The sequence below is a fragment of the Delphinapterus leucas genome, unplaced genomic scaffold, assembly GCF_059928025.1.
Source record: "Delphinapterus leucas isolate spDelLeu-1000000601 "Yukka" unplaced genomic scaffold, BTC_Dleu_Yukka2 spDelLeu_asBTCV2_sq67, whole genome shotgun sequence".
Classification (NCBI taxonomy): Eukaryota; Metazoa; Chordata; class Mammalia; order Artiodactyla; family Monodontidae; genus Delphinapterus; species Delphinapterus leucas.
Window position 1 is genome coordinate 269097 of NW_028322276.1, and position 72089 is coordinate 341185.

Here is a 72089-nt window from a genome sequence, read left to right on the forward strand (position 1 = left end):
AGATAGTCTGAGTATTTGGAAATGTATACACCTATAAAAGTATAAAAATAGATTAATTTACACTTTAAAAAGATTATTTACACATGGGTTACCTTTAACTGAACAAGACAACACAAAAGACAAATAAATGCTAACATTAAAAAACTATTTTGAAACTGCTTACCTTTTAAAAACTATTTGAGATATTCTAAAGGTATGGAAACATTAGAGCTAAGATACAATACATCTGTTCGACAACCAGTTTTCTATTTGGGTATGGTAAGTGAAAAGGGATAAGAGTGTCACATGTTTGGAAAAGTCTTCGTGAGTCTGTTTTTTCTCCATGCAATCATTCAGTGAAAAGGCCTATAGTAATCTGATTCTCAAGTTATTTTTTGCAAAACATCTCAGTAAGTACTCATATTTAAGAATGTGTGCTGAGGTCTACTACACTGCAGCTGTATGCCAGGCAGCAGTGCCACAAAGGGAAATACAACGAGGTCCTGCCTTCAAGCAGCTTATTCTGCTGGGCTGTGAATTCCAGGGAGGCGGGGGTTATATCTGTTTTGTTCACCACTGTAGCCACATCACAGCCCACTGCAGCTTAATAGAGAAGTGAGTCTCAAGAGGGGAGAGACTCCTTTAAGTTACGACAGGAGAAGAGGATCCCCACCCGGCAGCAGCAGTGAGAATAAGGAGGAAAGGACACATTTCAGAGATATTCCTGAAGTATCTCTTTTGAAACATAAAAGACAATGGTGAGGACATGGATATAGCAGACAGAGCAATAAACTTGTGGCCAGGAGATTGGGTTCCAGTTCCAGGTTTTTCACTTACTGCTAATAATAACCATGTGACTGAGGAGTATGTCACTTAAGCGGGCAAGGTGGGCATGAGTATAGATACATAAATCACAGGGTTCTCAGGAAGATTTAAAAAGATCCATAAACTTTTAAAACTATAATACACTACAGTAATATAAAGGATTACTTTCATACACAGAACTATCCATTTCTATTTGAGCCCAAAACTATAGAACACACACAGGCAGTAGTGCTATTTTATTATTACCCCCAGTACATGTGATGAAGAAGATTGTGTATTTATAGGAGCAATCCAGCCTCTATCTACTCCACCACCCTACTGAAGCCAGCCTCTCAAACATCAACAATAAACTCATGTGACTGCAGTAAAGCGCAAAAATGGCCTTAATTTTTAGAGATGTAAGCTGAGGTGTTTGCTTGTAATTCACTTTCACAATTTTCAGAAAAAAAAACTTTTTTAAACAAATGAAGAGAATAATGCAAAACATTATCTGTTAAACGTAGGTGATAGGTATATTATACTATGCTCTCTACTTTTTCTATGTTAGCATTTTTCATAATGAAAAGAAGGGGGGGTTAAAAAGAGTAGGGGAGAAGGAAAAAAAGGTTTTAGGTAAACTGTTATTGGGGTTATGAACTTATCCCCTTTCATGTCCTTTAGAAGAGCTGAATATAAGTTTAAAAAAACATTTGTTTTACACAGAGTTACCATATGAGCCAGCAATTCCACTCCTAGGTATAAACCCAACAGAAATGAAAAAACATGTCCACATAAAGACCTGGACAAGAACGTACATAGTACCATTTTTTTATAATAGCCAAAAAGTAGAAACAACCAAATGTCCATCAAGTGCTGAATGGATAAAGAAAATGCGGTACAGTGGAATATTATTCAGTCAAAAAAGGAATGAAGTATATGCTACAACATGGATGAATCTCAAAAACACTAAGCTAAGTAAAACAGTTAGTCACAAAAGGTCATATACGATCCCATCTACATGGAATGTCTGGAATAGGCCAATCCATAGGGGCAAAAAGTAGAGTACTGGTTGCTTAGGCTGGTGGGAGTGGGGAGTGACTGATGAAAATGGTCTAAAATTGATTGTGCTGATGGCTGCATATTCATTTTAGTGAATATGCTAAAAAAAAAATTGTATACTTTAAACAGGTGAAACGAATGGTATGTGAATGTTATCTCAATAAAGTTGTTATTTAAAAGAAATGGTCAGCAGGAATGGAGCCATGGAGCCCAGTAATCCTTCTCAGTGCTGATCTCCAACTTCTGTAGCATCTGACACTGCTAACACCCCTCCTTACAGCCTTCTGTTCTCTGTGAAACTCCACCTCCTGATTCTTCATCCCCTGGACTGCTCTCAACTCCCTCTTCCTAGCCTTGCCCCGTGGCCCCATCCCTTGCTCCCATAACCACCTGAAAGTTCTGCTCTTGCCATCTTTGCTGCCCCATGTAACAATGTTTTTGGCTTCAGCTAACACCCACCCGCTGCCACCTTGAACCCCAACCTCCAGTTCTAATCCCTTTTCCAACTATTTTTACCACCAGCAGGACAGCTTTCAGAAACACTTATGACCACCTCATTATTTCTCAAATTTAGCTCACTGAAGTAGTAGTGTTCATTTAGGTGTAAGCTCCAAGCTAAGCACTCGACACAGTCTCATGTAATCCTCACAGCAAATCTAGATGATAGTTTCATCTATTTTACAGATGAGGAAAGTGAAGCTTAAAGAAATTAGTGCTAATCCACATTCTTGACAGTAAGATTACCTTTCTCTTTTAACTCAACAGCTTCCCTACAATTTCCTCTCCTCCGTGTCTCTCTTCTACTGACAATATCAGTGCAGTGTAAGTTACCTTACATTTGATTCTTTGTTACTCCTCACATTCCACAGTTGCCAAGGTGCGTCAGTTCCCTCTATTATGTGTTCCTACTGCCATTATGATAATTCAGAAGAAATCCTCACTAGCCCCAGATGACTGCACTAAACTCTTGGCACTGAAAGATACCTTCAGTACCTTTTCTAGTCCAACCATCCTTTTAAAAAAGATAACTCCTATTAGAAAACCTTAAGTCTTAGACTCAAAGCTCATTTATATGTTTAAAGGTCTGCTTCCAAAGATCACTATTTATCATCAATGAAACTAGCATTTAACATAGGTATCTTATGTAACTAACTAAACCCCACTTCACCTTGTAAAAGAGATTCCTTTTCCTTACAGACGTACCTTTCCCTGGGTCACCCAGAGTGCTGATAGCACTGCTGCCAACACAGAGTCCACGCTGACATACCAACTTTGCCTTAAACAAAAGATCGTACTTTGCTTATCATATCGTTCTTGGGAGGGTCCATGAAATAACTCTATAATCTATATACAGACTTTCAATACAGAATCTGTACGTTCTATGCATTCATGGCACAAAGCAAGCTTACGTAAGGCAATTGTGTTTTAGTTAATATTAACAGCTCAAACTTTTTCGTGAAATTTTATTATTTCTGTTAACAAAAATGTCACCAGCAAAACCAAATTAAACAAGCTCACAGATAAGTCCTCTCTTGAAGATTTCTTTTTCAATTACAGCTTGGGAATCACTAAATTTGAAAATGTCTTCTCCGCAAATGCTTTTTTTTTTTTTTTTTTTAGTATGAATCCATAACATATCTTATTTGGAAGTTAAACAAACTCTCTAGTATTACTATATAATCCATAAGTTATATGGTAATGTTAATTATTCTTTAGCAAATCTATCCCTGTTCTTTAAAAATCATGACCTCAACCGAAATACTACCTTTGAATTACTTTAAGTTGGATTATAGATCTCTAGCATTGCTGAACTGTATCTAGAAGCCACACACATCTCTGGAGACATACCTGCACACAGTAGTTTCCTTCTCCACAATTTAGGTACAACCAACAATATGGATGTTCAATTTTCAAAATAAGGCATGAAACAATTCCAAGTAACTAGAATGCTGAACGTGTTCATCTTGTCCCCAAAATCATGTAATTTAAACTTGAAAAACCTCCACAAGAAATAGAAAATATCTATCTAAACAATGATCGAGAATAGAAAATATCCATTCACTCCATTAAAAGTCATTATTAATACTTAAGGAATCTGTATTAATCAAAATCTCACCACGAGCTTACAAATGTATTCAAGATAAAACTAAAGAAAACCTATGGAAAGTTGTAGAAATCCAATCTCTTTCATGACGAGCTTTCACTGTCATTTACATTGCCACCAAACTAACAAAAAAGACTGATGAACTGGTAATCTTACAAACTTTATAGACCTAAAATACCAATATTTAACTTTAATGATATAATTAATTTTGTACATTAACATCACAAAATTACTTTTCTACGATCGAATTCCCTTACCTGATTTTCAGTTTCAAACAGAAGAAACCCGTAAGTTTCTTGAAGTTCTTCGTGAGTACAGTTACTTGCTTTTTCTTCTTGGTAAAGAGTTTTGTACCGTATAAGGAGAGAATAATCAAATGTTATAAACATGTTATTTTGCCTTGAAAATTAACTTTTAAAAATGCATCATCTGAATTCCTCCTGCTAAAAGACTAATGACATTTATTATTTTTCTATTCCCTAGAATATATTATAATTACCTTTCAAGTGACTATTTCCAAGGATCTTTTATTTCAGCTGAAATGGGATAGCTAAAAAGAACTAGGCTTATATATCAAAAATAATGGGTCTCTTTCTTTAAAACTAAAATAAAACAGACACAGTGTGTACCAAGCACCTCACCTCATTTAAGAAAATGTCATTTTTCACCAGTCACTTGACTGTACTGAAAACCATGCTCAGATGCAGAGTCCAAGTAAGAAGTATGGAGAATTGAAACTGCCCTCTGGAAGAGAGAGTCTGAACTCAAGGACACTGTCTCAAAAACTGCAAAACACAAACAAAAATAATGCAACTGTTTAAGATAACCAAAGGATGGGGAAAAGTGGCACACTAAATATCACTGAATACTGATACAGGAAATATATCATCTATGATAATAGGAAATAATCATCTATTTCCTTCCTGTATGATTAAGACATTTACAATGTGTTTTGGCTACCATATCTGGACTATCTTAAAAGATCTCACATGTGAAAATAACCTAAATGGATTATAACTGAGGGTGAATGACTTTTAATGCAAGAATAAATCCCTTTTGGTTTCAAGCTGGGCGCTGTAGCCACACTGGGTAAAAGCAGATGCAACTGTAGTGTCAAGTTGGTGGTCAGCAACTGCTTAGACCAATTCTTCTCATTCTTAAATTTTTTTAAACCTAAGCCACATTTTGATAAACTTACCCTTCCTGTCTTCTCACCAAATCCCCAAGGAAGTCTGTTAGGTTCCTTGGAAGGAGCCTACTACTGCACACTCAGCAAACACATTAGAAATCATGTTTCTTTGGGGCTTCCTCACCAGCCTGTACATGTCTATTAAAATTTACTTCTTATGGGCTGTATTATAAAATCATCATTTTACAAAAATAAAACTTTATTACTTTTCTTGAAAGTGCTTTCTTCAAACCATACCCATGTGTTATCCCAAAGATGCTGGTATACCCCTCCCATGAGAGGCATGCTTCCTAATTGAGAACTACTGACTCAAGCCAGTAATTCTCTTGATTGAGCCCTTGTGTCTTTTGATTTTACCAGTCCTCACTTAGCAAGAACTGAGCCTAATGAGTTCTCATAACATTGAACTATTTGATTTGTTTACTCCTTTCTATTTACATCCTCTCTATTCTCTTTAACAAGGTTGGGGGGGCGGATACACACTGATTATTTGTAAATAATAGAGAGAATAATTTATGTAAGACTGGAAGTTTGGGCCTTACAGTATAAATAAGTACATTAATCTGGCTTCCTACTTATACCAGGACTCTGCCAATTACACTAGAGTTCAAAAGTTAAAGAAAACATAAGCTTTTTAATTAAAATTAATTTATGAACAACAGATTAAAAAACCCTAGACTATTACAGAAATCAAAACAAACATTTCAGTAAAATTCATTTGGACTAAACTGTCCTAATGCTTCAATTCCCAAGGTAATTTAAAAATGATTTTGATAATAATACTTCATCGTATCAAAAATAAAAGATTATAAATAGCAAGGAAAGAAAGAAAAGAGGATGAAACACTTAAGAATATTCTGAAGTTGGCACATCTGATCTATATCGATTGTATCTGACTTTGATTTTTCCTCAGTTTCACCTTCTCTCTTTCAATATCGGTATACCAGTGCTGTGAAAAATATGGATATTCTAAAGAGATTCAAACAGCAAAACACCAGTGATAACAATTTAAAAATTATGGCTTTCTTTAGCTACTTCCTCAAAACAAACTGGGAAGCCTATGCACTTGCAAACTCCTTTTACAAATAATCTGTACAGCTAGCTCAAATGCAAATCAGGATTCCTTTAAAAATTATAATTTTGGAAACCTAGTATTTAAATTTTTTAAAAGGCAATATAATATTTAAAGAATCTAATTATACCATGAGGCTCAATATTTGTGAAAGATGTTGCTTACAAGTGAAAGAAATAAAAGTTGTCATCGCTTTGGAAATGACCAATCTATGATTATCAACTTCCCTAAATTCTGCAAGATGTTAATAGATTATAAGTTTCACAAGTACTGAATACTACATATATCCCCAATTTTGAGCATCAACGCACAATAATAAACTGAAAACTGTGAGAAATAATGCAATTTAAAAGACCCCATCTAATACAATGTGGGGAGTACTGCTCCCAATAAAGCTAGGACTAATGGTAATGATTTAAAATAAACAAGGAGGAACAAGTAAGAAATGACTTATTTTGTACTTTTATACTGTAACTTCTAAAACCATTTATTTATGGTTAAAAATGCTTCCTTTTTATGTCAGCACTCTCCAAATAGCCATATGTTAGAAAAGTAATAATTTTACAGTTGGCAGAAGGAAAAGCATATCAAAAGAGAAGTTAATGGAAAACCACAGTAAACCCTGAATCTTTCATGACTTCATAATAAATGACCTCAATTATACTCTCAAGAAAGCACAAGTTTCCTGCTCTATAATTAAGGACATAATGAGAATTTTACTGATAAATCATTTGACGTTGTCTCTTCCCACACAATGCGCTTTCATTTAACCGCCTAAAACAAGCGTACAAAACGAGGAGCATTAAATAAATGGATAGTTTCATTTTTTGCTGAGCAATGCACATGCTCTAGTTTAACATTCAAGATGATCAGAATATTAAGAGAAAGAAGAGGGGGCTATTCCACAAAGAAATCTAAAGCAACATCTAAGAAGGTAACTTGAAAAGTACCTGTCTGTAAAGCATAAAGAGTGTCCCTTACTGTTTAAGTGATCAACAAAGAGCACATGGAAAAAACTGAAGTTGAATCAAAATGGCTCTGAAAACTGAGTTAATATTCTTTCCTGTAGCACCTGGCTTTGGGCACGTTTCTCTGCCATTTGTGGATTGGATCTTAAAAGTCAGGTCAAGCTTGGGTTTCCCTGGTGGCACAGTGGTTGAGAGTCCGCCTGCCGATGCAGGGGACACGGGTTCGTGTCCCGGTCCGGGAAGATTCCACATGCCGCGAAGCGGCTGGGCCCGTGAGCCATGGCCGCTGAGCCTGTGCGTCCGGAGCCTGTGCTCCGCAATGGGAGAGGCCACAACAGTGAGAGGCCTGCGTACTGCAAAAAAAAAAAAAAAAAAAAAGTTAGGTCAAGCTTGACACAACAAGTTGGATTCTGCTCAAAGCGCCCTGCATCAATCTCCCCCATCTCAAAATCCATGACAGGGATACTGAGTGTCTGATTTCGGGACACTTTTTTCTCTCTTTATAACTTCTAATAAGAGAGATAAAAAAATTATAAACCAGCTTCTGATGCTATACCACAGGTATCTATTTTCCATTCTATAAGCATCTGGTCTGAAAGCAAATAATGAGATGAACAAACGTCAACAACTTAGGTGTCACAGTAATCTAACAGAATCTAGCCACTTCTACATCTCCCCCAGACTTACATGACCACAACTCCTGTTTGTGAATTAAGCAATAGCACTTATCAGAGACAGAAACACTAAGAACCCAACAATATGTGCCATTAAAGGCCCTTATTAGTAGAAGGCAACCTACACCTTTTAATACTCTCCATGCCTATATACTGTATCTCCTCTAAGTAGGTCATTTGACAGTTGTTGAAGGAACAGCCCATTCTTTAATCACCTAATCCTAAAATGTACTACCCTTACCTTTAAGATATCAAAGGACTGCCAGTTTAAGATATATACAGCTTTTTTAGAACACAATTTGGCAGAAAGTAACAAAAACTTAAATGGGCATACCAAATAACCATTCCATTTCTGGGAATCTGTTCCTCAGAAATATTAGCATAAGTGCAGGGGTTATATGTCCAAGGGTGTTCCATGCACCAACACCTATAACAGCAAAAACACTGGAGACAACCTAAATTGCCATCAATAGGGAAACACCTTGCACTTACTAAATAAAAACAAAGTAAATCTGTATATACTGACGTACAAAGATATCTATTGTATACTACTGAGTGAATAATATGTATTATCTGTCATTTTGGTAAAAAAAAAAACCATAAAAAATTATGTGTTTGGAAGTATACAGAAAAAGATGTAGAAAAGATGGGAAATCCAACCGTTAACAGTATATACACCAATGGTGATTGGGGAGTGGACAAAAAGGAGAACTTATACTTTTGCCTTATATATATCACTACAATTTAGATTTTTCTTACATAAGCATGTATTACTTCTACTATTTAAAATATCTCAATTTAAAATCAAGTAAAATAAATCATAATTTCAAAGAAATACAAATAGAGGAGTGTGACAATTTCTCTTGAACACACACACCTTTTCTGATGCAATTTGCAAACTTAATCACCTATCAATTTTGGACTAATAATTATAAGAAATCTGTAGCTACTGGAAGTTAGAATTTTTAAAAAAGTCCTTTCATTTTACATGATCTAAATTAAAATCTAAAAAACTGTACTGTGCAGCTTTGGATTCATTAGTAATAGCTTATAGCATTTAGTTTAGTACCCACTCTTCTCTGATATGAACCTTGTCTCGGGAATGTAGCTGGGAGGGTGGTCTTAATTCATTTGCACCAAGTATACCCCCGGACTTCTTGACATAGTCCTGTTCTCTGCTAATGTCATAAATGCTAAAATGAAAAAAGAAAAAATTAAATCATAAAGTGAATAGTTCTATTTCAGGCATATCTACTATATAAATAAATGTTTACTGAGCATCTAGTTTGCATTAGGTACAATTTTGTAATGTTTCCCTTCTTTGTCAAGTCTCCAGAGCTAAAGGCTAAATTTGCTGTATAAGAAGTAGTAACACACATAGATTGAAGTGGTTTTCCCCCAATTCTTTAATTTCTAAAGAAAATTTTCTTCGCAGAGATAAACAGGAATCAATTTTGCCTCACTGAAAAAAACCTTTCAAAATGCACAGATTATAGAACCACACCCATGTTCTACTGGCTGGAAATAATAAAATCAAATAGAACACAAATAAAACCTCTCCCCACCCCTACATAAGTAATATTTGATTCACCCTTCATTAAACAAAACTATTAGTGATGACTATTATGTGCCTAGTACTATGCTATACCCTGCATTTTATCAAGACAAACGAGAAAAAGTCTCTATGATGAAAGCGTCCCGGTGGCCTGGAGATCTTAGAATGCGCTCACAAAATACTCCTAGAGTGAGTGTGTGACCTTTGGAAAGCAAGGGCTGTATCTCCTGGTGACAGTGGTCTCAAAGAGGAAAGCAGAGCTGGAAGTAAAGACCCTCCCAAACCAGATTACACTTGCAACTTAGAAAAGGAGTAGCAACAAAGGCACCATATTTTTAAAAACAATCCTCAGCTTCAGGAGCAGAGGAGGGAACCCTTAAGCCTGAAAACTGCTCTGTTGCATCCGTACACTGGGCTCAAACACATCTTCAGAGCTAGAATAAGATGAAGGCAGGGAGAGGGCATCTTTTCCTTTGTCCTCGGTGAGAAAGCTTTCCCAGAATTCTCTCTGCAGGCACCCCATTCTCAACTCATTGGCCAGAACTGAGTCACACGTTTATTCCTAAAACAATCACTAACCAAAGAGAGTGGAATTACCATAATGAGCTTAGAGTAACTAAGAGTCACACAGCCCCCCACTCTCACCCGCCCAAGCTGCTCCTGAAGCATGGGATCACCCCAAAAGCTAGACAAAATTGTGGTTTGGGGGAAGGGAAGAAAAAGGGAGGTGATTACTGGGAAGGCAGTCAACAACATTATCACACTAAGGTCTCAACAAGTTAGTGGTAGGTCTGCACTAGAATCCTGGTCTCCTGAATCCCAATTTAATTCTCCCCTCTTGACATAATGAACGATATAATCAATATTGCTACTTTTTCTAAAGAATCTTAAATATATTCACACAGTTCTACCTCAAATCCTTTTTGAAAAAAGGTGTACTATTATAAAACTATACATGCTATTTTTTGTAAAGTATACTGAATTTCTCAAATAATGAACTGCTTGCAGTTCCTCATGTGTATCGTGTTTCCACCTCTGCATTTGCTATTTCTATTGCCCTGAAAATGTATACACTAGTGCCCTTTTTTGGCTTATCATTTGAATACTTACTTAGATTTCAGGTATCAGTACCTCTCTGAAACCTTTCATGGCATATCCCATCTCAATGACACTGGCTGTTGGTATCACTGGCTACCCACTGTATCATGTTCCAGATTCTCCCACATATCTATAGTACTGATTTCGTTATAGATTTTTCTTCCTGCCACTGGATTAGATGAAAAACTTTCTTGACTGGACCTTTATTTTCTAAATACTTTCTCACTCTTTTTGTCTAATTGTTGTGGCTATTCTATTTTTTAGGAGAGTTCTTCAGCTTTATTATCTAATCCTTTCTTGCTTCCTGAATAATTTCTCTCCCTTTTTTAAAAAAAGAATCTCTTCTTTTACGTAAGTTGTATTTTCTCTTTTCTTTTTAAAAGATACCACAGTTTACAGATACTTCTATTTCTATTCCACCCATATTCCTGCCCTGAGAAGTACTTGGTACCTCTAAATCCTGAGCCTTTTCCAGATTCTGTGGAGGGAATCGGCTTGCTTCTCTTGTTGGCTTACCTCTCTTCAGCCTTCAGCATTCTCTAATCCACTAAATCATTTAGTAATTGACCACCTTCTTTTGTAGTTTCCCAAATACTGATTTCATTTATCTTCTCCTTTCTCACTCTCTTGATCTTTGTGGATTTATATCTTTACTCTGTTACTATGATCTTAGTGGAATTTCCAGAGGAGTGTACAACTGGAGGTGTCACAGACATAACTGAAGTGTCTACTTAATGTAAGTCTTAATTTCTTCAATCAAAAAATGTGCAATATACCACCTACCATGGTAGCTACTATCACCATTATTTTTATTTTAACTTTTATAATTATGAAGACCTCATTTTATTTACTTATGTATTTATCACAGAACTAATTACATATCAAATCTTCAACAAATATTAATTTTAAAAGAATTAATTTTTAGTGTGTATTAACGCAATAACCATTTACTCAAATACATGAAAAGAACAGTCAAAGTAGATCTTCAACGATTTCTTTCAGAGTATTTATCATGGTTTATAATTACATAATCATAATTATTTCACTAATGTCTATTTACCTAATAAACCAAGCCTTATGAGGACAGGAATCATGTCTGTTTTGTCTACTTGTGATTACCCAGCATCAGCCCAATGCCTGGCACGCAGTGAATGTTCAGTAAATATGTATTTGATAATTAAATGAAAGAATAATACTTATGCAATTTAATCTGTTCCAAAACTCAGAAAAAGAGCTTCCCGATTTTTTTTATAAAGCAGTCAAATGCTAACACCAAAATCTGACAAAGAAAATACTAAGAAAGGAAACTATAGATCTCACGAATATTGATACTAAAATCCTAAAATATATGTATTGGCAAAGGGAATCCATCAGGACACTAATATAATAACAGAAGTCAATTAAGGTACATTTTAGGAATGTATGAATTGGTTCAATAAATAGGAAATCCATAAATTTAACTAACCACATTAACAGGTCAAAGTTATCATGAGGGGCTGCTGGAACATGGGATGAGGCAGGAGAGCCACATGTCAGACTGTCCAAAGGAAGTTACTATATACTTCTTTCCAAACAGATGACTTAGATAAGTTTTTGTTGCTGCACAGTATTTTTTTCATTTATGTAGTATTATTTTGGCCATACTTAATCTACAAAACAAATTGATGCTTCCAAATAAAAGAAAGCTGTTCATTTAATGTAACACAGAAAAAATCCTACCATAAGTTGTTTAGGGGAAAGAAAAGCTGATAACAAAGGAGAAGTATGTATATATATACACAAAGTCTTAAGAACATATACTATGATTTAAACAATGGTCATCATCTGTAGATGTTTTTCTTGTTTATTTGATTATGCGCCCACCACTAGATTATTAGCTTCATGAATACAGGAATTTATCCTTTTCCATGCTGTACCCCAGTGCCCAGAACAGTGCCTGGTACACAGTAAGGTTTCAATAAACATTTCATGTATTGAATGAATCAATCCATATTCCAAATCACTTCACTTCTCTACTTAAACCCTTCGCGGCTTCTCGTTGCCCCCAGAATACAACACACACTCCCTGCCATGGCCCTGTGAAATCTGACCCCTGCTTGCTTCCTCCACCTCACCTGATCCTCCCTCCTCTGGCTTACTACTACGGTCCAGCTACCCTGGTCTTTCCATTCAAGCTCTTTGCTCTTTTCAGGCCTTTGCACTTGCTGTTATTTCTGACTGAAACGCTCGCTCTCCTGTTTTGCCCTCGGCTTAGCTCCCTCTCTTCTTTGAGTGAAATCTCAAGTTATTCCCTCAGATAAACCTCCTCTGATCACCCCGCCTAAAGTAGGTATTTTCTTTAAATCACTCATTACAACATACAGCTATTTTGTCAATTTACTTTTGGGTGTGTGTGTGTGTCCATCTTCCCCAGCAGAATGTAAGGTCCACAGAGGCAGATACTCTTTGTCTTGCTCACAAAGACCTTCAGTACCCAGCAGAGCTCCTAGCACCACAGTACTCAACGCTCTACCAAGTTATCTTTGGGTAGGTCAAGTACAGGTAATTCCTGTTTCATTCTTTTTACAGCTTTACGTATTATCTGAAATTTTACGTAAGCATAAATATAATCTGGGGAACTAAAGCTATTTTCATTTTGGAAAAAAAGATCTTCCATGGCCCTAAGTAGTAGCAAGTTAGTTTTTAAAATGAACACAAAGTAAATGAATGGAAATAGCATTTCCCATAAGCCAAAACAGTAAGAGACCCATAAGATAAAGCTTCTCTATTAAAAAATAGAAAATACTACAGAATGAGAAATGTATGATTTTTATAACAATTTTTAAGTTCTTAAAAATTTTTAAACTTTAAAAATTTCTTAAATTAAAAAAAGTCTACCATGTACAAAAGTTTAAATGTTTTCTAATGTCAAGATAATCACCCACAGAAAGAGTAAAAACCAAGATACCCTTGCTATTATTTGAAGTGCAAAAGTCCATTTGGAATCACTGCTTTACAATTCAAAAGATTTCCTAAAATACTGTAAGTCTACACACACAGAAGAGTTGTAAAGAGTGATGCCATCTCTCTGGCAGTTCGGCAAGGGTTTCTCCACTCCACGCTCGCAGAATCCCATGAGTCAGGAGGCAAAGGCGCTCCGTAAACCCTTAAGTACATACAACCGTTTGTTCACCACCTACCTCGGCGGCCCCACCAAAGCTTCACTCCCCAAAGCCCCCTGAAGGTGGGACACCTAGTCCGTCCCTTCTCCCAGTCTCCTCGTCACCCAGTTGTCTGGCAGGCAGCTCACCGGCCAGGTGGGAGGCCCCAGACGCAGGTGTCTCCAGGAGCCCCTGGCTGGGTGGGGGTTAGGGCCGGCCCCTCCTCCTCACCTCATGGCGTGTGGCGGAGGGGGCTGTCCCTCTGCCCAGCTGGCCCCTCCGGCCCCCTCCTGCCAGCGAAAGCCAGTGTGGCGGGGGCGGCGCGGGTTGTGCCTTTAAAAGTCAACGAGGGCGGGTGGCGAACCGCGAGCCGCGCACACGGGCACAGCCAGGCTACCAGGCCGTGCGCCGGGTCGGGGAGCCGCAGTCTGGTCCGAGGGCTGGACAAGCAGAGTGTCCTCAGTTCCCTGTTTCTGACGTCTCCCAATACTCTTAGGTGGACAGTTTTATTGTTATTTTACAACGATCGCTCCAAGCTTCAATTCCCTCGAAGGTCTTGCCTGCAGGTTATTCAGTAACCATTCTGGATTGCAAATCCTAGACCTAAACCGAAATCCATGTCTTTTCACCACAGTGACCCCAAGTTATTCTAACTCACCGCTGCTATAAAGCTTTCCCATTATTGTCTAGTAAACTCGCTGATTATAGTTTCATGGGGCTTTGCTCTGTAATTTACAAAAATAAAAGGTCTACTGAATATGGTTTTGGATACTCCATATATGCCCAGGAGATGCTGATACCAGCACCCAGGGTTGGGATGGGGTGCTTGTCCCTCCCACTAAGCCACACAGCCCTAACAAAACTCATGAAAAATAAAGTTGGAGCGTGTGTGTGCGTGTGTGCGTGTGTGCGTGTGTGTGTGTGTGTGTGGTGTTTGGCCTGATCTAAGGACGTCTTTCCTTTTGGCTTATGTTTTAACCAAGTAATCTAAGACATCCATATGCATTTCCTGGACCGTATCTGCACTTGCTAGCGGAAAACTAATCAGGAGCTCCTAGAGAATCATTGCCGCTATGGTATTGTACAAATAGAAAGCATACAGGAAGACCTTAACTCACAAAGGAAATTACTTAAATTCATAAAGAATCACGTAGATTAATTACTATTGAAAATAGCAAAATCACTTTGCATATTTAACATATGCAATGGGAGAGCAACTGCCTTCTTCTTAAAAACTTTAAAAAATTATTTCCATTGCTAGGGGGAAAATTGGCTGCGGGTGGTAGTGGTGTGATGAATTGGGAGATTGGGATTGACATGTATACACTAATATGTATAAAATGGATAACTAATAAGAACCTGCTATATAAAATATAAAGAAAATTCAAAAGTAAAAAAAAAATTATTTCCATTGCTAAAAATCCCTTTGTACTATGATTGTTTCATTTAACTGTGGCTTACTTTTAGACTTAATATTCAATTTTTGAAGACTGTTTGAACATTTTCAAAATCCATTTCTACTATAAAAAAGATTTCTATATATCAGACAGATGCTTATAATCTCATATCATATTTTGTTTTCTTTCTTGCTATGCTGTGTAAAAAGTCAACAGATTCTTTGGAGAACATACTTTCCATATTCAAGATTATGCACTTTTTATTAGAATCACTTCGAAGTTGATATGGTGCCATTTTCAGACATCTGTATAAAGGAACCGGCCTTTGCTCTGGCTCATCAAACCACGTTTACTAATTTGTGCTTCAGCATTAAACTATCAGCCTGCAATGAATGGCTGCATTAAACTCATTACTGTATTTATACACTACAAAGATACTGTTAAGTAGTTTTGTCCTTCTTCCAAGAAAATCCTAAGACTAAATTTCTCTCAGGGTCAATTACATTTTAAGACCTGCTTTAGATTATTTTGATTATCACGTATAACAAAAGGGAAAGTGACATCTAATCCATACCATAACAATGATTTTTTTTTAATCACCACCACCCCTAGATATATCCCATCACAAATGCCCTGGGCAGAGAATAGGCCTATTTACTAAAGGTGGCTCATAGAGAAGTGGAGGATAACCACAGGGTGAAGCAGGTGCTTCAACTGGTCAAAACAGGCCTCAGGAGTTGGGGTCTTGAATAGTTAATGAGGAAGCAGGTGTACCCAAAGGTTCTAAACAGGGTCTATTTCACCGTACCAAGGAGGGCAGAGTCTTTAACACAGAATATTACCAAGGGATTTAGTTATCCAATTAAGTGTTACTCAATTCTTAAGAGAAAACAGAAAGTATGCCCCAGACACTTCTTAGAAAATTCATAAATAAAAAGAGAGGCCAAATTTAAAAACAAAAGGCCAATTGAGTTAAACAATAAAAACCAAAACCTAGTTCTTTTTTTTAAAAAAAAGATTTTTTTTAATGTGGACCATTTCTTTAAAAAACTCTTTACTGAATTTGTTACAATATTGCTTCTGTTTTATGGTTTTTGTCCCCCCCCACCCCCGCCAGCCATGAGGCATGTGGGATCTTAGCTCCCCCACCAGGGGTTGAACCCACACCCCCTGCATTGGAAGGTGAAGCCCTAACCACTGGACCGCCAGGGAAGTCCCCAAACTGGTTCTTTTGGAATAAGTAACCTTTAGCAAATATAATCAATAAAGAGAAAAAATTAAATATCAACAAAAGGAGGCTAACCACAAATACAGGGAAAAATTTCTAAAATAATAAATTATCACACACTATACCAATAAATTTGAAAGTTATAAAAATATAATTTACTAACATTGGTCTAAGTGGAAGAAACATCTGAATAGACCAATTACGATGAAAAAACTGAAAGAGTAGTTGCAGTCCTACTCCTCTCAAAAGACCAGTTCCAGAGTTTTATTGTCAAGGTTCACTTTTCACTTATCAGATTATCAAAAATCCACGAGTTTGGCAATGCAGTCTGTTGGGGAAACTGTGGGAAACAAAGGAAAAGAAAAGCAAAAGACCAGGAGAAAATATTTACTATGAAGGTTATAAAAGATTTATTTATACATTAAGACAAACAGATCAACAGAACATAAAAATGGAAATTCACAGTTTAGGAATTATGAATAAGTCAATAAACACATTTCAAAACACCTCCAATTTACAGACTTAAAAAAGCCAAATAAACCCAAGCAAGATAAATATAGATACAGTGAAACAGCAGAAAGCTAAAGACAAAGGGAAAAATATTAAAGCAGCCAGAGACAAGGAACTGAAAGACTGACAGGTGACTTTTCAATAGCAATAATGGAAACCAAAAGACAGAGGAATGAGATCTTCAAATTGCTACAAGAAAATAACTGCCAACCTAAACTGCCATATTCAGCAAAAACATCTCCCTTAAGTGATGGTGAAACAAAGACACTTTCAGGTAAACACAAACTAAGAGAGTTCATCTATTCTAAAGGATAGACTTTAAGCAGAAGGAAAATGGCCCTAGGTGGATGGTCTAAAAGATAAAACAATCAATGAATAATAGAGAAAGTAGCAAAAATGTGGGAAATATAAAAAAGGACTGACGGCAAAACACAATAACCATTCTAAACAGGTCTCCTTCTGTCTTGTAAGAATATTAAAAAAAAATTAAACTACATAATAATAACATGTTAAGTCATGAGGAGCTGAATAAAATTAAACTACTAAGGTTCTTGTATTATCTAAGAGGAAGGTAAAGATATTGGTTATTTTTATTATTTAAAAAAATTTTTTTTTTGCGGTACACGGGCCTCTCACCACCGCGGCCTCTACTGTTGCGGAGCACAGGCCCCGGACGCGCAGGCCCAGCGGCCATGGCCCACGGGCCCAGCCGCTCTGCGGCACGTGGGATCCTCCCGGACCGGCGCACGAACCCGTGTCCCCTGCATCAGCAGGCGGACCCCCAACCCCTGCGCCACCAGGGAAGCCCTACTGGTTATTTTTAGATTTTGAAAAGTCAAGGATGCATGATATTTCTAGGATAACTATAAAAAGAGAAAAAAGTATAAAACTTCTGAAATAATATACGGGGAAAATGAAATGATATAAGATATTAAATAGCTATTTTAAAAAAATAACAAAAAAGGAGAAAAAAGAAATATAAAACAGCCAGGACAAATAGAAAGCAAAAATAAGAGCAACTGTAGCAAATGTAAATAGGCTATATCCCAGCTAAACATGTTTGAAAATTGCATTAAAATTCCAACTGATGCTCTTTAAAATAAGCATATCTAAAGCATACACATGCATACAAATCTATAGCTATCTCAAAAATAGTTTAATAAATGAAAAAACAAAAAATAAACACAAAAAGAAATATATGATAAGACTTCCCTGGTAGCTCAGTGCTTAAGAATCTACCTGCCAACGCAGGGGACACAGGTTCAAGCCTTGGTCTGGGAAGATCCCACATGCTGCAGAGCAACTAAGCCCATGTGCCACAACTACTGAGTCTGCAAGCCAAACTACTGAGCCCACGTGCCACAACTACTGAAGCCTGCGAGCCTAGAGCCTGTGCTCCGCAACAAGAGAAGCCACCGCAACGAGAAGCCTGCACACCACAACGAAGAGTAGTCCCATCTCACCGCAACTAGAGACAGCCCGCACACAGCAACAAAGACCCGACGCAGCTGAGTATAAAATATAAACAAATAAATAAAAAAAGAATTAAAAAATAAAAACAAAGACATGATAGAGATAATCACAAAGCTAAAACAGGATTCACTAAAAAGACTAAGATCGATGATAAACTACAGGCAAGATGAATTAATAGAAAAGGAGGAGGGGAGTTGGGAACAGAAATATGCATTATCAGAAATGAAAAAAGGAGACATAATTACACATTCTTCAGACATTAAAAATAGGAAGAGGGCACTTTTAACAACTCTGTACCAATAAATATTACAAATTTAGACAAAATGGACAGAGTCCTAGAAAAAATCTAATCTACCAAAACTGACATAATTTTCTTTAAGAATCTAAGTAATCCTGCTACCATTAAAAAAATTAAATCACTAGTCAAGAATCTGCCACCACCAAAACTTCAAACCCAAGTGGATTCAATGGTAATTTCTACCACAACTGGTTATCCATATGTGAATAAAGTTAAAATTACAGCTATACTCCAAACTACCCACAAATAACAATTCTAAATATACAGACATGAAATAAGAATGTTTAAAATTAAGAATTACTAGCACCACAAAGAGAAAAAGAATTTGCAACCTACTTAACTGTCAAAAGATTAGTACCTAGAGTATGTAAAGAAGTCCCAAAGTTCAACAACCCAATAAAAAACAGAAAAATGGACAAAGAATATGAGCAGTTAGTACAAAAAAAGAGGGGGGAAAGACCTTTAAGCATATATAAAGATGCTCAAACAGTCCAAGAAAATGTAAATTCAAATAAACTGATACCACTTTTCACTGATCACACTATCAAAACCTATAAATGTATAAGCATATTCCGTGAGGCGAGGTTTTAGGAAAAATAGTCACTTAGGTATACTGCAGGTAAGAGTGCAGAATCCAAGGAAAAGCAATTTGGCAATATTTACCAAAATTTCAAAAGCATTTACATATTGACCCAACAATCAGTTTTGGAAATTAACTGTATAGAAATCTCACATACAAAATGACAACTCTACAAAGTTACTCCATGCACCACTGTTTTGTTTTTTTTAATAGCAAAAGATTAGAAAAATATCAAATACTCTATCTACTACAGATTAGGTAAAACTGGTACAGCCACAAAGTAGAAAACTGCTTTTCCTACTCTATAGAATGAGTATGCTTCCTCTATACTGATTTGTGAAGACTTCTAGAATATGCTGAAAAGTGGAGCAAAATAAAGGAGCATAATAGCAGAAATTACAGTAAGAAGGAGGAATATCAAAAAATACACTGGGGGAATGAGCTGGACAGGTACAGGGAAGAAAGACTTTCTTCAACGTATGCCTTTACATGTTTTTAAATTGTTTAAATAAATGATCCTAGTAACTTTTTTAGCAACAGGAAGAGTTCATCAACTAGTACATATAACATATTTCATTTTAATTCGTAGATATTAGTAAGAAAAAACAAGCAGCCTGTAGAAAACAGCCCTGCGTTTCTTTTAAGTAATCAGAGAAATGCAGTTTAAAACCACAGTAATATATCATTTCACTTCTACCAGACCAGCAAAGATTTTAAAAGTTGGACAATGCCATATGTAGAGAGAATGGTGAGCAAAGGGAGGTTTCATTCACAACTGGTGGAGTATAAATCAGAATCACCATCTGGGGAAAGTTAGATATTATCTAATGAAATTGAACATGCAAATATCCTCCCAATGGATCTAGCACTTCCACTACAAATATGCCCGATCAACAGTACTGTGTATATGCACTTGGAGATGACTGAGAGCATTTATGGCTCCACTAATTATAATGGCCCAAATGTTGGTAATAACCAATATGTTCATAAAGAATAAAATGGATCAACGTATAATATATTCTTAGAGTAGATTATTATACTTCAACAAAAACGAATGAATCACAGGTGTGGTTCTCAAAGTGGTGATGATAATGTAAGTGAGTTTTTGGTATTATATATTGAAATGTGCCATCATTTGGGAAATCTACATAATTCAGTGAACTAGTATCTTCCTCATGACCAATGCATGGGTGAAAGATCCCTTTAAAGTGCAAGCTACCAGACAAACATGTCACAAAGGAAGAAAACTACAGGCCAATATCACTGATGAACATAGATGCAAAAATCCTCAACAAAATACTAGCAAACAGAATCCAACAGCACATTAAAAGGATCATACACCATGATCAACTGGGGTTTATCCCAGGAATGCAAGGATTCTTCAATATACAAAAGTCAATCAATGTGATACACCATATTAACAAACTGAAGGAGAAAGAGCATATGACCATCTCAAGAGATGCAGAAAAAGCTTCTGAAAAAATTCAACACCCATTTATGATAAAAACCCTCCAGAAAGTAGGCACAGAGAGAGCTTACCTCAACATAATAAAGGCCATATATGACAAACCCACAGACAGCATCATTCTCAATGGTGAAAAACTGAAACCATTTCCTCTAAGATCAGTAACAAAACAAGGTTGCCCACTCTCACCACTATTATTCAACACAGTTTTGGAAGTTTTAGCCACAGCAATCAGAGAAGAAGAAGAAATAAAAGGAATCCAAACCAGAAAAGTAGAAGCAAAGCTGTCACTGTCTGCTGATGACATAATACTATAGAGAATCCTAAACACTCTACCAGAAAACTACTAGAGCTAATCAGTGAATCTGGCAATGTAGCAGGATACAAAATTTATGCACAGAAATCTCTTGCATTCCTATAAACTAATGATAAAAAATCTGAAAGAGAAATTAAGGAAACACTCACATTTACCACTGCAACAAAAAGAATAAAATACCTAGGAATAAACCTACCTAAGGACACAAAAGACCTGTATGCAGAAAACTATAAGGCACTGATGAAAGAAATTAAAGATGATACCAACAGATGGAGAGATATACCACGTTCTTGGATTGGGAGAATCAACATTGTGAAAATGACTCTACTACCCAAAGCAATCTACAGATTCAATGCAATCCTTATCAAACTACCAATGGCATTCTTCACAGAACTAGAACATAAAATTTCACAATTTGTATGGAAACACAAAAGACCCCGAATAGCCAAAGCAATCTTGAGAAAGAAAAACGGAGCTCGAGGAATCAGGCTCCGTGACTTCAGACTATACTACAAAGCTACAGTAATCAAGACAGTATGGTACTGGCACAAAAACAGAAACATAGATCAATGGAACAGGACAGAAAGCCCAGAGATAAACCCACGCACATATGGTCACCTTATTTTTGATAAAGGAGGCAAGAATATACAATGGAGAAAAGACAGCCTCTTCAATAAGTGGTGCTGGGAAAAACTGGACAGCTACATGTAAAAGAAGGAAATTAGAACACTCCCTAACAACATAAACAAAAATAAACTCAAAATGGATTAAAGACCTAAATGTAAGGTCATACACTATAAAACTCTTAGAGGAAAACATAGGCAGAACACTCTATGACATACATCACAGCAAGATCCTTTTTGACCCACCTCCTAGAGTAATGGAAATAAAAACAAAAATAAACAAATGGGACCTGATGAAACTTAAAAGCTTTTACACAGCAAAGGAAAACACAAACAAGATGAAAAGACAACCCTCAGAATGGGAGAAAATATTTGCAAATGAAGCAACTGACAAAGGATTAATCTCCAAAATTTACAAGCAGCTCATGCAGCTCAGTATCAAAAAAACAAACAACCCAATCCAAAAGTGGACACGAGACCTAAATAGACATTTCTCAAAGAAGATATACAGATTGCCAACAAACACATGAAAGGATGCTCAACATCATTAATCATTAGAGAAATACAAATCAAAACTACAATAAGGTATCACCTCACACCAGTCAGAATGGCCATCATCAAAGAATCTACAAACAATAAATGCTGGAGAGGGTGTGGAGAAAAGGGAAGCCTCTTGCACTGTTGGTGGAAATGTAAATTGATACAGCCACTATGGAGAACAGTATGGAGGTTCCTTCAAAAGCTAAAATTAGAACTACCATACGACCCAGCAATCCCACTACTGGGCATATACCTGAGAAAACCATAATTCAAAAAGAGTCATGTACCACAATGTTCACTGCAGCTCTGTTTACAATAGCCAGGACATGGAAGCAACCTAAGTGTCCACTGACAGATGAATGGATAAAGAAGTGGCACATATATACAATGGAATATTACTTAGCCCTAAAAGGAAACAAAACTGAGTTATTTGTAGTGAGGTGGATGGACCTAGAGTCTGTCATACAGAGTGAAGTAAGTCAGAAAGAGAAAAACAAATACCGTGCAATAACACATATATATGGAGTCTTTAAAAAAAAAAAGTTCTGAAGAACCTAGGGGCAAGACAGGAATAAAGATGCAGACGTAGAGAATGGACTTGAGGACACGGGGAGGGGAAAGGGTAAGCTGGGATGAAGTGAAAGAGTGGCATGGACTTATATATACTACCAAATGTAACACAGATAGCTAGTGGGAAGCAGCTGCATAGCACAGGGAGATCAGCTCGGTGCTTTGTGACCACCTAGAGGGGTGGGATAGGGAGTGTGGGAGGGAGATGCAAGAGGGAGGAGATATGGGGATATATGTATATGTATAGCTGGTTCACTCTGTTATAAAGAAGAAACGAACACACCATTGTAAAGCAATTATACTCCAATAAAGATGTTTAAAAAAATGCAAGCTAGACCAATAGGTTTTAATATCGCATAGTTTGAGAAGTTCATTGATTCCAAACTCTATACTTCAGCTAACCTTTAAGAAACTATTAGGTTTTGATGAGTATTAAAGAAAAATATAACTATTTAAAAGAATATTAAAATATTCCTCCCTCTTCTAAACATACAGCTCAGTGAGGCCGGATTTTTTCATATACTTCAACTAAAACAGTATATTGCAACTAACTGAGTGCAGAAGCAAACATGAGACTCTAGTCATTAAATATATTTGCGAAAACGTAAAACAAAAACACTCTTGCCACTAACTTATTCTGGGTTTTGGAACACAGTTATTTTTCATTAAAAATGCTGTTTAAGATGTAGTAGGTTTACTATTATTAGTAGTAGTATTTTTTAGAGGTATACACCTCTATAAGCAATACACCATATACTTAATGGTATATGTAAATATACCAATATCTACGTTTAAAATTGGTTGGTTTCAATATCTAATATAATATTGATCCACAATATGATCCACAAAGGATCTTTGTGGTCCTCAATACTTCCTAGAACTGTGAAGGAGTCCTCAAGTTTCTGAATTGAGCTATAGGTACATGCTTCAACAGGGATGGATCTCAGAAACATAACGTTTAACGAAAGTAATTCACAGAGTACACAATATGATTCTACTTAAAGTTCAAAAACAGGTGAAAGGAAACAATATGTTGGGTAAGGATACATATATGGTTGATAAAACTGTAAAGAAAAGCAAAGGGATAATTAACACAAAATTCAGGACGACCATGGTGATGGGGGCAGAGAATCCTTTGTTTCTGGAGAAAGGCACACACCAAAGGCTTCTAAGGTACTTGTGATGGTCTATTAAGCAGAGTACACAGATACAGTTTTTTGTTTTTGTTTTTTAAAACAGTATATACAAATGGTATATTTCACAACAAAAATTTTAACAGAAGAAACAAGGAGGCATACCTATCCTCTTAGAAGAAAAAACTCAAAAGAATGTCTCTTCTCAAATTAATCTATAAATTCAATGCAATCACAAACAATATCTATCCCAGCAAGATTTTCTACAGAACTTGAAAAGATGATTTTAAATTTCATCTGGAAGAAAAATGCAAAAGAAGAGCCCAAAACTTTTTTCAAAAGAAAGTACCAAACTATATTATAAAGCTACAATAATTAAAACAGTGTGGTAGTAGATAAATGGGTCAAAGAAAAGAAGAAAATTCAGAACTCAATTAAAAAAAAAAATCAGCAAAGTATATGACCTGGCCAAAAATGCTTAATTTTCCTACTATCCAAGGAAGATAAACATTTAAATGAGATGTTATTTCAACTATTAGAAAATTAGTAAAATATTACCATCCGGTGCTGGCTAGTGGGGAGACAAAACACATCTTTTGAGAAAGTGAATATAAAAAGGTACAATCATTTGAGGGTAATTTAATAGCGTTATTATCCATCACTCTCAGAAGCAATCAAGTCTACGATTCATAGAAATACTATGATGAGCGCATGAAACACTGCTTATAATGGCAAAAAAATCACTGCAGCATTTTAGTTATAAGGGAAAACTTGAAAATAATTTAAACGTCCATCAGTAGAGGAATGAAAGACTCATTTGACAAACAGATGTCATATCTATTTAATTACACTAAATAGATATATCACACTGCATTTATTTAACAAACACTACGTCTCAGTTAAGTTTTTAGACACTTTGCAGATTTTAATTCACTTAAGCAACTATGTCTGGATTACAGGAGATGCTCCTGATACAGCTCTTTTTAAAAAAGAACTGGTTACACTTGGACAAATGTCCTGAAAACACAAAATTTCAAACACTGTTCTTTGTCTTCCTTAAAATAGTTGTGAACACTGTGTCACTTTTAATTTTTCTCCAGTCTGAGTTATTTACTGTTGTACTGAGTATACTGTATAGAGCTATCTGGTTCTAGAAGGCAGTTTTTCAACAGAAAAGTATTTTTACACTATTAAGGAATAGCAGCTTTGTTATAAACCTCCTGAGTAAGCTTACTACCAATCTCAGAGCCTATACTATTAAATATATCCAAACCCCTTTCCCCTTCTAATGCTTTTTCAGGGGAACACCGTGGGCCCTTGGATCACCAACGTTACTGCAATAACACCGTACGCTTGCACAGCACTTAACGTCTGGAATATATTTTCAAAAACCTAACTGTTCTAATTTTACCTTACAGGGAGAATAAAGGGTAAAAGAGGTGTATTTAAATATATGGATTTCAAATAGACAAGTGGTGATTAAGAGAAACTTGAGGATTTTCAAAGGATCTTCCCCCCAATTTTGAGGTTAATGTGCCACGTTCTCCCACAAATGCTGCTTGGTGCCACCTTCAGACAAACTGCTGGGTTGAATGGACCAACCTACGATGACGCGCTACTTCTGTTTTCAGCTAAATGACCCTCCCTGGGGAAAGACCTCTTCTATGCCTACTTTAAAAAAGAAAAGGTCACACACGGCCAATGAAGTCTATGCAGAAGGAAAGCGGAGGTGCGGCCTTAACCAAGAATCCTTAGAAAAGTACTTCACTGCCAGTCCCAACCCAAGGAGCAAAGAAAGCTTCAGCTGGCCACTTCTTAACAACGTCCACGAGGATGCAGCGGTCCTCTCACAGGCAACTCAAAGGAAGTGCTGAACCGCCCTACACTTCCCGCCTCCGAAAGGGGAAACAGGAATTCTGACGCCTTACACACCTGGAAGACGCTGACTGACTAGAAACAGGTGCAGATCGGTGTGTTAGCAGCTGAGAGCGGCCACAGGTGGAGTCAGAGCCGAAGCAGCAAAGCAAAAGCGATTCTGAAAATCTCCGACCCCCGCCCCTCCCACCCAGAGCAGCGCTACCAGGCAAGAACGCGTGAGTCAACTCAGCATCCAGGAGAAGCATGCAAAGTCGACTGGAACTCAATTTTTCATTAAAAAATAAAATGACAACAACGAACCCCGCACAACCCGAGCGGCCACGCCGGGCACTCGGCCCCGGAGGACGGGCTCCTCTCGCCTGCCCTCTGGGTGGGCGTCCACGAGAGGCAGTCTCACCTGTCCTGTGCGCCGCCGCCGCCCCCGCGGACCGAAGATAAGCGTTCAGTTTCCTCTCCATGCTAAAATGCTGTCCGCGCCTCCACACGCGCTTCCTCCCCTCAGGCCCTCGAGGCCAAGCGTGACAGATCCCGTCGGACCCTGCCAACCAGCCGCGCCCGGGCCAACTCCCCGGGCCGGGGAGCCTTCGGGCCGCCCCTTGCAGCGACTCCCCTCCTCCCGGTTCCATAGGGCCCGCGTTCGCACAGGCTCGTCAGCGGCGCGCGGGACCCTCCACGTCGCAAACAGTCCTTCCTCTCCGCCCTTGTGCCAAGAAAGCCGCCCGGGCGTCGCGGGGCGGCTCCGAGGCGCTGGCGGGAGTGACGCGGACCCGGCGTCCAGGCTCGGAGCCTGCAGGCCTCGCCGCGCTCGTCAGCCAAACAAACGCTGCTCCTGCCCCAGAGGGTCATAGGAAGGCACGAACGCTGAAACTCCGCTCCACCTGAGGTAACAAGTCGACTTTCTCAGTGACTGACGCTGGAACCCGGAAGTAAAACCCCACGCCCACAGGAAGCGGAGGTGGGGGGAAGAGAAAGTGAAAACTGAACTGTGGCGTCCCTAGGAGGCAGGAGCCAATCGCTGGGGAGAAGCCGACGCGCAGGCGCGAGCTGCGGCCCTCGTCCACGCGGCGCTCACCTCTCTCCTCTACGCAGGCGCGAGGCCGCGGCGGGGCCCGGGATTGGACAAAGGATTCTGGCGGGCGCGGTTGCCCGGCGGGCGGAGCTGGGCGTCTCGCGGGGCTGACGCGTCACCGGAAGCGGAAGGCGCGCAAGGAGAACCGCGGAGGCGCGGCCACGACGGCGTTGAATGTGTTGGCGCGCGTCTTTCGCCTCACCGTTGGGAGTATTTACCTCCTTGAGTCTCCTGCTACAGCTGCCGCAGCGTCGCTTGTCTTGTCTTGCCCAAAAGCGACGTTTACGAAATCACGTTGATCCATGTAACATTTGTTTATGTGGTGGGTTCCCTAGGAAAACACCGCTAGAAGCTTCTATTCCATGCAGAGTTAAGGGAATAGCATTACTATAGCAATGCTGTTACCACAAATAGCATTACTTATACCAATCAGAGATACTAGGTGATGCACTTAACCGTGAGCCAGACACTGGGCCACACTATGGGAATAGAATAATTTACTCATTCAGTAGCATCTTTTATTGTTTACTGTGGCCAGGTGCTGAATTAGGCACTAAGATTACAGTCATGAATAAGCCAGATAAGGACCCTGCACAGAGTGGAGCTTATTCTAGAGGTGGATGACAAACAGTAACAAGTAACACCACCACCACCACCACCAGAACAGAACTTAATAATAACTGCAGTGAAAACAAGCCAGAAATGCTGAGGATGGGGTTGGAGGCTGGAGGCCAGAGCAGAAAAGGCAGAGCTACAACGTCTCACTGAATAAGGGACATTGAGGTCAAACCTCAGTGATAAAAACAGACCAAATTAGTTCTTGGAAGATGAGGAGGAAGAACTTTCCAAGCAGAAGACAAAGTAAGTACAAAAGTCCTAGACATGAAATTGTGTTCAAGAACTGAGGAAGGTTGGCTGTAGAAGCAGAGACTGAGGTACAGCCGATGTTTTCAAAGTACATAAAACCAGTATGTACAACTCCCTGGCTTATCACAAAGCAAATATTCATGAAACCACCACCCTGGTCAAGAAATAGAACATTAAAACTGGAGCCTGTGCTCCGCAGCGGGAGAGGCCACAACGGTGAGAGGCCCGCATACCAAAAAAAAAAAAAAAAAAAAGAAATAGAACATTGCCAAAAACCCAGAAGTTCCTTCTTGCGCCACCTATGGATCAATACCCACTCCCCTTACCTACCATCAAACCTAACAACGAATCTAACTTCCATGGTAATCTCTTCCTTTCCTTTCTTAGTAGGTTTGCTGCCTAAATATGCATCCCTAAACTTTATCATTTAGTTTTGCTTGTGGTTTGAACTTTATATAAACTGAATGGGTTTGTGCCTGGTTTCTTTGGAGTAACACTGTGAGACTCATGTTTCTGTGTACACAATTCTTTCATTTTCATTGCTATATATGTAGGGGTGGGTGTAGCACATTTTCTTTATCCATTTTACTGTTGATAGACATTTGCATTATTTCCAGTTCTTGGCTATGATGAATAATACCGCGGAGCACAGGCTCCGGACGCACAGGCTCAGCGGCCATGGCTTACGGGCCTAGCCGCTCTGCGGCATGTGGGATCTTCCCGGACCAGGGCACGAACCCGTGTCCCCTGCATCGGCAGGCGGACTCTCAACCACTGCGCCACCAGGGAAGCCTGCTACTCTTTTAACCCCGCTTCTCTTCACCTCCAGCCTCCTAAACCTATAGCTCTTCTTGCTCTTTCCTATTTGGGTGTTGGTTGATAAGGATTAGTGAGAACTTCCTAGTCAGGGGCCTCTACAGTAAAAGTTGCTAACATTTATTCAGTGCTAACTATGTGCCAGAAATGCTTCTAAATGCTTTCCAAGTGTTCGGTCACTTAATTCTCTCAACAATATTGTGATGAAGGTATCCATTTTACAGATAAGGTAACTGAGGCACTGAGAGGGGAAGATGCTTACTCAAGGACACAGTTAACAGATAGGGGAGCCATAGTTTGAATCCAGGCTTTACTCCAGAGCCTGCACTCAGACATTACGACTTGCTCAAGATACTGAAAACCTTCAGCGAGGCTGAACAGTGGATTATGAGTTTCCAGGGGACTAAGAGGGGTTGTGATTTGATGTTTTTAACACAGAATCCCTAAAATCACAAGTGATGTCTATTTGGCAGACTGGCCAGGCCTTAGAGCTTACGGCCTTTGGCTTACATTTGAACAGACTGCTGTTCTTCTGAACAAACGGTTTGGCATTTTTAAGGTTGGTTTATTACATGTCTAAAGACTGGATTCACTTATATCTTTCTTATTCCTGTTCTGATCTGGTTCCCAAAAGATGGCTGTGAACTTGAGAAGGGAGGAGTGTCTTCTTATTCATCTTTGTGTTTCCACAGTCTCCAGCCCTTAGGCTTAGTAGGTGCTCACTAAATGTTGGTCCACTGGAATTAAACCCCTTTAGTCTGTATCAGCCACCTTGAATTATGGGCCATGGTAAAGGTTCCCCTCTGGGACCACCAGGTAACCCTGTTCTGCTTGGCATTGACCTTTTTTTCTTTTTCCCTGCACACAGAAGCATTTTTTTCTTTATTCTGATTTAATGTGTGTGCGGGGGTTGGTTCTCTCTGATAACTACAACAGAGAACATATCATGCATTTTTGATTACTCTACATCTTTTGAATGTATGAGTAGAAAGGACTAGAAAATTTACCCTTCATTGCTAATTGCTTGCCTTCAATTTAAAGAGTAAACTAAATCCTGTTATTCTAGCTCAATCTATTTTATCTATTCTTTCAGATGCTTTCCTCTGTCATATCTTTCCTTTTTCTCCCTGTATCATTTTTCTTTTTTTTTAAGTTCTCAGCACAACCTCCAGGCTTGACCAGCATTCCTGTGTGCTCTCAGACTCCACCAAAGAAGAGGCGGATTGCTCTTCAATGATTTTATTATTATTATTTTAAAATTATTTATTTATTTATTTACCTATTTTTTGGCCATGCCGCGTGGCTTGTGGGACCTTAGTTCCCCGACCAGGGATTGAACCCGGTCCCTCAGCAGTGAAATTGCAGAGTCCTAACCACTGGACTGCCAGGGAATTCCATCTCTCTGTACCTTTTAATGAGCATTGCAGATCATTCATTTTGTACAACTTCTGATCCCCACCTTTTGGACAAACTTAATACCCATGCAAATATGAGTTTAAAGATTGAGGCACACTGACCGAACTCCCTAATCCCAGGCATCCCCAGGAGGCTACTGTCTCTCTTGAACAACCTTATCTCTGAGAGACCCTAGGTTCCTGGAATAGGGCAGATTCTGCTTCAGAAAGGAAATGTAGTCATACTCAGAACATCCCCTAGGCCAACCCAGAGCAGCCAGGGGTCTTCATTCCAAGGTTGGCTCTGAGCAGATCTGCTCTTCTCCAGACCCGCGCATGAAGCAGACTGACCTGCCGCCTGTGGGCATTCCAGCCCGTGCCTGCTGTGGACAGCCTCACTGTCTTCAGACCTCTCTGCTGGTATGTTTCCAACACTTTCACAAGAAAATTCCTAAGTCACTTCCTCCATGTGGCCTTCCTCCGATCAACCCCAAAGATCTGTGAGACCTCCTTTATTCTGTATCCCATCATCATCTAAATCCCAAAATTTAATTAAGGATTTTCCAGACTTCTTCTTTAGAATCTTTTCTGAAACAAATGGATTTGTGAGGATCTGGAAGTCATATATAAGCTTTCCTACAGTTATAGACTTTAAATGAAGTTTGGCTTCTATATTATATTGACACCTGTGAATCTGTTGCTTAATATCAATAAAAGCTCCCCAGACTCTCTGAGTGTGATGCTTTTCTTTCCAAAGGCACAGACCTAGGCTTCCTGGTGTCATCCTTCTGTATATAGCTGTGCTCAGGTCAGCGGTGATGGTCAGCAGCCTGCCCGGGGTGAGAGTCTCCCTAAAAGGGACCCCAGAAATTGATCTACCTTTCAAGAGGCTCCATCAGCATCCAGAAACACTGTACCCTATCTCGAAAGGCATCGGTCCTGCTGCTCTGCAAATCAATGTTCTCCAGGCCTCATTTTGGCAGCGTGGGCCCTGGAAGTCTTTCTGTGCTGTACTTCTGTAGCCTTCCTTCTTGTGCACCCGCACTGCAACCTCTGCAACTTCCCCTTACTTGGCGCTGGGATTTCAGGACCTAGGAATTTTCCACGATGTCCTTCTACATGCTTTTCATCGGCCGGCCTGGGCTGGCATGTCACACAAGGCTAGCTCCTTCGGCCAACCCCCTCTGCTTAGTCAGTGGCAGCTCCGCAAATGCTGGAGGGATGACTCAATGCACGGGAGTGTGTCCTAAATACTGCATTTGAAAGTGATAGTTTTCCTGAGCTTCTCATGACAATGACTAACCTCTCTGAATGTTTCTTTATGCCTGTGAATAGCTTATCGAAACGGATTAAGCATCCTTTTATGCATGTTCTTAGTAATACTGGCAATATAGTTCTTTTTGTTTGTTATGGAAATAACCCAAATTGGGAAAGGTAGCTTTAAAACTCCCCCGCTAACCAAAGCATGATCAATTGGGGAAAAAATTTTGAATTCTTTTCTTTTTCTTGTGAGAGGCATGGGAAATAATAGGAAAGGGAAAGTGGGGAGCACCACTCATCAAAAACATATTTTAAGAAATGTGCTGGCTTCTATTTCAGGAAGGTTTACATCAACACTGTTAACAGACAAATGAAGGAAAAGGAAATGTGGATCATTGGTATTGGTACTTTTCAGAAAGGCTGATTGATAATATTTTCTTGTATTTGAGATAATCAAGGACAGAAAGCAATGTCACAGGATGTGAATTACTCCTCATGACGGTGAGGAAGGTGCCTATTTTCTGTCTGTTGTACAGTATGTCTGGGAAGTCCCTCCCACACTGAGTCCTTGGTCTTTCTTCCTCTGGCCCTTTCACATGACTTTGACTCCTTATTGGCAGGGCCTTTTCCTAAGATTCTTTTGCTGATAATCCAGTCATGCTGTTCTCACACAAAGGCGAGTACTAGAAATAGGCATGTCAGGCTATGACACAGCCTTCCTCCTCCTTTGAAGGGGTAATGACCTTATTCAAGATGCTTTTATTAGGTCTACTCTGCAAGTTACCGGAGAAAAGTCATTGCATTTCATTCACACAGCCATGCTGCCACTGCCAGTCTGGGTGGTTCTTCCAAGGCTCGGTCAACCCCCGTTTTACATGGCTGAGGCGAGGTAAGAAGTTGGACAATGAATTGTAATAACCTGGCTGATTTCTTACTTTGATTTAAAAAAAAAACAAAACTAATCATTATTATTTTTTTCTGCCTGTAAAAGTAGTCATTCCGACTGTAGAAAATACAGGGAAAACATAAAGAATAAAATTAAAATCCCACAAAATATCATCGTTATTAAATTTTGGTATTTTTCCTTCTATATCTGAGTTAAGTTATCTTGTCCCACTGGATGGGTGGGACCAACAAAAGAATTTTCTTTTTCTGTTATGGCCAAATCTACTGTTTCAACCTGGGAGGATCTGTCAGTTTTCTCATAGTGTGCATCACAGAGTTTAAAACTACTTGGAAATACAGCCCAAGCTGGCTGTGCTTCTTCACCTGGTACCTGGCAGTCAGGACTAGAAGCTGGTGACACTTCTTTAATTAAAGAACTGAAGGAGGGAAAAAACAAAAACAAAAACAAAAACAAACAAAAAACAAACAAACAAAAAAAAACAACTGAAGGAGAAGTCTGAACCAACTTGAACTTCCTCTGCAACCTCAAGGGCACAGGTTTCTTTCGAAAGTATGAAAGCCACTGTCTGTAAGTTATCACCTTTTCTCTCACTTTCTCGTGGTTTCATTGACGTGTGATCAGCAGAGTTCACATCAGGCACCTCTTCAGGCTCAATTATTTCTTCCGCTGTCTCCTGAAGCTCTAAGCAGGGTAACGGGGCCTCCTGCTGCTGCTCCATTTCACCAGCGGATGCTTCTTCCCAGGGACTCGTGGGCGGTGATATGGTGAGAGTGAGGTCAAGGTCAGAATCCTCCTCTGATAACTCGAGGCTGACTTCCTCTCTATTCACAGATAGGCTGGTTTGTTTGGTAAATGCAGAATTAAATGTTTCAAAACTCATGTGTTCACTGTTTAGACCACTCTTGTCATTCTTTAGTTCTGAAGAGCCATCCGAAGCATTCCTCACTGATGGGATGCAGTCAAGTGAATCTTTTTCTTCCAAGGGATCAGAAGCTGACGATGAGACTACTTCTTCAAGCTGGGACGACTCTACAGTGTCTTCCGAAGAGATGCTGGAGAGACTCTGGCTCGACAGAAAACATTCTTGAGAGAGCTTCATTTCTTCTCTGGGTAACAAATAACTAGAACTTTTAACTAGTGATAATGCCTCTGTTACAAGGCAATTATCAGACGGCGATGGTGAGCCTGCAACAGCCTGCCCTTTCTGTAATGAACACATTTCTTTAGCAAGTATCTCTCTACTCACTGAGAAGGCACAAAGGTACTTAGCGCCTTGTTGTCCTGACATTGCCAGAGAGGGAACGTCCCTAAGACCCTGTGTCTTTTCAAATGCGGACACAGGATGTCTAAGGCTTGTAGCAGGTGATACTTGTTTAATCAACTCCACATTAAAGGGTGTAGGTTTATCAGCTCTGTTTACAACTTCTGTCTGTATCGGTGCATAGGCATTTTTTTCAAAACTGAATGTAACTCGTTCCAGATTAATCACTACATACTCCGTATCATCCTCCCCTTCCAAGGATGACTGACATTCTTTGATTATAAGGCTGCTATGCTGGATAAAGCCCTGCAAAGCACCTGTTTTTGTTTGCATTTTTGCATGAAAAACATCAACTTTGCTTTCAAGGGTGCTGTACACAGACTTTTGAAAAATCATTGACGGATTGCTGATCCCATCGTAAGTCCTGGCGAATGTGGACTGTGTGACAGTATCATTATAAGATGTCACCTGTGTGCCATCAAGTGGCTCAAAGGTTTTATCTTCAGCAGGAATAGAAGATCCATTAGTTTGGGTACTTCCAATGCTAGAAAGCACCAGATTAGAGGTCTCTAGTTTATCTGATGACTCTTGTTCGGCTTTCCCCCCAATTATCTGAAATGATAAAAGCAAAAGAAATAAATTAATTTAAAAAATCAAGGGCCAAATAGATCTTTTTTTCAAGCATTTACATATGTGAAGAACAGAACAGACAAAGATCAATTTTAGTTTGCTCTGTTCTTTTGAATCTTCATAGGGTAGAGATCAAGCAAATCCCTCTCTTCTTAGGCTTAAAATACCCCCCAAATAGGAATTTGTTTTATCTAAATACACACACACGAGAACTCCAAAACTTTCTTAGTTGCACAGCCTTGTTTTTTTTGTTTTATTTTTAATGGACTTTTGGGAAGAAAAGTGGCTAGACCACTGGCAATTTAAAGACTTGAAAATGCAGACTGTTTGCTAAATAGCATCACTTAATTCAGAAATGCAGCAGTAGAGGAAAAAGTGCTCAATTAATTTAAATTATTTTTAGTAAGATTAAAAGATAATCTTTAAAGCAAAGAATAACTTATTTTAAACACCAGCTTTCAATTAGACTATAAATGCACTGTCATCTGGAATGTTCCCATGAGGAAACACTAATTATTATCTCTTGTACTCAGAATACACTGATAAGCAGCTTTCCCAAGGTATCAATCTCTATCCTGTTAAATAAAAGTCCCTTACCCCTTAGCTGTCTTCTTAGCTTATAACTGGACATAATCTCTCTCTCATTTTAATACCTCCCTATTCAACAAAGCAGCAGAAAACACAGTGCAGCTTGCATTAATAAACTCAACTAAAAGGACTGATTTAAACAGTACCAGAAAGGATTTAGCATAAACAGTAACAGAAATACCTCTGGACAATTTTGATAACCTCATAAAAAGGCTGTTTCTTTTCTTCTTTTCTTTAAAGGCTGAAGAATGGTCTTGTTCAGAATATGGTAAAGTGGATTGACCATACAGTTGACCTACACCTGTAGCTCTGGAACACTACGGCCACAGATTTCCTGCCAGATTTTGAAGCAGTCGTGTTGTAAGTCAGGACCTGTGTTTCAAATCTCTTGTTAAAAACATTTCTGCCTTAGTCAAAGAAAGACACTGACCTGAGCAATTGGCAGGGAGGAGCTGAGACTTGGTTTTAAGGGGACACGACTGGCCAGATACAAAGCGTAGAAAACTCTTGATGGCACACTCATTCTGAGAACAGTTCTATGACCCTCCCAATCGTACTGTGGCTGATAATGTTGGGCCATAGTCGAGAATCTCACCATGCCTGTGCTCTTAGTGAAATGAAAACTTTGATAATCCTAGTTTGCCCTAGAATAGGGAGTGGTACAGGATTTAAAGGTGTGTGCACCTTTAAAGTATGGGTACAGTATTCAAGAAGATGACGGAAACATATTTCTAAGTATATGCTATAGAAAGTGTTAGGAATCGTTAATTTTAACATTCTACTTTCTACTTAATACTCTTTCATGTTTGCAAGAAAATCATTCCTAATTGGACATTACTAAAGTAAGTTAATATATATTACCACGACCGAAAATACTTTATAAGAAACTAGTGTGTGTATAAATATATATGTAATAATTAAAATCTGCCTGACTAAACATAAATACTTTCTTATTCTAAGGTAGTGATTTTATGTATCTCTTTGAGAATAAGATGAAATTTATGAACCCCATCCTCAGAAAAAGAACGCATACACACGTAACATATATTTTATGTGTACACATATAAACACACATATGTGCATATATATACATAAATACATCCACAGAATTAGACACTGAGAAACAGCTAGAGTGTCCAGATCTGAGTCTTGGCCGGACAATTTACTATGTGCCTCCAGGCCATTCTGTACTTCTCCATCCTCAGTCTTCTCACCTATAAGATGGGTGGCACGGTCCTTACCTCACCCGGCCGTGTGAGAATTAACTGAGCTAATGCGAGTGAAGGGCTCAGACCAGTCTCTGGCCCACAGCGTTCCACCAGTCTTCATTCTGATGAAGATGAGCATCTGCAGACACTCACAGACCCTCTGAGGCTCACCCCTGGACCTGCAAATCCCCACGGAAGCCCAGGTACAGAAACTCAATGTTAACACAGGCACTGAAGGTGCCCAAACCCATGTAAAATTATTCTGTAATAAATCTGCTCTGAAAGCTTAAAAAGGCAGGTATTTTGTCAATCCATTTACTTAGAATCTTGATACAACTTTTTAATTTGCTCCAATTAAAATTCGATTATCAGGCTTCCCTGGTGGCGCAGTGGTTAAGAGCCTGCCTGCCGATGCAGGGAATACAGGTTCGTGCCCCAGTACGGGAAGATCCCACATGCCACGGAGCGGCTGGGCCCGTGAGCCGTGGCCGCTGAACCCGCGCATCTGGAGCCTGTGCTCCGCAAAGGAAGAGGCCACAACAGTGAGAGGCCCGCGTACCGCAAAAAAAAAAAAAAAAAAAAAAATTCGATTATCCGTCCTATCAGTTGAGAACAGTGAAATGAAACAAAGTGTATTTTTCATATTTACAAACAGTTATCTGCAGACTATGAGAGGTCTGGCATTTTATTTACTGTCTCAGGATTTGTTTTCTGTTTTGGTGGTACGCGGGCCTGTCACTGTTGTGGCCTCTCCCGTTGCGGAGCACAGGCTCCGGACGCGCAGCCTCAGCGGCCACGGCTCACGGGCCCAGCCGCTCCGCGGCATGTGGGATCTTCCCAGACCGGGGCACGAACCCGTGTCCCCTGCATCGGCAGGCGGACTCTCAACCACTGCGCCACCAGGGAAGCCCTCAGGATTTGTTTTTAAAAATATTCTTTAATATATTCAATTTTAGTTTCCTTTAAGGTTTATCAAAGATTTTTTATATTTATTATTACTGCATTTGATCCATAAACACTATTATAGGTAAACAGAATAAGTATTATTCACCTCTTTTAAAAGATAATAAGCTCAGAGAACAAGTAATTTGCCCCAAATCATACAACTAAAAAGCTACATAATTATGGTTGGCTCCCAGATCATCTGAGGCCTACGATTTTTTTCCTCCTTTTGTTTCTTCAATCAGGATGGTAGATAAGCTCCACCTGCAGACAATGCAGACTTTGTAAACTAAGTTTCTGGCATTCTAATCCTTTACATAGCTAGAGAATCCACTTTCCTAAAAGAAACCAATGCCTTGTTATGAATGTGATTTTACGTACAAAAAATATTTCTTCAAAAATAACACCAGCATTTACAGTATTCAGCTTTACCTACCTCATTATTACAGGAATAGATGAAATTCTGGCTTTCTGGGGTCTCTGGATGACCTGCTATTGCAAACATTTCTTTCTGTTCATTCTGCACCCAAAGCTCCAAGCCTCTCACAGGCGGTGGTTTCATGAAAGGAAGCAGGGGGTCAGTGATTGGGAAGGACACTTTGGCAGTAGGACCTCTGGGAGCCTCATTAGTCTCCAACAGAGGGTCTACGGAGCACCTTTCCACACCGGAGGACTCTTCAATTTCACTGAATTCAAACGATTCTAACGTGCTATTTATGCACACGTATTTTGCTGGGTTGCTGTGTTCTACTACTTTTCGGGATGATTGTATGACTTTGTTTTGATTGCTATAAAACAGAGCTACCCACATATGAAGTAAAAGCTTCACTTCTTCCATGGTATCTGGTAAATCAGTATTCCAAGGCCTGAGATTTTAAAGAAAGAAGAAACCAAAATCATTGAAAATGACTGTTTTAGTTGATTATCTTATAAGTAAGTGCCTTAATTATTAACCTTAGTTTTTGTGTTCATTTTTATTTTAAAAATTACATGAACATGAAACAATGAGTAAAATAAAAATGAAGTTGATATAACAAATAATTACAGTGAATCTGCTTGGTATTATTCCCAAGTTACTGGATTTTACACACTTCCTTCTCCCTCCCCAGGGTTTAGCACAAGTATCCCTTCTCGCTACATTTATCTCAACAGAAAAGTTCATCCGTTTTCATCCAGGGTCACTCCCACTCACCCGTGTAGTGCTCTGACTACAGTCTTCTCCAGGGGGTTGTTGGTATACTTACTTGCCGTCTAAGCTGAACACGTAATCTGCTTCCCATACGAAAGTGACCTTAAAGGAGCCGTCACAGCTGAATACGGCACGAGAGCGGCAGAAGTCCTGCAGGCTGGAGGGCAGCACCCCGCTCCTGCGCCTGAGCGCTGGGGCCTCGGAAAGCTGCTGCAGTGGGGAGGTGACCTGCTGATGCCGAAATGGCATCACTTTCCCCACTGGGGTTCCCGCTTCAGGGCCTTTAGTGCCATTCTTGGCAAACGCAGGGCCTGGGGCCCCTCTCTGCTGTAGATGCTTCTTTGAATGTTCTGCAAGGAGCAGGGCATAGGAACGCTCCACAGCAATGACAGAGCTTTGGCTTGCGTCGGAACTTTCTAGGGTTTCCTCGGGCAGTGCTGACTGGGCTTCTGCAGGGGCCTGAATGCCAGCAACCAAGCTTTCTTCCTCCTGGCTGACCGTGGGGTCTGATGTCAGATTACTCTTATCAGAGGAGGGCTTGGATGACGGTCCACCTTTTTGACTTTTAACTCTTCTATGATATTCATGGTCTGATGTACCACGCAAAGAATGTTCTTTAGAAAGCAAAACATCGTTCTGTGGCAATTCAGAGGAGCAGGGCAAGTTTCTGGGCTCAGAGGATGGTGTGGTAGAGGTAGCAGCGCTTAATGCAAGATCAGCCAACATATTTAGGGCCTGGGAGTCACAGTTGACAATGGAGTTTTCAGGTGGGTCTTCTGGAGCCACTGTGATATTTTCTGGTTGAGCTGTACTTATGCTAATAACATCTTCTTGACCATCTGAAATTTCTGATTGAAGCTGTGAAGAAGTTTTTCCTTTGGCTTCAGCATAAAAGAAAAAAAGACACATAACACTTGATTTCCATAGAATTAATTCTTTGTCATATTCCTATGGTTCAGTGAAAATCAACAGTTAAGTCAACATATTCAAGAAAAACCTCTTGATATGTTGCATAAATTGTATGTTAAATTTTTATTACCAGAGTGAGGTCTTGTCCAACTTCCTGATGTATTATAATGTATTTACCAAGGAACAAGTCTTAAGGAATGTGCATATTAATTTAAAAAGAAATCACCCTTCAAAACTGCATGTACTCAGGCTTCCCTGGTGGCGCAGTGGTTAAGAGTCTGCCTGCCGATGCAGGGCATACGGGTTCGTGCCCCGGTCCAGGAAGATCCCACATGCCACGGAGCGGCTGGGCCCGTGAGCTGTGGCCACTGAGCCTGCGCGTCCGGAGCCTGTGCTCCGCAACGGAAGAGGCCACAACAGTGAGAGGCCCGCGTACCGCAAAAAAACAAAAACAAACAAACAAAAAAAACCTGCATGTACTGACCTACACACAAGGCATACTGCTCAGCTAAAGAAATATACAAAGAGAAAAAAACAAAAACAAGAAAACAAGACTCCTGCCCTCAGAGAGCTTACAATCTAGTGAGAATCTAAGAATTTCTAAGTTTAAAGTGTATATTATAGAAGGTTAATGTACTTTCTTAGAAATCATTTCCCTTGGCAAGTCATTAGAGGAACCACCTAAGTTCAAAATAGAGATGATTTTTAACCGTACTGATGTTTAATTATAATATGTTACGATACAAATAAAAAATGAGAAAAGTAAGAATATTCAGAATCGCCAATTAATTTCAAGTTTTAAAACTTCAGTTTCTGCATTAAAAACATTTCCTCTCTATTCTATCTGCAAAAAAGCAAATCTCCTCATCTACTGATAATTCTCCTTACAGCAGGTACTCAAATCTACCCACTGGCATTCGGTCAGAAAACTAACATTCTCAGGTGGTTTACTTGCCTTCTCAGGACTTTGATTCAGCCTTTTAAAATGTGATTATCATGAAGGACAAAGTTCTCAACAATACTGGGCAGTGAGTCCCTGTAGCAGGTGGCTGGATGGACAGAAAAGCCAACTGTGCTCCTCTTTATAATTAGCAGTAGCAGGTCTGAAATAAATTACTAACCTGTCTGCAAAGCCCAATGACAGTACATTTACAGAGAAAACTCTGGCCTATGAGGTCATCAAACAGAATGACAAGAGTGTGTGTATGGTGAGGAGGGTAAAATTAATCAACCACTGCCCAGTTTTTATTTAAAATATCAAAGCCCAACGGGGTGAGGTACGAGAAAGTGGCCCAAAGAGGGCTGTCTCGTGAACCCTCCGGGTGTACTGGAAACACATTCATTTTAGGATCTGATGTGTTTACTGACACTAAGTTCATTCTATCCTTAAATACTATGGTTCTTACACTGAGTATCACTATGAGGAAGGTCGAATCTAGAGAACACTGTATTGAGTCAAGAAAAAGGGTTCATTTTCATATGTGTCATTTCAGGTAAATCATTTAATAACTGACTTGCTAGAGGTTTTCAATTAATTAAAAATACAATACTGATCATCTATCTCTTTTAAGAAATATAGATAAAATGATGCCAAATAAATTATAAAAAATTAAAGAGTTCAGTAAATAAAAACTATATTGAAAACTTTAAAAAGGACAGAAAACCATTAGTTTCAGTAACAAAATGATTGAGCCTTCTTAAACTCTGATATTTCAAGTAAAAGAAATGAAGTGGATTAGCATGGGTGATTAAGAAATAAAAGAAAAAATTAACACATTATTTAAAAGGTGGTAATCTTAAAATTTTAACTTGGAATGTGGCTGCACAATATATACAGACACTTGCAATACAAATCGCCCTATTTCTGAATACCCATTCTGGAAACTTTTCATTTTCTGGGCTCACTTTTCTGCCAATGCCCAGTTGCACACCTCCTCCCACTAATCGATTAGCCTACAAGTATATAGAAGCCAATTCAGCACAAGGAATTCTAATGACAAGGCTGGGAATACAATGCATTATGTATGTATCTATACTCATCCTGTTTACAAACTAATTGGAAAGACAGGACCAAGACACACCAGATGATTGGAAAATAGTATGAATTAACTCTTTAACGTTCTCAAAAACCCAAAAAAGAAATGGAAAAAAAAGGAGAAATGAGTGCAGATCAGAGCATCAGGAAATGACTCCGGGTGGACTTAGCTGAGCAGAGGGGACTGCACAGGAGTGACAACAGGCGTGGTTCGTGTGGGTGGCACCATGTGCCTGGCAGGGAAGGCACGCATTGGGAAACGGCAGGAGAGAAATGTGCACCCGTGGGTAAGACCACCTCGTAACTGCCTGGGGAGACAAGCAGAGAGGCTGTGTTGGGTATGACTCTCTACAGGCTGTACGGTGATATGACTGAGGAGCTTTCAGAAAAATCTTCAGCCATAAACAACATTAGCGAAACTGAGGAAAGGGACTTCCCTGTGGTCCAGTGGTTAAGACTCTGCGCTTCCAATGCAGGCAGTGTGGGTTCGATCCCTGGTCAGGGAACCGAGATCCCACATGCTGCAAGGTGTGGCCGAAAAAATTTTTTTAAACAATGAGGAAAGAAAAAACCAAGCTCATCCATAATACCATCACCCCAACAAAACAAGAGTTTCTTTCCCTGAATTCCACTAAATTTGAGGCTTTTAAAAAACCTAAAGGTAGATGAGAGAAAGTAGAATCATGAGATTAGACAGAAAACTGATGGAAATACAGAGATATGAGGAAATGAAGGTTTTTCTAAACAAAAAACACCACCACACATACAACACAGTAGGACTCAATACCGAAGATACTGTAAAATGTATAGATTTTGCAGCTTGGTGGAGCTGCACTCTACTCAGAGAGACGGGTGTGAAGAGGGACATGGAGCTGGGAGAAAAGTGAGGTCCGCGGTGATGAGGGAACGTGCCAGCAACGAGGAGGTTCCAGCAGGTGGAACACGGAACCAGCAGTCAGCTGCTGGCTCACAGAAGGAGACTTGGTTATTCACTTCCGCACAAGTAGAAGTAGAAAAGTAAAGCTGCTTTTAAAATTAATTTAATGCCTTTTGAAACCAAATGCAGGGGCTTCCCTGGTGGCGCAGTGGCTGAGAGTCCGCCTGCCGATGCAGGGGACACGGGTTCGTGCCCCGGTCCGGGAAGATCCCACATGCCGCGGAGCGGCTGGGCCCGTGAGCCACGGCTGCTGAGCCTGCGCGTCTGGAGCCTGTGCTCCGCAACGGGAGAGGCCACAGCAGTGAGAGGCCCACGTACCGAAAAAAAACAAGAAAAAATACAAGTGAAATACAGGATTCGAGATTACTGACTGCTTTGAACCATGTCTTTACAGTTCCCTCTGGACAAACTTATAATATCTTCTATAACTGATTATGGTCCAGAAAAATACTGCCAGATGCTACCTGCTTGTGAATTTAGTCATTAAAAAAGGCCATTTATACTTTAACTCTGCTAAACAGTTCATGTTCAGGCTTTCTGCAGAATGAAAAGTAGGGTCTATTTAGTGAAGGTATGAATCTTGGCACTTTCTTATTTATTCACAATGGGAAACCAAGTTACTTGTCCTGTCAGTGTCTGAACTAAAGAAGACCACAAGAACGTGACAGATTTCAACTGATCTTATACTGTTTCAATATACTACTTTATAATCTCGATTAGTCTGTATTACGGTGCTGAAATTTACAGGAAGAGGACTTCTTACCAGGTTGTGGCTGCTTTCTGATTCTGGGATTCTGATTGCCTTTTACTATATTTTCCCTCTGTTTTTGTGGAGAATTCTTCACAGGTGGCTCAGCCCTTGGAACAGTTTTGACTGGAGATGTCTCTCGTTTCCTTGCCCTTTTAGCATTCGTTGACCCTGGAACATCTTTAGAAATAGGAGCTTCTTGGTTTTTCCAATCCAATTTGGTTGTCTGTACAAACTGTGCAGTCAGCACTTCAGCACCTTATGCAGAAAAGACACCGTTTTCTAAGGGGTAGGGGGCGCACATATTTATCAGCATAGCTTTCCTTTGATTTGTTTTGGGGGGAAACTTTAATAATGGGGAATAAAATATAAAATTTGGGGTATTTCATTAAAAGATTTTTGAACTTGCTAAGTGTTGGTCTATATCCCTAATTAGGATTAGGAGAAAAATATCAGAGTAATAACTTTATAGAAACAAGGCATGACTTAATTTTTAAAAAAGATTCCATAATCTTTGCTGACTGATGTGGCAGGTAAGGCTGAACATGCTAGTTCACAGCACAGGGTGACGGATAATTCAATTTACACAAAAGCGACACAGCTCCCATAAAGCCATATGGTTAAAACCATGATCACACTGTAGAGAAGAGACTGTAGGTTCACAAAGAGCCATCTTACATATTTTCCTTCACTACACCTAAATATCAAAGCTTTAACACTGCCTGAAAAATCATCTCTTAAGAGAAGACAGAGGAAGGTACATTGAAGAAAGTCCTCTTCTGATTTAACTTCCTATAAATCTATTATAATTGCTCATTTCTCTAACAAAATGCTCAGCTTTACTTCTCGCAGGGAAGGAAGGAAAGAACTAAAGGTGGGGGCACATGAGGAGAAAAAACTATTAACAACCTGCTTGTATCACACGCAGAAAGTGTTTCAATCCTTTAAGAGTTAAAAAAATATGTTAATAAATGTTCCCTGTGAAAACGTTTTCCCCATTGACTATATAAAATAATCACACATGTGAATGTTTGCAAATATTTTAAAATCACGTTATATGGAAAATACTATTTCTAATTGATTGAGAACAGAAAACATATTAAACAGTTTCAGAATGTGATGGTTATTAGTGAAATGTAGAAAAGAGACCAGTTTCATTTTATTCTTTTGAAGGTTAGAAAAATAAACGGTTTTTTAAAAAAGCTTTTAGACTCTCTTAATGTTGTACATTTCCCTGGGTCTAATTATTTTCTTCCCTACTAAACTATCAAAGGCAATAAAGCAGCAGTTTTGTTTTTAGAGTAAGACTTCTGATTTTATACTGGTTACAATTTCTAAAATTTTTAGCATAAAAAAAGGCAAAATATAAGTCAAGCAGGAAAACTGTTAAGACTAAATTAAGAAGAGAAAGAAAATAAGATGAGATGATCAAGACTAGGGGAAGCGTAACATCTGCACGGGCAGGAGGGGAACATCTCTCACAACCTAGGTCCTGCGAGGAAAAGGAGAAACACGAAACAGGTGACCCTGCACGGACTGCCCTGCTTATTTGCATCACTCAATGACATGTTTCTCAAGCTGCATGCAATAACCCATGGGTGTATTATAAAATAAACTTAATGGGCTGCAACCAGAATTCTTTGTTAAATGAAACAGAAGATATCAGATTGTATTACACATAGTTAGGGTAAATGCTTCCTGAAATTTCTGTTTCAGTAATGTATGAATTTGTGTGTACTGGACTACAATATACAATGTATTTCTTTTCTATTTTTTTTTGAGCTTTTGTGGTATTATATTTAGTCATCTTGGCTGGTTTAATCACATCGTTGTTGTTGTTCATTTTTTGGCCACACTCTGTGGCATGTTGTGTCTTAGTTCCCTGACCAGGGATCAAACCCGTGCCCTGTGCACTGGAAGTGTGGAGTTGTAACCACTGTACTGCCAGGGACATCCCTAAAACATATTTCTTATAGTGGATGAAATTAGCACACTTGAGAAACAGTGACAACATATATGTTGAATTATAGGTAATTTATTTAATACCTTTAAAATGGTTCATATAGAGAGAAACCCAATATGGTTGGCCTGGAATTTGTGAGGAAATGTAGAGTGTGAGTTGCTGCTTCATACTGCCGTTCTTTCTACCACCCTCCTAAACACACACACACACACACACACACACAATTTCTCAAACTATAATTGGCCAGAAATAACTACTTGTTAAACCACAGGGTAATATCTTAATTATCTAGGATCCTGGGGATCCACACACCTCCAGTGTTTCTTCTTTAGGCATCAGAATTTTAAAATTCAAAATACTATAGATAGGGTTGGCAAATTTTTTCTGTGAAGGGCCAGACCTCAGTCACAGCCGCCCACCTGTGCCAGCACAGTGAAGTACAGAGACAACAGGTAATGCCTGAGGGACCCTTTGGCCCAAGTCTGCTCACCTCTTCGCTAAGGGGTCATAGAGCATAAGTTCCCTAGTTTTAAACAAAATACACCACACATAATCTGAGATGACTCTAAGCCAAAATTGTGTTATTTGTCGTGCTCTGTTCACTGAAGTGCATTTGACTAACATTAAATGGCTCTGGACGCTGATTCTCCCTCAGTTTTCAGGGGGCAACAAAACCACTTGAGGAACTGTTTCAATATATATGTCTCGAGGCCACTGGACCTTGTTTCAGTAGGTCTGTAGTAGGATCCAGACGACCACTTTTAAAACACACAAAGGATTAGAAATTCTGCCCCAGGATGCTCTAGTTCTGGGAGAGTCCAGGCACTTTCCCCCCTCTTTAAACATGTTCAGGCTATCACTTATCAGTTTTTGCCATCTGTTCTTAGTGTGCCTGATTTTAGCAGATCCTCTTCTTCCACTCGAATTTGTCCGAGGACAGTTCAGAAACTGAATGACCTTATTTCTTAGACAGGTAAGTAAATAACTGAGTGATGATTTGAGCAGTTTTACAAGTGAAATACAAGCTTTTGGTGGGTGGGCTTTTGTCCTATTTCTTGATTTTCATGTCATCTAGATTAGCGCTTCTCCAACTTTAGCATGCACACAGATCACCTGGAGAGAGCTAACGGACACTGTCAAGCTACAGTCCAGGATGGTCACACAGGAACAGGGTTAACACACAACAGTTATTACTAATTGCTCATCTGAAAATCCATACAGACCATGCTTACCGTTTTCTCTTTTCTGACGGAACTTGAGAGTTGTGCGAGAGTCTGGACGCTTCTTTGCTCCACCACGAGTTCTTCTGGGAAAGGGACGGCACAACTTCACCCTTTTACTCTGTACCACGGGCAGCGTGCCTGCTTTTCTCTTACGCTGAACTCTCAGATTTGATGCGGGACTTAATGGGACCAGAGTTCCCTGCCTTGTTTTAAACATCTCTTCAGAATTCTTTTGTGTTTCTGTTTCTTTTCTTACTTCTGCCGCTGAGTCGTGAAATTCAGCACCTGGAGTCATAACTAAAGAAAATCCAGCATCACAAATTCCATCTGAAATACCTTATTTCTTGGACAGGTAAGTAAATAACTGAGTGATGATTTGAGCAGTTTTACAAGTGAAATACAAGCTTTTGGTGGGTGGGCTTTTGTCCTATTTCTTGATTTTCATGTCATCTAGATTAGCGCTTCTCCAACTTTAGCATGCACACAGATCACCTGGAGAGAGCTAACGGACACTGTCAAGCTACAGTCCAGGATGGTCACACAGGAACAGGGTTAACACACAACAGTTATTACTAATTGCTCAGCTGAAAATCCATACAGACCATGCTTACCGTTTTCTCTTTTCTGACGGAACTTGAGAGTTGTGCGAGAGTCTGGACGCTTCTTTGCTCCACCACGAGTTCTTCTGGGAAAGGGACGGCACAACTTCACCCTTTTACTCTGTACCACGGGCAGCGTGCCTGCTTTTCTCTTACGCTGAACTCTCAGATTTGATGCGGGACTTAATGGGACCAGAGCTCCCTGCCTTGCTTTAAACATCTCTTCAGAATTCTTTTGTGTTTCTGTTTCTTTTCTTACTTCTGTCGCTGAGTCGTGAAATTCAGCATTTGGAGTCATAACTAAAGAAAATCCAGCGTCACAAATTCCATCTGAAATACATGGAGACTGAGGACAGTCTGCCAATAAGTCTAGTGCAGTAGATACTTCCAAAATGTACCCATTAGGATTTGAAGAATAAGATCTCAACTGAGTTAAAGACTGTAAAGGGCACTTTTCAGCTGGAGGAGTCAAGTCAAAACCACTGGACACTTTGCCAAAGAATGCAGTCTCTTTAATTCCATCCTGAGAAGCAGCAGTCAATGAAGGACTTTTGTCCACCTTGTACAGTTCTTGGAGATTATGCTTTACTAATGTGTTTGGACAGATTCCTTTTTCAGAAAATGATTTCTTTGCTTCCAGCAGGGCACAATTAAGGGCAGGTAAAATAGGTACCACCTTCAATGAGATGTCATCTTCAACTTTCAAGTCTTTCAGCCCTAAAATATATACACATGTATTAAAAACCCAAAGTTCTTGTTTTTTCAAAAACATGCAGGAAAAAACGCTTTAGATTACAAAATTACAGGATGGTTAAATATGATACAGTGTTTCAAATGGTAATCTAAATAGCAATTAATAGAAGACTTATGGATGCACTTAATGAACATATATTATCTCCATATATATGAAAACACGCACACACAGAACCAAAAAAGAGTCACTCAGATGGGATCACCAGGTGAGAATGAAGAAGGCAGGCCCGCCTGCAGCTCCATCTCATCTGACCAGGAGCCCAGCGTGGGCTCAATGCACCGGCATTTAGAGTTGGCAGAATTACTTTTCTATTCTCATCTTCTGCTTTTAAAATGTATCTAATCTGTACCTTATATGACCTACTTCAAATTCTCTTAAGAAGGTAGTCACAGGTGCAAACTTTCAGTTATAGGATAAATAAGTACTAAAGATGTAATGTACAACATAATAAAAAATAATTAACACTGCTGACGTTACATATGAAAGTTAAGAAAGTAAATACTGGGACTTCCCTGGTGGCGCAGTGGTTGAGAATCCACCTGCCTTTGCAGGGTACACGGGTTCGAGCTCTGGTCTGGGAAGATCCCACATGCCATGGAGCAACAAAGCCCGTGCACCACAACTACTGAGCCTGCGCTCTAGAGACTGCGAGCCACAACTACTGAGCTTGCATGCCACAACTACCGAAGCCCGCGTGCCTAGAGCCAGTGCTCTGCAACAACAGAAGCTACCACAATGAGAAGCACATGCACTGCAATGAAGAGTAGCCCCCGCTAGCCGCAACTAGAGAAAGCCTGCAGCAACGAGGACCCAACGCAGCCAAAGAAGGAAAAAGAAGGGAAATACTAATAGTTCTCATCACAAGGGAAAAAATGTTTTTTCTATTTTCTTTAATTTTGTATCTATATGATATGATGGATGTTCACTAGAATTACTGTGGTAGTTGTTTCATAATGTATGTAAGTCAAATCTTTATGCTGGTAAACCCTAAACTTATATAGTGCTGTATGTCAATTATATAATATCTCAATAAAACTGGAAGAAACTAGAGTTACAACACAAACCAGTTGAACTAAAAGAAAGTAAACCCTAAGTAACCCCCAACTCTCATGGTAACTACTGGTATATATTTCATCACCTTCTCTAGCAAATGCAATTTTTTAATATTATGTAACTAGACTGACTAGTCTGTATTTTACTTCCTCTCCCTGGTTCACTCTCTGACTGAAATGCTAATTTTTCAGCAACTCAATAACCTAAAGGAAAAGAGTACAGGAAAAAAGAGAAAAGGTCAGGTCACTGAGAAATAGGTAATAAAATCCTAGAAAATGTAATTTATCAGTAATAAAAAACCCACAGATAATAAAGACCTTTGGTGCCTACTAAACTGAAGTATACCATTCTTTTTAACGAAAAAGTAACTGCAAAATTAAGAAACACCTAGCTGAATACGTTTATACTTGAGCAGGTATCAGGAAAAGAATGGCAAATAAAAATAAATGGGAAAATGTGGCTAGCCATTAAAATAAAAATTCCTTTCTCTGCAGTTCATTTAGATAGTAAAAGGAAAAATAAAACATGACAAAGTTCTTATGTACTGCTAACAGTTCACGATAAAGCAGCAGTTTTCTAGACAACTTCATTATTTCAAGAATTTGGAAAGGCAGAAGTCAGAACGATTTGTAACAGGCTATTATGAAATCTAAGAAAAAGAACTTTTTAAGTCTGCTAAGCGAAGAGTCACTCAATTTAAAACAAATAACCACAGCACTGAACATTTCTGAGTGACCAGAAATAGAAAAGTGTCTTAACGAACTAGAGGAGGCTGTGAGCATTGAACACAACAATCCAATGTTTACTCAAAAAGAAATCCTGTGCTGTTCAGCCCCAAATGGTACAGGAACTAATGTTTCTTATTCAGGTGGTAGTGTACACCTAAAAATAAGAATAAAGGCAGAGCTCCTGCATACGGAGGGAGGCAGTGTGGGAACAGAGCTGGAAGCCAGCTCAGACTCAGCTGTTTGACCTTGGGCAAGTTTAAGTTTCAGTTTCCTCATCTTTGAAATGGTCACAATAAAAATACCTATTAAGGGCTGTGAAATCAATTGTGCCTAGCAGAATATCAATGTAGTAAATGCTTGAAAAATGCAAGCAGCTATCGCCATTATGTTATTATAACTGGTAATATTTTGCTTATTCCAAACAGGTAATGCCAGTAGTTCTCTGCTTTGAGTAGCTGAATACAATTTAAAAACATCAATTAAAAAATTTTTTTGGATTGGTTGTAGCTTTATAAATACTATATACAAATCATATTTAAACATACACAGTGTGATTATAAAACAATGAGGAAAATTTCCTCATGTGACAAAAAGAAATGACTCATTTACTTTATTTATTTGCTCAGCAAGCATTTATTATTTTTTAGGTGCCTGACATTGTTAAGCAGTAGGGATGCAGTAGAATACAAGAAAGGCAGGCATTAAATAATTATAAAAATAAATATTTAAATTATATTGGTGAAAAGCCTAGGGGTCCTCATTGAAGGAAGAAGAGTGGTGATGGGAATAAATAAAGTGATATTTAAACTGACACCTGACAGCTATGGGTAAGTGGCTAGACCAGCACTTCTCCTCCAATTTTATTCATTATCTACCCCCACCAAAGACAGCCTTTCTAGACTTTGTTTCCTAACTGCCCTCTGAAATTCTAATACCACAGATATACTGTATATCTATTTACAGACTGCAGGAGCAATATTTTTTGCCCCAACAGGCAATTCCTGGTTCTGGCTTGGGGGGCGATCAACATCATCTGATCAGGGGGAAGGAGACAAGTAGTCCAGACAGAGGGAAGTGCTTCTGTGAGGACCTTAAGTCCTACTGACGGGGAGACTATGATAAAACCAACTCCCAGCTCTTGCTGTTCAATAACAAATGAATCCAGTTTTGGACATGCTGAATGTGAGGACCATCTGAGACATTTAAGTAGAAAGAAATGTCCATAGGCAGGTGGATATCTGAGCATGGAGCAGACAGGAAAGGATAAGCCTACAAAGAAAGGAGATGAAGGATTAACCAGGGAGAGTAAAGGAAGAAAGTTATTTAAGAGAAGAAAAGAGTTACCAGGGTCATATGCTGCTGAGAGTTTAAGATGAGGACTGAAAAATGGCCCACAGGTGCAGTGAACTGCCAGTCCTGGTCCTTACCTGCTGACGGGGATGAATGGAATAAATGCAACCCGTGAAGACCCATCTGCTCCTCTCCAAAACCTACACAGAATGAGAATCAGAAGAAACGTGAGGTTGCTGATCTTATACAATAAAAGTAAACATACTGAAAAACATTTATTCAAAAAGTTGTTCTTACTTGTTTCTGACATTAAGGCTGACGACGTAAGTAAAATGAAAAATTCTCGATCTTCTAAGCATTTGACGATTGCCTTAAACATAAAATAGCAAGAAAGAAGATTCAATTCCTCTCTCCTTCTCCCTCTACCACATTCTTCAGTGATTTTTAAGCTCATGAAAAGTTAAAGAAAAAAATTCTTGAAATGTCAGTATTTATGGGAATCAGGACAATTTTGTCCCCAGTATCAGAAACTGCAAGCTCCTTAGCATTCAAGTAATCTTGGCCTTGTTATGGCTACATATAATAAATAACTAGAACATCATGGGTTAGTTTTAGGATAGTGTTCAATTACATAACAAATCAATCAGAAACAACGTCTTTCATTTTTTTTCATTGACATGTTGGACATTTCATACTGCTAAGTAGCCGCTCTGTTCCCATTTAGCCACTACAAATTCAAGGTCAATCAGACCTATGATTAACATGTTAAGCTCATTTTAATACAAAACATATCACAGAATCCTGGGACTAGAAAAACTGGAAGATACCATCCATTAAAAGAATCCTTTCTACAGCTTCCTAAGAGATGAGTAATAAAAGGAAATAACATCATTAGGTCCCCTGGTTATAAGAAATGCAGATGAAAATAAATACTTCTATTTTCCCTCTACCACAGTCTTCAGTGGCATCTTCTGTCATTCTAAATCACAGAGATAACAGCTCTTCTTCCCCATTAGTCACCATTTCAAAAGCCTATATACCCTTAACGAAGATAAAATTCAATGTCATACAATAATTTCTCAGTTAAAAAATCAGAATAAAAGATACCACTTTATAAAGTGATAAAACATACTTCAAAAATTGACAGGTCATAAGCCTACAAATATGATAAATCAATAAATTATTCAACAACTCAAGTATGAAAAAAAGACTTCTTTTCTAATTATTTATTGGAACTAATTATGAGACTGAAACTTCACCCACAGGAACAATCACTATTGTGAGTCTCCAAACATTTCTATCACAGCCCCTATGCATTGGTTGGTTTACATTTTTGTCTCCTATAGTCTTGTAAGTTCCTTGATGGCAGGGACAATTTGTCTTTTTGCTTCTGGCACACAGTAAGCACTCAAGAGAGAATTACTGAATAAATGTATCAACAGTTATATATACCCATATCTTTGGTATTTATCAGCAAACAGATGTAATTCTTGTTTTATCTTTTTATCGGTGTAAAGAGTAAAAGTGACAATAATTAGCTACATTATTCTGAATTTTAGTTTTGTAATATAGATGAAAGTAAAATCCTATATCTGCTTAAAACTGTACATTTCTTTATTCCAAAATATGTGCACGTAAAACAAATATGTAGTGTATCTTATTAGTCTCTCAAATTATGCGCTGAAAGGGCTATATAAAATTCCTATTTTAACCTTTGTGGGGAAAAAAATCATAGAATCTTTGAAATATCTACTTCTAGCCTTTTCCATTCACACACAGAAAAATCCAGCCATACATGTCTTTACCACCTTTTAAAGAAGAGACCTTCCTCAGTACTGTTCTTGAAGTCCAGTGTTGTAGGTACAAGGGACATTTACTGCTCGTCCACTATACACCAGGCACCAAGGTGTCAAAGATGCTTAAGACATGATACCTACCCTCAAGGAGCTCGATGTCTAGGTAGGGAGACTGATATGTAAAGATTATTCATTATAAAATGAGGCAGGAAAAGCAGCCTGGAGCACTGAGAGCGAAGGACCTTATGTGATAAGTAATTTCTGTTAAGTAATTAACACACAAACTGTGAAGTAAAGCTGGGCACCGAGTCTCCTGAGTTCAATACCAGAAGCACTCACAAGTAGACCCTTCACTAATGCATTTTCTCAAAGTATCTTTGACCTTCCTTCCTTTGAATTTCCAAATATAAAATGAACTACACTACTTCGAAAACACATAGCCTGTAGTCCCCGTCGATACTCGGTGGTCACCTGCTCAGCATCCTGTGTCAGCCACTGCACCTCCTTACTGCAGAATGGGGGCCCTGACCTCGCACCCAGTTCTGGAAGGTGGGCTCTGAGTGGCCTGAACTAATCAGTGTGGGCCATTCCCTTTCTAGTTGCTGCTGAGAGACATGCAGATGATGGAACTGGTCTAAGGACAGAAGCCATGGTTTGGAGGACGGGTTCTCTCTGCATGCAAAAAGGAAGCACGCAGCCCTGACTGGCAGCCTAGGACAGAACTATTGCACAGAGGAGGGAGAAGCTGAAAGAAAAAGAGTCCTGAGCAAACAGCACTTGAACTTGCTTTACCATCTAAAACTCAAAAGTAAGCCTATCAAAACTCTTTATTGTTTAAGCCAGTCTGAATTTCTGTTACGTGCAACTCAAGCATCTTACCTGACACTTCCCCCAAGGCAGCTCACCTATCTATTCTGTTAATTTACCGGTTTCATACTGTCTACTATGGGGATAAGTCCGTTGTGCCACTAAAGGGCTGAGCAGACTTGTTTGCTCACTTCCACCATGCACACTGTTTCCTTTGGGATGTTTGGGAATCACTCACTATAAGGTCAGCATCTACTCCTATCCTCAGACCGAGGAGCCCTGGTTAACACAGTGGAGAGGTCTTTGGATGTTACATATTTCTCAGTAGAATCGTGCTTTTCTACGCTATGAAAACAATAGAAGCAGCAACTTTTTCTTCTTTATACACCTATGTGTTGACAAGGGTCACTTTTAAAGAAATATCCCACAAATCAATCTCCTTTGATTAATGCAGAAATACCAGGGATCTACTCAATTCTTCCATCATAAAACAAAAACAACAACAAAAAAGGATTTGAGAAAAACTGTCCTCCTATACTTAAAACCAGGAGTATGAACTGACTAGTGAGACACAGAAAAAGTAAACTAAGATACAAAGGGGATGAACATGTTAGCCAATAAATATCATGTCAATAAATATTAAATGATAAATATCCTCTTAAGGGAATTTCCTGGCGGTCCAGCGGTTAGGACTTGGCACTTTCATTGTTGTGGGCCCGGGTTTGACCCCTGGTCAGGGAACTAAGATCCTACAAGCTGTGTGGCGTGACCAAAAAAAAAAAAAAAAAAAAAAAAATCCTTTTGAGCAAGCTAAAACAATTCAATCTAGGCAGAGCCAACTAATAAACAGATATCAATTTCTCAATTTAAGGAAAACATAATAATAATATTTTAAACTGATGATTCTTACCAATTGCTCCCTTTTAATGTACTCTGTTAGTTTATCTACTTTTTCCCCTTGTTTGTTGGACAGTTTCACCTCATACATATTGAAGCACATATCTTGGCAACAGACTGTGGAGAAAATCAGAAACACAGAACATTTCCTATTTTAAAATGCTATTGTGAAAAATTCCGTTTCTCCCTAGACCCACCGTGTGGCTGACATGGTTGGTCTTGGTGCTCCGGCCTGGTGTCAGGCCTGAGCCTCTGAGGTGGGAGAGCCGAGTTCAGGACACTGGACCACCAGAGACCACCCGGCTCCATGTAACATCAACCGGCAAGAGCTCTCCCAGAGATCTCTGTCTCAACGCTAAGATCCAGCTCCACCCAATGGCCAGCAAACTCCAGGGCTGGACGCCCCACGCCAAACAACCAGCAAGACAGGAACACAACCCCACCCATTAGCAGAGAGGCTACCTAAAATCATACTAAATTCAGAGACACCCCAAAACACACCACTGGACGCAGCCCTGCCCACCAGAAAGACAAGATCCAGCCCCACCCACCAGAACACAGGCATCAGTCCTCTCCGCCAGGAAGGCTACACAAGCCACTGAACCAACCTTACCCACTGGGGGCAGACACCAAAAACAAAGGGAACTACGAACCTGCAGCCTGCGAAAAGGAGATCCCAAACACAGTAAGTTAAGCACAATGGGAAAACAGAGAAATATGTAGCAGATGAAGGAGCAAGGTAACAAACCATCAGACCAAACGAAGAGGAAATAGGCAGTCTACCTGAAAAAGAATTCAGAGTAATGATAGGAAAGATGATCCAAAATCTTGGAAATAGGATGGAGAAAATACAAGAAACGTTTAACAAGGACCTAGAAGAACTAAAGAGCAAACAAACAATGACGAACAACACAATAAATGAAAATAAAAATTCTCAGGAAGGAAGCAATAGCAGAATAACTGAGGCAGAAGAATGGATAAGTGACCGGGAAGATAAAACAGTGGAAGTAACTACCACAGAGCAAAATAGAGAAAAAAGAATGAAAAGAACTGAGGACAGTCTCAGAGACCTCTGGGACAACATTAAAAGCACCAATGTTTGAATTATAAGGATCCCAGAAGAAGAAGAGAAAAAGAAAGGGTCTGAGAAAATATCTGAAGAGATTATAGTTGAAAACTTCCCTAACATGGGAAAAGAAACAGCCAGTCAGGTCCAGGAAGTGCAGAGAGTCCCATACAGGATAAATCCAAGGAGAAACATGCCAAGACACATATTACTCAAACTATCAAAAATTAAATACAAAGAAAAAAATCCTAAAAGCAGCAAGGGAAAAGCAACAAATAACACACAAGGGAATCCCCGTAAGGTTAACAGCTGATCATTCAGCAGAAACTCTGCAGGCCAGAAGGGAGTGGCAGGACATATTTAAAGTGATGAAAGGGAAAAACCTACAACCAAGATTACTCTACCAGCAAGGATCTCATTCAGGTTCGATGGAGAAATTAAAACCTTTACAGACAAGCAAAAGCTAAGAGAATTCAGCACCACCAAACCAGCTTTACAACAAATGCTAAAGGAACTTCTCTAGGCAGGGAACACAAGAGAAGGAAAACACCTACAAAAACAAACCCAAAACAGTTAAGAAAATGGTACTAGGAACATACATAGCGATAATTACCTTAACTGTAAATGGATTAAATGCTCCAACAAAAAGACATAGCCTGGCTGAAGGGATACAAAAACAAGACCTGTGTACATGCTGTCTACAAGAGACCCACTTCAGACCCAGGGACACATACAGACTGAAAGTGAGGGGATGGAAAAAGATACTCCATGCAAATGGAAATTGAAAGAAAGCTGGAGCAGCAATTCTCATATCAGACAAAATAAACTTTAAAATAAAGACTATTACAAGAGACAAAGAAGGACACCACATAATGATCAAGGGATCAATCCAAGAAGATATAACAACTGTAAATATTATGCATCTGACATAGGAGCACCTCAATACACAAGACAAATGCTAACAGCCATAAAAGGGGAAATCCATAGTAACACAATAATAGTAGGGGACTTTAACACTCCACTTTCACCAACAGACAAATCATCTAAAATGAAAATAAATAAGGAAACACAAGCTTTAAATAACACCTTAAACAAGATGGACTTCACTGATATTTATAGGACATTCCATCCAACAACAACAGAATACACTTTCTTCTCAAGTGCTCATGGAACATTCCCCAGGATACATCATATCCTGGGTCACAAATCAAGCCTTGGGAAATTGAAGAAAATTGAAATCGTATCCAGTATCTTTTCTGACCACAACTTTATGAGACTAGATATCAATTACAGGAAAAAAACTGTAAAAAATACAAACACATGGAGGCTAAACAACACGCTACTAAATAACCAAGAAATCACTGAAGAAATCAAAGAGGAAATCAAAAAATACCTAGAGACAAATGACAATGAAAACACGACCCAAAACCTATCGGATGCAGCAAAAGTTCTAAGAGGGAAGTTTACAGCACTACAATCCTACCTCAAGAGACAAGACAAATCTCAAATAAACAACCTAACCTTACACCTAAAGCAATTAGAGAAAGAAGAACAAAAAAACCCCCAAAGTTAGCAGATGGAAAGAAATCATAAAGATCAGATCAGAAATAAATGAAAAAGAAATGAAGGAAACAATAGCAAAGATCAATCAAACTAAAAGCTGGTCCTTTGAGAAGATAAACAAAGTTGATAAACCATTAGCCAGACTCATCAAGAAAAAAAGGGAGAAGACTCAAATCAACAGAATTAGAAATGAAAGAAGGAGAAGTAACAACTGACACTGCAGAAATACAAAGGATCATAAGAGACTACTGCAAGCAACTATATGCCAATAAAATGGACAACCTGGAAGAAATGGACAAGTTCTCAGAAAAGCACAACCTTCCGAGACTGAACCAGGAAGAAACAGAAAATATAAACAGACCAATCACAAGCAGTGAAATTGAAACTGTGATTAAAATTCTTCCAACAAACAAAAGGCCAGGACCGGATGGCTTCACAGGCAAATTCTATCAAACATTTAGAGAAGAGCTAACACCTATCCTTCTCAAACTCTTCCAAATTATAGCAGAGGGAGGAACACTGCCAACCTCATTCTACGAGGCCACCACCATCCTGATACCAAAACCAGACAAAGATGTCACAAAGAAAGAAAACCACAGGCCAATATCACTAATGAACATAGATGCAAAAATCCTCAACAAAATACTAGCAAACAGAATCCAAGAACACATTAAAAGGATCATACACCATGATCAAGTGGGGTTTATCCCAGGAATGCAAGGATTCTTCAATATACGCAAATCAATCAATGTGATACACCATATTAACAAATTGGAGGATAAAAACCATATGATGATCTCAATGGATGCAGAAAAAGCTTTTGAGAAAATTCAGCACCCATTTACGATATAAACTCTCCAGAAAGTAGGTAGAGGCGGAACCTCCCAAGAACTGAATCACAGAGCTACTCTACACCTTTCACAAAAGACCCTTTTAAGAAGTACTTAAGGGAAAACAGAAGTAAGAGGGCGAGAGAGAGAGTGCACATGCACGCGTGCATGTGTGTATGAAAGAGAGGGTGGAAAAGAACTGGAACAGAGCTCAGGACATGCAGTGTACCATGACATCTGAACAGACCTTTGTGCTCCACGTAATTCTGTTTTCTAAAAGCAGCTTCTGGTAGTCTGTTTTTCAAAGACGACACTTTCATTACATACTTAAACTCTAGTTCGTGTGGTCTAAAAAACAAAATAACAATATCATGTGATGTAATAAACACTGAAACTACAGCTTCATAAGTTTTGGCTTTCGAATATAAAGCAAACAAAAATATTATAACCACAAAAAATTCTTAAATCTATAAACGCCAGATCAAATAATGTACATATTCATAAATATTATAGATTTTTGAGTATGTGACCTCATAAACCATGGTCTGCAAATGTGTTCCCATTTTCTGAATGCATGCATTTCTGTTATAACCAAAATATCCAGACATGTGGAAGAATTATGCATATTGGAACGAGAATCTTCTAGAAATTACACTACGTAAGAACTTTTGATAATATGGGACTGCCGACCATGCAGTGCCACAGGATGAACCGCAGCCAGACTTGCATCATTTCCCCTGACTACCTTTTCCTTCTTTAAAACTCATTTTTGAATACTTGCAGACTTACAGATGCCTCCTTTCCCCCCAAATACTTCTTAATGTGTACCCTTAAGAAAAATATTTCCTTATATAACCACAAAACAATTAGCAAAAATCAACAAATTAACAATGATACAGGACAATTTTTTAACCTACAGACCTCATTCAAATGTTGCCAACTGTCTCACTAAGGTCCCTTGTAACAAAAGAAGGTACTTTTTTCTGGTTCAGGATCCAATCCAGGATGCCACATTGCATTTACGTATGTCTCTTTAGTCTCCTTCAGTCTGCAACAATCTCTGAGTCTTTATCTTCAGTGACCTTGATATTTTTGAATAATATAGACCATTTATTTTGCAGAATGTCCCTCAATCTGGGCATGTCTAACCTTTCTTCCTGATTAGATTGGCAGGAGCACCACAGACTGATATCGTGTTATTCTCTGTGCATCGTATCAGGAAGCACATGATGTTTATTCCTCTCCTGGTGACATTAACTTAACCACTTAGTTAAGATGGTCTCTGTAGCTTCTTCCATTGTAAAGTCTTTATTTTTTCCTTTGCGAGATATGTAAATACCATCAAACTTTCACCTACTACATCAAGCCTCCACTGATTATTATGATGTTGCCAAAATGTGATTTCCAAATTCCATCGCTCTTTCTATACCTATTAGTTGCACTCTACAGTGAGAAAGAACTTTCCCTTCTCTCCCATTTATTTATTCACAGAATCCTTAATTTATTCTATGGGCTATAAATTCCCTCTCTCTTCTTAAAAAAGGCCAGTAGAAAGTAAATGATTTCTAATAGCACACCAGTTTTCATTTTATTTTTCAATTAAAGCATGTCTAACTTTCAACAGTTTTGGGTGCAAACTAAGAATAGATTAAACAAAAAGATATCACAAGATGCCCTTCACAGTTCTCTCTGCAGAAGCAAGTACTGTAATTCATCATAATGTAAATACATGTAAAGGCTACTCAATACTAGTCTAGGAAAATCGTGTGAAAATTAAAAAGCTAGATACTGCAAACCTTATAAAGATTCTAATAGAATTCAGTGGCTAGAATCTGTTGCATCTGTTATCTAGGCAAGTCCAAGTTGTTTCTTGGGGAAAGTCAAACTTCTAGCATCAAGTAAATTAATTTAGCCTGAGAGATCATTTTCCCATAAATAGATTAAGATACTAAAATATAAAAAGTGATTTGTCAAAGATTATAAAACTAACTTATTTCAAGGCAACGGTCAGATTTATATCTGAATTTAGGTCTCCTGTGTCATGGCCCTGTGCTCTATACATCTCCCCAGGAGTAATCTAAAACCAAGTACAGTTGCTGTATTTCACACCAGTGCCAACAAGCAAGACCTCAAAATGAGAATCAAAAAATTATACAAGCATCAGTAAAGGCACTTATTCAATACTTACAGTTGTTTTGGAACCAATGTGCCGTAAGAGGACCAAAGAGTTATATCACACATCAGACAGCCTTGAATAATTAATTTCCCTTTCCATGGATAGATGAGAACTGTGAGAAATGAGGGTAAGAAAGAAACTGATTATTTTATTTATGAACAAAACATTTACTTAAAGAAACAGCTAAAAGAACCAATTAAATAATTTCTTACCATCTTCTTTGAGTTCAAGTCTAGGGGGAAAAAAAAGAAGCATATTTTATAAGAGCAAAGGAAAGAAATCCAGTAAAACAAAGTATGTACATAATTACTTACTTGCTTTTATGATTATGAGCTGGTGCTGCCATCTTTTTAGGTTCCCTGTACTGAAAAGCTACAATCACATAAGGACAGATCTGTCTGGGTCGCTCAATAACAGTGCTGCCTGAAAGTTCATAGAGGTAATACTGAAAGAAGCAAAATAAGTATTATCAGGGTAATACTACAGAATTCCACGTGCATCAAGTTTATTTCAACCCTACCCAACCCCAAAATTTAACTCCTTAGATTTAGAAATGATTTATTCCCAGGTGACTATACCTGATTCAGTTCAAAGGTGCGAAACTGACTTGTCTTGTGAGAAAACTTGTTAGTACTTACAGCCACGTGGCAATCATAGCCAGAAGATGGGCTGGTATAGTTAGTTGTATAATTCTCAGACACAAACTTGACTCTTCCCTAGAATGTAAATATTAAGACTAATCAAATGTTTTCAAATAGCAATAATCTGACTCTAGGATTTATTTAAAAGTAGCCTAATAAAGAACATATACACATGTTTGCTGTCAAGGTCCCGCCTCTTCATCAACAGGACCACCAAAGGCAATACTAAGAAGACAAATAATATAAATGGTACTTCAGTGAGCAATCAAAACCTGTATTCTCTCCCCATCAAACAGCTTATGATGTTGGGCAGGGCTGCCTTCTAAGCAGTAAAGTAAGGAAGACTGAGAGCACATAGGCAAAAACTAAACAGCAGTATCCACCAGACAGGGTGGGATATGGGGGCACGAAACCAATGGCGAGGCACAATCTGACATAAGCAAAAAATGTTTGTTACCTGAGCTGACAGGCACGTTGTCTGCGGCAGAACTACAGCACTTATCACAGAGCAGGAGAGGGAAGAGTAAGGGAGGGAAGCAGTGACTATGAGCCAATGCAATGCTACTTTCCCTCCAGTTCTTGGGGACAAGTTTTGGAATATGAAGAGTTCACACTCTTAAAAAAATCAGTAGTGTTAGGTTTATAACCAAAGAACTTAAGATAGTAGGAAAGCTAAAACAAAAGCAAAACCAAAACAAGACCACAGAATATGTCCTCAAAAAGCCCCCCAACCTCTAAAATTAGAGTTTTCCTACTATTTGAGTGAAAATTCTAATTGCGTGATTCATTTATACTGGACTATTTAAGGGCATTTAAAAATTTCTGAGATCATCAGTTGCAGGTGCCCCATGAAACTGTGAACAAGGTCTCAATGTTTTAGGGGTTAAAAAAATATATAAAGGTTTCTCATTTTGACAACTTAAATCAATGAATGTTGCTTTCTAAATTCATCTCTTATAACTGAAATCACACTGCTTTATAAGCAGCTACTCGTTTTCTGTTATTTACTATTTAAAAAGTGGCATTGTGGGACAGGGTGAGAGGAAAGCTTTTCACTGAATACCTGTTGTATTATTTTGAAGCTTTTTTTAAAAAAACATATTCATAGATCATCTATAAAATGAATTTAAAAAAAGCTTTGTCCGTAAAGGAAAGCAAAAAGCAGTTATTTTCTCTGACTTTAGATAGCTGTCTTTGGCAAGGACTATGTGTAGCAAATGATCTGCAAAGAACATTATCACAGACTGATAATCTTTCATTTTTAAAAGAAAAATTACATAGAAGCACATTTAGTCTTTACCTTAATTAGATTAAAAATTACAACATAACCAGACTTCCCATGATACCAAGGTCTTGCATGAAGATAGTCTGAGTATTTGGAAATGTATACACCTATAAAAGTATAAAAATAGATTAATTTACACTTTAAAAAGATTATTTACACATGGGTTACCTTTAACTGAACAAGACAACACAAAAGACAAATAAATGCTAACATTAAAAAACTATTTTGAAACTGCTTACCTTTTAAAAACTATTTGAGATATTCTAAAGGTATGGAAACATTAGAGCTAAGATACAATACATCTGTTCGACAACCAGTTTTCTATTTGGGTATGGTAAGTGAAAAGGGATAAGAGTGTCACATGTTTGGAAAAGTCTTCGTGAGTCTGTTTTTTCTCCATGCAATCATTCAGTGAAAAGGCCTATAGTAATCTGATTCTCAAGTTATTTTTTGCAAAACATCTCAGTAAGTACTCATATTTAAGAATGTGTGCTGAGGTCTACTACACTGCAGCTGTATGCCAGGCAGCAGTGCCACAAAGGGAAATACAACGAGGTCCTGCCTTCAAGCAGCTTATTCTGCTGGGCTGTGAATTCCAGGGAGGCGGGGGTTATATCTGTTTTGTTCACCACTGTAGCCACATCACAGCCCACTGCAGCTTAATAGAGAAGTGAGTCTCAAGAGGGGAGAGACTCCTTTAAGTTACGACAGGAGAAGAGGATCCCCACCCGGCAGCAGCAGTGAGAATAAGGAGGAAAGGACACATTTCAGAGATATTCCTGAAGTATCTCTTTTGAAACATAAAAGACAATGGTGAGGACATGGATATAGCAGACAGAGCAATAAACTTGTGGCCAGGAGATTGGGTTCCAGTTCCAGGTTTTTCACTTACTGCTAATAATAACCATGTGACTGAGGAGTATGTCACTTAAGCGGGCAAGGTGGGCATGAGTATAGATACATAAATCACAGGGTTCTCAGGAAGATTTAAAAAGATCCATAAACTTTTAAAACTATAATACACTACAGTAATATAAAGGATTACTTTCATACACAGAACTATCCATTTCTATTTGAGCCCAAAACTATAGAACACACACAGGCAGTAGTGCTATTTTATTATTACCCCCAGTACATGTGATGAAGAAGATTGTGTATTTATAGGAGCAATCCAGCCTCTATCTACTCCACCACCCTACTGAAGCCAGCCTCTCAAACATCAACAATAAACTCATGTGACTGCAGTAAAGCGCAAAAATGGCCTTAATTTTTAGAGATGTAAGCTGAGGTGTTTGCTTGTAATTCACTTTCACAATTTTCAGAAAAAAAAACTTTTTTAAACAAATGAAGAGAATAATGCAAAACATTATCTGTTAAACGTAGGTGATAGGTATATTATACTATGCTCTCTACTTTTTCTATGTTAGCATTTTTCATAATGAAAAGAAGGGGGGGTTAAAAAGAGTAGGGGAGAAGGAAAAAAAGGTTTTAGGTAAACTGTTATTGGGGTTATGAACTTATCCCCTTTCATGTCCTTTAGAAGAGCTGAATATAAGTTTAAAAAAACATTTGTTTTACACAGAGTTACCATATGAGCCAGCAATTCCACTCCTAGGTATAAACCCAACAGAAATGAAAAAACATGTCCACATAAAGACCTGGACAAGAACGTACATAGTACCATTTTTTTATAATAGCCAAAAAGTAGAAACAACCAAATGTCCATCAAGTGCTGAATGGATAAAGAAAATGCGGTACAGTGGAATATTATTCAGTCAAAAAAGGAATGAAGTATATGCTACAACATGGATGAATCTCAAAAACACTAAGCTAAGTAAAACAGTTAGTCACAAAAGGTCATATACGATCCCATCTACATGGAATGTCTGGAATAGGCCAATCCATAGGGGCAAAAAGTAGAGTACTGGTTGCTTAGGCTGGTGGGAGTGGGGAGTGACTGATGAAAATGGTCTAAAATTGATTGTGCTGATGGCTGCATATTCATTTTAGTGAATATGCTAAAAAAAAAATTGTATACTTTAAACAGGTGAAACGAATGGTATGTGAATGTTATCTCAATAAAGTTGTTATTTAAAAGAAATGGTCAGCAGGAATGGAGCCATGGAGCCCAGTAATCCTTCTCAGTGCTGATCTCCAACTTCTGTAGCATCTGACACTGCTAACACCCCTCCTTACAGCCTTCTGTTCTCTGTGAAACTCCACCTCCTGATTCTTCATCCCCTGGACTGCTCTCAACTCCCTCTTCCTAGCCTTGCCCCGTGGCCCCATCCCTTGCTCCCATAACCACCTGAAAGTTCTGCTCTTGCCATCTTTGCTGCCCCATGTAACAATGTTTTTGGCTTCAGCTAACACCCACCCGCTGCCACCTTGAACCCCAACCTCCAGTTCTAATCCCTTTTCCAACTATTTTTACCACCAGCAGGACAGCTTTCAGAAACACTTATGACCACCTCATTATTTCTCAAATTTAGCTCACTGAAGTAGTAGTGTTCATTTAGGTGTAAGCTCCAAGCTAAGCACTCGACACAGTCTCATGTAATCCTCACAGCAAATCTAGATGATAGTTTCATCTATTTTACAGATGAGGAAAGTGAAGCTTAAAGAAATTAGTGCTAATCCACATTCTTGACAGTAAGATTACCTTTCTCTTTTAACTCAACAGCTTCCCTACAATTTCCTCTCCTCCGTGTCTCTCTTCTACTGACAATATCAGTGCAGTGTAAGTTACCTTACATTTGATTCTTTGTTACTCCTCACATTCCACAGTTGCCAAGGTGCGTCAGTTCCCTCTATTATGTGTTCCTACTGCCATTATGATAATTCAGAAGAAATCCTCACTAGCCCCAGATGACTGCACTAAACTCTTGGCACTGAAAGATACCTTCAGTACCTTTTCTAGTCCAACCATCCTTTTAAAAAAGATAACTCCTATTAGAAAACCTTAAGTCTTAGACTCAAAGCTCATTTATATGTTTAAAGGTCTGCTTCCAAAGATCACTATTTATCATCAATGAAACTAGCATTTAACATAGGTATCTTATGTAACTAACTAAACCCCACTTCACCTTGTAAAAGAGATTCCTTTTCCTTACAGACGTACCTTTCCCTGGGTCACCCAGAGTGCTGATAGCACTGCTGCCAACACAGAGTCCACGCTGACATACCAACTTTGCCTTAAACAAAAGATCGTACTTTGCTTATCATATCGTTCTTGGGAGGGTCCATGAAATAACTCTATAATCTATATACAGACTTTCAATACAGAATCTGTACGTTCTATGCATTCATGGCACAAAGCAAGCTTACGTAAGGCAATTGTGTTTTAGTTAATATTAACAGCTCAAACTTTTTCGTGAAATTTTATTATTTCTGTTAACAAAAATGTCACCAGCAAAACCAAATTAAACAAGCTCACAGATAAGTCCTCTCTTGAAGATTTCTTTTTCAATTACAGCTTGGGAATCACTAAATTTGAAAATGTCTTCTCCGCAAATGCTTTTTTTTTTTTTTTTTTTTAGTATGAATCCATAACATATCTTATTTGGAAGTTAAACAAACTCTCTAGTATTACTATATAATCCATAAGTTATATGGTAATGTTAATTATTCTTTAGCAAATCTATCCCTGTTCTTTAAAAATCATGACCTCAACCGAAATACTACCTTTGAATTACTTTAAGTTGGATTATAGATCTCTAGCATTGCTGAACTGTATCTAGAAGCCACACACATCTCTGGAGACATACCTGCACACAGTAGTTTCCTTCTCCACAATTTAGGTACAACCAACAATATGGATGTTCAATTTTCAAAATAAGGCATGAAACAATTCCAAGTAACTAGAATGCTGAACGTGTTCATCTTGTCCCCAAAATCATGTAATTTAAACTTGAAAAACCTCCACAAGAAATAGAAAATATCTATCTAAACAATGATCGAGAATAGAAAATATCCATTCACTCCATTAAAAGTCATTATTAATACTTAAGGAATCTGTATTAATCAAAATCTCACCACGAGCTTACAAATGTATTCAAGATAAAACTAAAGAAAACCTATGGAAAGTTGTAGAAATCCAATCTCTTTCATGACGAGCTTTCACTGTCATTTACATTGCCACCAAACTAACAAAAAAGACTGATGAACTGGTAATCTTACAAACTTTATAGACCTAAAATACCAATATTTAACTTTAATGATATAATTAATTTTGTACATTAACATCACAAAATTACTTTTCTACGATCGAATTCCCTTACCTGATTTTCAGTTTCAAACAGAAGAAACCCGTAAGTTTCTTGAAGTTCTTCGTGAGTACAGTTACTTGCTTTTTCTTCTTGGTAAAGAGTTTTGTACCGTATAAGGAGAGAATAATCAAATGTTATAAACATGTTATTTTGCCTTGAAAATTAACTTTTAAAAATGCATCATCTGAATTCCTCCTGCTAAAAGACTAATGACATTTATTATTTTTCTATTCCCTAGAATATATTATAATTACCTTTCAAGTGACTATTTCCAAGGATCTTTTATTTCAGCTGAAATGGGATAGCTAAAAAGAACTAGGCTTATATATCAAAAATAATGGGTCTCTTTCTTTAAAACTAAAATAAAACAGACACAGTGTGTACCAAGCACCTCACCTCATTTAAGAAAATGTCATTTTTCACCAGTCACTTGACTGTACTGAAAACCATGCTCAGATGCAGAGTCCAAGTAAGAAGTATGGAGAATTGAAACTGCCCTCTGGAAGAGAGAGTCTGAACTCAAGGACACTGTCTCAAAAACTGCAAAACACAAACAAAAATAATGCAACTGTTTAAGATAACCAAAGGATGGGGAAAAGTGGCACACTAAATATCACTGAATACTGATACAGGAAATATATCATCTATGATAATAGGAAATAATCATCTATTTCCTTCCTGTATGATTAAGACATTTACAATGTGTTTTGGCTACCATATCTGGACTATCTTAAAAGATCTCACATGTGAAAATAACCTAAATGGATTATAACTGAGGGTGAATGACTTTTAATGCAAGAATAAATCCCTTTTGGTTTCAAGCTGGGCGCTGTAGCCACACTGGGTAAAAGCAGATGCAACTGTAGTGTCAAGTTGGTGGTCAGCAACTGCTTAGACCAATTCTTCTCATTCTTAAATTTTTTTAAACCTAAGCCACATTTTGATAAACTTACCCTTCCTGTCTTCTCACCAAATCCCCAAGGAAGTCTGTTAGGTTCCTTGGAAGGAGCCTACTACTGCACACTCAGCAAACACATTAGAAATCATGTTTCTTTGGGGCTTCCTCACCAGCCTGTACATGTCTATTAAAATTTACTTCTTATGGGCTGTATTATAAAATCATCATTTTACAAAAATAAAACTTTATTACTTTTCTTGAAAGTGCTTTCTTCAAACCATACCCATGTGTTATCCCAAAGATGCTGGTATACCCCTCCCATGAGAGGCATGCTTCCTAATTGAGAACTACTGACTCAAGCCAGTAATTCTCTTGATTGAGCCCTTGTGTCTTTTGATTTTACCAGTCCTCACTTAGCAAGAACTGAGCCTAATGAGTTCTCATAACATTGAACTATTTGATTTGTTTACTCCTTTCTATTTACATCCTCTCTATTCTCTTTAACAAGGTTGGGGGGGCGGATACACACTGATTATTTGTAAATAATAGAGAGAATAATTTATGTAAGACTGGAAGTTTGGGCCTTACAGTATAAATAAGTACATTAATCTGGCTTCCTACTTATACCAGGACTCTGCCAATTACACTAGAGTTCAAAAGTTAAAGAAAACATAAGCTTTTTAATTAAAATTAATTTATGAACAACAGATTAAAAAACCCTAGACTATTACAGAAATCAAAACAAACATTTCAGTAAAATTCATTTGGACTAAACTGTCCTAATGCTTCAATTCCCAAGGTAATTTAAAAATGATTTTGATAATAATACTTCATCGTATCAAAAATAAAAGATTATAAATAGCAAGGAAAGAAAGAAAAGAGGATGAAACACTTAAGAATATTCTGAAGTTGGCACATCTGATCTATATCGATTGTATCTGACTTTGATTTTTCCTCAGTTTCACCTTCTCTCTTTCAATATCGGTATACCAGTGCTGTGAAAAATATGGATATTCTAAAGAGATTCAAACAGCAAAACACCAGTGATAACAATTTAAAAATTATGGCTTTCTTTAGCTACTTCCTCAAAACAAACTGGGAAGCCTATGCACTTGCAAACTCCTTTTACAAATAATCTGTACAGCTAGCTCAAATGCAAATCAGGATTCCTTTAAAAATTATAATTTTGGAAACCTAGTATTTAAATTTTTTAAAAGGCAATATAATATTTAAAGAATCTAATTATACCATGAGGCTCAATATTTGTGAAAGATGTTGCTTACAAGTGAAAGAAATAAAAGTTGTCATCGCTTTGGAAATGACCAATCTATGATTATCAACTTCCCTAAATTCTGCAAGATGTTAATAGATTATAAGTTTCACAAGTACTGAATACTACATATATCCCCAATTTTGAGCATCAACGCACAATAATAAACTGAAAACTGTGAGAAATAATGCAATTTAAAAGACCCCATCTAATACAATGTGGGGAGTACTGCTCCCAATAAAGCTAGGACTAATGGTAATGATTTAAAATAAACAAGGAGGAACAAGTAAGAAATGACTTATTTTGTACTTTTATACTGTAACTTCTAAAACCATTTATTTATGGTTAAAAATGCTTCCTTTTTATGTCAGCACTCTCCAAATAGCCATATGTTAGAAAAGTAATAATTTTACAGTTGGCAGAAGGAAAAGCATATCAAAAGAGAAGTTAATGGAAAACCACAGTAAACCCTGAATCTTTCATGACTTCATAATAAATGACCTCAATTATACTCTCAAGAAAGCACAAGTTTCCTGCTCTATAATTAAGGACATAATGAGAATTTTACTGATAAATCATTTGACGTTGTCTCTTCCCACACAATGCGCTTTCATTTAACCGCCTAAAACAAGCGTACAAAACGAGGAGCATTAAATAAATGGATAGTTTCATTTTTTGCTGAGCAATGCACATGCTCTAGTTTAACATTCAAGATGATCAGAATATTAAGAGAAAGAAGAGGGGGCTATTCCACAAAGAAATCTAAAGCAACATCTAAGAAGGTAACTTGAAAAGTACCTGTCTGTAAAGCATAAAGAGTGTCCCTTACTGTTTAAGTGATCAACAAAGAGCACATGGAAAAAACTGAAGTTGAATCAAAATGGCTCTGAAAACTGAGTTAATATTCTTTCCTGTAGCACCTGGCTTTGGGCACGTTTCTCTGCCATTTGTGGATTGGATCTTAAAAGTCAGGTCAAGCTTGGGTTTCCCTGGTGGCACAGTGGTTGAGAGTCCGCCTGCCGATGCAGGGGACACGGGTTCGTGTCCCGGTCCGGGAAGATTCCACATGCCGCGAAGCGGCTGGGCCCGTGAGCCATGGCCGCTGAGCCTGTGCGTCCGGAGCCTGTGCTCCGCAATGGGAGAGGCCACAACAGTGAGAGGCCTGCGTACTGCAAAAAAAAAAAAAAAAAAAAAAAGTTAGGTCAAGCTTGACACAACAAGTTGGATTCTGCTCAAAGCGCCCTGCATCAATCTCCCCCATCTCAAAATCCATGACAGGGATACTGAGTGTCTGATTTCGGGACACTTTTTTCTCTCTTTATAACTTCTAATAAGAGAGATAAAAAAATTATAAACCAGCTTCTGATGCTATACCACAGGTATCTATTTTCCATTCTATAAGCATCTGGTCTGAAAGCAAATAATGAGATGAACAAACGTCAACAACTTAGGTGTCACAGTAATCTAACAGAATCTAGCCACTTCTACATCTCCCCCAGACTTACATGACCACAACTCCTGTTTGTGAATTAAGCAATAGCACTTATCAGAGACAGAAACACTAAGAACCCAACAATATGTGCCATTAAAGGCCCTTATTAGTAGAAGGCAACCTACACCTTTTAATACTCTCCATGCCTATATACTGTATCTCCTCTAAGTAGGTCATTTGACAGTTGTTGAAGGAACAGCCCATTCTTTAATCACCTAATCCTAAAATGTACTACCCTTACCTTTAAGATATCAAAGGACTGCCAGTTTAAGATATATACAGCTTTTTTAGAACACAATTTGGCAGAAAGTAACAAAAACTTAAATGGGCATACCAAATAACCATTCCATTTCTGGGAATCTGTTCCTCAGAAATATTAGCATAAGTGCAGGGGTTATATGTCCAAGGGTGTTCCATGCACCAACACCTATAACAGCAAAAACACTGGAGACAACCTAAATTGCCATCAATAGGGAAACACCTTGCACTTACTAAATAAAAACAAAGTAAATCTGTATATACTGACGTACAAAGATATCTATTGTATACTACTGAGTGAATAATATGTATTATCTGTCATTTTGGTAAAAAAAAAAACCATAAAAAATTATGTGTTTGGAAGTATACAGAAAAAGATGTAGAAAAGATGGGAAATCCAACCGTTAACAGTATATACACCAATGGTGATTGGGGAGTGGACAAAAAGGAGAACTTATACTTTTGCCTTATATATATCACTACAATTTAGATTTTTCTTACATAAGCATGTATTACTTCTACTATTTAAAATATCTCAATTTAAAATCAAGTAAAATAAATCATAATTTCAAAGAAATACAAATAGAGGAGTGTGACAATTTCTCTTGAACACACACACCTTTTCTGATGCAATTTGCAAACTTAATCACCTATCAATTTTGGACTAATAATTATAAGAAATCTGTAGCTACTGGAAGTTAGAATTTTTAAAAAAGTCCTTTCATTTTACATGATCTAAATTAAAATCTAAAAAACTGTACTGTGCAGCTTTGGATTCATTAGTAATAGCTTATAGCATTTAGTTTAGTACCCACTCTTCTCTGATATGAACCTTGTCTCGGGAATGTAGCTGGGAGGGTGGTCTTAATTCATTTGCACCAAGTATACCCCCGGACTTCTTGACATAGTCCTGTTCTCTGCTAATGTCATAAATGCTAAAATGAAAAAAGAAAAAATTAAATCATAAAGTGAATAGTTCTATTTCAGGCATATCTACTATATAAATAAATGTTTACTGAGCATCTAGTTTGCATTAGGTACAATTTTGTAATGTTTCCCTTCTTTGTCAAGTCTCCAGAGCTAAAGGCTAAATTTGCTGTATAAGAAGTAGTAACACACATAGATTGAAGTGGTTTTCCCCCAATTCTTTAATTTCTAAAGAAAATTTTCTTCGCAGAGATAAACAGGAATCAATTTTGCCTCACTGAAAAAAACCTTTCAAAATGCACAGATTATAGAACCACACCCATGTTCTACTGGCTGGAAATAATAAAATCAAATAGAACACAAATAAAACCTCTCCCCACCCCTACATAAGTAATATTTGATTCACCCTTCATTAAACAAAACTATTAGTGATGACTATTATGTGCCTAGTACTATGCTATACCCTGCATTTTATCAAGACAAACGAGAAAAAGTCTCTATGATGAAAGCGTCCCGGTGGCCTGGAGATCTTAGAATGCGCTCACAAAATACTCCTAGAGTGAGTGTGTGACCTTTGGAAAGCAAGGGCTGTATCTCCTGGTGACAGTGGTCTCAAAGAGGAAAGCAGAGCTGGAAGTAAAGACCCTCCCAAACCAGATTACACTTGCAACTTAGAAAAGGAGTAGCAACAAAGGCACCATATTTTTAAAAACAATCCTCAGCTTCAGGAGCAGAGGAGGGAACCCTTAAGCCTGAAAACTGCTCTGTTGCATCCGTACACTGGGCTCAAACACATCTTCAGAGCTAGAATAAGATGAAGGCAGGGAGAGGGCATCTTTTCCTTTGTCCTCGGTGAGAAAGCTTTCCCAGAATTCTCTCTGCAGGCACCCCATTCTCAACTCATTGGCCAGAACTGAGTCACACGTTTATTCCTAAAACAATCACTAACCAAAGAGAGTGGAATTACCATAATGAGCTTAGAGTAACTAAGAGTCACACAGCCCCCCACTCTCACCCGCCCAAGCTGCTCCTGAAGCATGGGATCACCCCAAAAGCTAGACAAAATTGTGGTTTGGGGGAAGGGAAGAAAAAGGGAGGTGATTACTGGGAAGGCAGTCAACAACATTATCACACTAAGGTCTCAACAAGTTAGTGGTAGGTCTGCACTAGAATCCTGGTCTCCTGAATCCCAATTTAATTCTCCCCTCTTGACATAATGAACGATATAATCAATATTGCTACTTTTTCTAAAGAATCTTAAATATATTCACACAGTTCTACCTCAAATCCTTTTTGAAAAAAGGTGTACTATTATAAAACTATACATGCTATTTTTTGTAAAGTATACTGAATTTCTCAAATAATGAACTGCTTGCAGTTCCTCATGTGTATCGTGTTTCCACCTCTGCATTTGCTATTTCTATTGCCCTGAAAATGTATACACTAGTGCCCTTTTTTGGCTTATCATTTGAATACTTACTTAGATTTCAGGTATCAGTACCTCTCTGAAACCTTTCATGGCATATCCCATCTCAATGACACTGGCTGTTGGTATCACTGGCTACCCACTGTATCATGTTCCAGATTCTCCCACATATCTATAGTACTGATTTCGTTATAGATTTTTCTTCCTGCCACTGGATTAGATGAAAAACTTTCTTGACTGGACCTTTATTTTCTAAATACTTTCTCACTCTTTTTGTCTAATTGTTGTGGCTATTCTATTTTTTAGGAGAGTTCTTCAGCTTTATTATCTAATCCTTTCTTGCTTCCTGAATAATTTCTCTCCCTTTTTTAAAAAAAGAATCTCTTCTTTTACGTAAGTTGTATTTTCTCTTTTCTTTTTAAAAGATACCACAGTTTACAGATACTTCTATTTCTATTCCACCCAT

The 72089-nt window shown here is 38.5% G+C and overlaps 1 protein-coding gene across 1 annotated transcript; it reads right to left on the reverse strand.

Annotated features, from left to right (window-relative positions):
- Nucleotides 1–36897: 36897 nt before the first annotated feature.
- Nucleotides 36898–46985, reverse strand: LOC149743824 (protein TASOR 2-like). Its single transcript, XM_089906104.1, has 4 exons — nucleotides 46211–46985; nucleotides 45609–45896; nucleotides 42429–42671; nucleotides 36898–38665 (listed from the first exon to the last, which is right to left on the reverse strand). The coding sequence occupies exons 1-4, from the start codon at nucleotides 46968–46970 to the stop codon at nucleotides 37836–37838; spliced, it is 2121 nt and encodes a 706-aa protein (XP_089762230.1). The 5' UTR covers nucleotides 46971–46985; the 3' UTR covers nucleotides 36898–37835.
- Nucleotides 46986–72089: the final 25104 nt, after the last annotated feature.

Excerpts from the sequence above, each read along its gene's own strand:
- LOC149743824 (XM_089906104.1), bottom strand. The coding sequence starts at position 46,970 with ATGTTTTTGAAAAAACAAGAACTTTGGGTTTTTAATACATGTGTATAT. Across the intron at positions 45,897-46,210 it reads CCGTCAGAAAAGAGAAAACG|TTATGACTCCAGGTGCTGAA; the intron begins GTAAGCATGGTC and ends GATTTTCTTTAG. Across the intron at positions 42,672-45,608 it reads CCGTCAGAAAAGAGAAAACG|GTGCTGAAGTGCTGACTGCA; the intron begins GTAAGCATGGTC and ends TTTCTGCATAAG.